We start from the raw sequence: 71,467 nt of genomic DNA on the forward strand, positions 1-71,467 counted from the left end.
CTGGACAGCTGGCGGTTAACAATAGCATCACGGTTTGGCACTCTGTGATATCATTGATGTCCTTATGATGTTACCATCAGCGTTTTGCAACGGTTCTGGACAGCTGCAAGGTGGACAGACTTTTGTTTCACAGCAGCTCTATCACAGATCATTCAGCGAATCAATTCCTCAGAGTCTTGATTCAAACCAATCAGGTGTGTCATCTCTATCACAGCTGATTCAGCGAATCAACTCCTCATAGTCTTGATTCAAACCAATCAGGTGTGTCATCTCTATCACAGCTGATTCAGCTAATCAACTCCTCATAGTATTGATTCAAACCAATCAGCTGCGCCATCTCAATCACAGCTGATTCAGCTAATCAAATGATCTAAGATCTGTTTTGTAATTTCCACCGTAATGGTTAAGTTGAGGACTTGGTAAACTGATTCTAAGGAAAGCTTATATACCCAACTGTGGATCTAAGAGAAACATGTCCCTCTGATACAATGACAAATGTTAAATATCATGTAAGATATCTACACACCTGCCCATTAAAATACCTTTAATGTCATGAAGTCCATTTGAATAATCTGCATTGTACGAAGACTCTCTCTACCCACAAACGTGTCTCGAAAATATGTTGTGGCAGCTGTTTGGAAGAGTTGGCCGATACTCAATCACTTCAAAGGCTTAAAACAATAAGCCTTGACTGCAGAGATGAGAATAGCATAGCCTAAGAAATTAAAAGATTGTTTGCCTTGCCTACTCAGCATGTGTCTCCTGCAGCGCCCCCTATGATGTTTCCAACAGTGACTTTATTAATACATGACATTGTCACATTGTTGCTAATAAGTTGGGAATCTTCATTTTGCTGGAGGGGGATGGAATGAGATGCTGGATCTGAAATAAGCAGAATGCCACATTAATTCATCTGAACCAATTGGAAATAAATAACTTTTACATAACAATTGATTGCAGATGTTTGACAGAAAATATACCATAGATATTAAAAGCTGTGAAGTGATTGACTTGGGAAAAAGAAGTGTTGATTTGATACCACGAACCTATGTCTTTTAACAACTACAAATCACAGCAGTATATACCATATTAAGGATACATCTCACATGTAATCTCCATTTTGGAGAAACAAATGAATTGTTTCAGTATTTGTGGTTCTTTTGGTAACACTTTATTTGAAGGGAATATACATAAGGCATTCATTACACTTTTGTGAAAGCATTCATAACACCTTTATTAAGCAAGTGTTGTAGTACCATTCATTGTAACAATCAAAACACATGTATTCAGCATCATTCATAAGGAATCTTCAAATTACAAGTCTTTATTTATACAGTGAAAATGTGTAATTTTAAAGTCCATGTACCCAACACCATGACAGACACATTATTCAGTCAACAGGCTTGGGTAGTGTAACAGGGTTGGTTATGCTTCTACTAGACTCTTCAGAAATATGCATTCTAACGTTTATGTATTCAGAAAATAAGAATTTGTTCTTAAATGACTTGCCTGGTTAAATAAAGGTAAAAAAAAAAGATTGGTTGAATTTCATGTCAATAAGGTGTTACGCCATTGGCCATACTTGCAGATAGTGGGAGATTGCATTTTTCTCAGTCTGAGTTTTACATGGAAGCAGTAGGTCAAGTTTTAAACTAAATCATTGTATTTTATTTATGTAAATTACAGAGTGTTCATGTTTAGTATGTACAGCAGCTCAAGGTCAGCCACAGAGCTCTACTATAGTAGCAAGTTAGATGGACATGTCATTTGTAGACATTCCTGCAGTAGGCAACCTGATCCTCCTTAAGGTCTCAAAATAGTCTAGAACAATCAATGGTAAAAGAATAAGGAGTGTGGTGCTCCTCGAAGTGGGTGGGGCTAGAGAGACACAGGCACACGGAGGTCTCTCATCCAATCCATTTCCTTTACCAGAGTTGTCCATAATTAACTTTTGCTTGGTTGTCCCTTCCAACCAGATATAAGGAGGCTGAGGCCCCAGTATCCATGAGTCAGATACCTTCTTCCTCTGTGGTAAGACTCCTTAGATTTTTTCATATTTGAGCTCAGCATCTGAGGCTAACTACTAACTGCATAGTTTGAGTTCATAATTTAAAAAAAAAAATTAATGTCTTATAAGACCTCACAATATGCAATCGACATTGATTTAAAATGAAATTTGTAACATTTTACTTTAAATGTGTTTTCCTTCAAATCTGTCACTTTCATTCAAGGTCAAAAGTGCTGCATCTGCATTTGTTTGTAAATTCAGGTGGGGGTCTAGAATGTAATTTGATTGTCAGGGCTACTTGACAGAATGCACAGTAAAGTAGGAAAATTAAAGTTACCAGTTGACCTGTAGTTAAATAGGACATGGCTGTAATGATGGAGTTGAATGATGCCATTCAAAATTGTTCTTACCCTCTGCGGGCTAAACTACAAGGTTTTAGACTTGTGCGTATTCACAACACTCTAATGTTTCACAGGATCCTCCAAGACGTACAAATTCAACTGTAGGAGGGGAAAAAGAAGGTGAGACACGGTTTGACTTCACATAAAAAGTTCAAAAAAATGCTGTGTGAGATACCGCTCACTCTCTTGACTGTGGAGGAAGCACCACAGAGTCAATCACGTTTCTTGTTTCATCGCTTTCCTAGTGATCCGTCACCATGAGTACGGACGCGGAGATGCAAATCTACGGCAAGGCTGCCTTGTACCTTCGTAAGCCTGAGAGGGAGAGGATGGAGGCACAAGCCACACCCTTTGATTCAAAGAACGCCTGCTATGTGACAGACGTCAAGGAGCTGTATCTTAAGGGTTTGATCACTGGCAGGACAGAGGGAAAGTGTACTGTCAAAGTGACAAATGCTGATGGCACTAAAGTGGTAAGTCTGATCTGAAAAGTATTGAAGTTGAAAAATGATCCAAATTGTCAAAAACATGCCAAAAGATAATATGAAATCAGTAACAAAAAATAGATTAAGAAGCATGTCTTTGTTCTTTATGAAGCAGAATATAACCTTCAAACAAACTATTTTTATTGCTGCTATTTAAAAATGTCATGGAATTATTGATAATGACAAGTCAAGAATCTCCATGTATTTTTCAGTGGGTGATAACAAAGTAGTTTGATTAAATGTGGGTAAGCATTTTAATGAGCAAAAAACATTGAGTCATGACCAGTTTGATCTGTGTGAAATCTAGATTTCTGACTGTTTCAGGATAAAGAGTTCAAAGAAGCAGACATCTACCAGATGAACCCCCCTAAGTACGACAAGATTGAGGACATGGCCATGATGACCTACCTGAATGAAGCCTCTGTGTTGTATAACCTCAAAGAGCGTTATGCAGCATGGATGATCTATGTAAGAAACCTACATAAACATACACACATACTGTAAATGAACATAAGATATTCCCACATGCATAAACATGAGAATTACACACATACAGTACTACACATAAATGAACAGTAGAAACCAAAACATACCAATACAGTAGACCCACATTAGTATACCATAGTACACCCACATCCTCACATAAATCCAGGTAAAAGTCAATCTGACTTTGCTAATCGCATAATTGAATCCCTTTCATCCAGACCTACTCTGGGCTCTTCTGTGCCACGGTGAACCCCTACAAGTGGCTCCCCGTGTACGACGAAGAGGTTGTCAACGCCTACAGAGGGAAGAAGAGGATGGAGGCTCCACCCCATATCTTCTCCGTCTCTGACAACGCCTTCCAGTTCATGATGATTGGTACGAGCTCTCATGGAGAAATGGATGGATGGATGGGATCTGCTGTCTTCTTGTCTAAGTTAGAACAGTTTGCTGGGAATCTCTCAGTTCACTATCCTTGAATGGAAAATATTCCAAAATTAAATTCATGATGATGCTTATGAATACAATGATGTACTCCTAATGTTGATTGATTATAATAAGCAGCATGTTTTTTGTTTCCAGATAAGGAGAACCAGTCCGTCCTGATTACGTAAGTTGTTTTCTATCATTTCACTTGAGAAAGTGTTTCTATTCTAATATATTGGGAGACTTGAGTGTTATAAAATACAGGACATTATGAACGGATTAGGCTATCTGTAGTAACGACTGGGTGTTATAAAATACAGGACATTATGAACGGATTAGGCTATCTGTAGTAATGACTGGGTGTTATAAAATACAGGACATTATGAACGGATTAGGCTATCTGTAGTAATGACTGGGTGTTATAAAATACATGATATTATGAATGGATTAGGCTATGCATAACAATGACTCGATGAGTGGAATATTTATTGTGCATTTTTCAACAATATTTCTTAGTGAAAGCCAATCTGTCACTCAAACATGTGACTAAACCCATCTTTTTCTGTTATATAAACCAGTGGAGAATCCGGTGCAGGAAAGACTGTCAACACCAAGCGTGTCATCCAGTACTTCGCCACCATTGCAGTTTCTGGTGTCAAGAAGGAAGCAGACCCCAGCAAAATGAAGGTAACACATTTCAGTTTGGTGTTCTGTGTAAACTTTCTTTCAAGTGGTGAATACTGTTTTAAGTAAAGTGTTAGCTAGTTTCTGAGCAACTTGTGTTTGTCTCAATCAGGGGTCTCTTGAGGATCAGATCATTGCAGCTAACCCTCTGCTGGAGTCTTACGGTAATGCCAAGACAGTGAGGAACGACAACTCGTCCCGCTTTGTAAGTATGAAGGGCATACTGTGGAAGTGACCTTCAATTGGAAAAAATATTTTAATAGTTCCCTATAGGTGTCATAATACCCATAAAACCTAGCGGTCAAACAGGGAAATGCTTCCAATTGTTTTCCACCTTTTATTTCTCCCATAGGGGATTTTAGAAACAGTTAAAATAATGGCTGTGTTCCATGTAGGCTTACCCTGGTGTGATGTTTTTATAACCATGTAAATCAGAATAGGTGACTTTTATCTATATATTTGTCTCTGTTTACTCTCAGATTTCAAAATGCTAATTAGCATCAAAGTAGACATCATGGAAAAATACAAATCACTGCAAGCTCCTGCTGGTCATCTCTAGCTGACACCTTTGCTAACAGCTATTGTGTCAATTTATAACTTATACAAGACAGAATGTTCCATTTAAATAAATGTAGCCAATTTATTCATTACTAAATTTAGCTGACATTAGATAGTTTATCCAGAGATTCTGACCTTTGCATAAATTAGGCAGTCTCATCCAGATCATCATGGCATTTGTAGTTCTTTATGATAGCCACATTAGCAGCTAATTAGCATTTCATTTGTTGTGGGAAAATACAGGCAAATATCTTTCCCTAAAAGTCACCTTGTCTTAGATTTACACAGTTATCAAAACTACACACTAGGGTAAGCCTACACAAAACACAGCGCTTGTTTTAATTGTTTCTAAAATCCACTATTGGGAAAATGAATGGTGTAAAAACATTTGGAACCATTTCCCTGTTTGACCGCTAGGTTTTATGGGTATTATGACTCATACTGTGCTGCTCTATAGTTTAGTCAATAGATGTGCAATAAACTAACTTTTCAAGGGGTTTATCAAAGTAAAATGCTAGATTTATTTAGTTAACCTATTTCTATCCCCCATGCTCTACTACAGGGTAAATTCATCAGGATTCACTTCCAAGGAGGAAAACTGGCTAAAGCTGACATTGAGACCTGTGAGTTGGTTTTTTATTGTTTCTCAATACTTTCCTTAAATCAAACAGAATATTTGTTGGAGATTGAATCATCAAATGTAATGTTATCTTATGTTCTCTCTTCCTTTTTCTCCCTCTCCCTGTCTCTCTCTCTTTCAGACCTGCTAGAGAAGTCCAGAGTGGCCTTCCAGCTGCCCGCTGAGCGAGGCTACCATATCTTCTACCAGATGATGACCAACCACAAACCTGAGCTAGTTGGTAAGGCAAAGTACAGGTTTAGGTGAAATTATTCACACCTCCATCTGTGGAACTTATTCAAATGTTTCCTAGTCCACACTGGTAATATTATTACAATGAGTACATCCACGTTAACAAGGCATCTAAACATGGGTCAGGTCGTTCAATGTATTTCATGGGAAAGATCAAGTACTGCAATGTGATGCACTAGTCCAGGAGCCTCAGTCCCCCTCTTTTGATGCTATGCACTATACACTGCATGTATCATTGAGTCCATCTATTGAGTAAAGGAGGGAGAGATACTGTAAAGGTAGGACAGCAGAATTCTCAGTGATTTAACTGACAAGCCATTCTCCGTTGTCCACAGAAATGACGCTCATCACCACCAACCCTTACGACTTCCCCATGATCAGCCAGGGTCAGATCAGTGTGGCCAGCATTGACGACAAGGTTGAGCTGGATGCCACCGATGTGAGTGATACAATGTGTAAACCAAACTGTAGATATGGAATGGGTAGGACCACAATACACACTGAATGCATTGCGCAAATCCAGCTTGATAGCAGCTGGGCACCTTCTGTTAGTTAGGCATGTGCTTCAAGGCACTCTTCATGCCTTCACTCTTCACCTTGAGGCACATACCTGTAAGACTTCCACAAGAGACTGTCTCTAAGTGCCATGTGGAACTGTGTAAAACTCATGTTGTGCTGTCATATACTAGTTTGTTGGCCAAGAGTAATCATGTGGAACAGAGAAGCCAGTTAATTCTAACCATCCCATTTGTTCTGGACTGAACACAGAACAGTAGTGTACTGTAACTGAGTAAACTACGGTTCAGTTCTTCACTGTTGTACTTCGTCTTTAATACCAGGATGCAATTACAATCCTGGGCTTCTCTAACGATGAGAAAATGGCCATCTACAAGCTGACAGGAGCTGTAATGCACCATGGCAACTTGAAATTCAAGCAGAAGCAGCGTGAGGAGCAGGCCGAGTCAGATGGAACAGAGGGTGAGTCCCACTCGTAAGACGTAAGATATGGAAAGCATTAGTCCCTTTCCCAGTCCCCAACATAGAAATACAACACGTAAGAAGTTAACTCCACGGTAACGGAATTGTGTTGAGATTTTCGTTTAAAATGTATGACAAACAAAAATCATACATTTTACAGTTTAACCACCCATTTAACTCTATGTACAATGAACACTTTTAACAATTTACACTGAACATGTCACAAAAACACATTTACAGGAAGAACTGTGCAGATGCAAAGTTTGGTAACAAGAATTTTGGTAAAATCTGCTTCAGTTTTTCTGTGCCCACTTTTTCCAAAAACACTCTTAAATATCTGCTCTGAATTAAGATTCAACGATGTCTGTAAATTGCACTGCTGGGTGATTTGAAGTCATAGTAAATCAATAATATAATAATCCTCTTAGCAAAAATGTTTATCTTTAATTTATATTATTTAGAAACTGTGAGAATAGAAAGGTTCTATACACTACTGTACTGAACTATACACTACTGTACTGTACTATACTATACTATAATGTACTATACGACACACTACTGTACCATACATTACTCTACTGTACTCTACTATACTGTACTATACTATAAACTACTGTACTGTACTATACACTACTGTACTGTACTATAAACTACTGTACTGAACTATACACTACTGTACTGTACTATACTATACTATAATGTACTATAGGACACACTACTCTACTCTACTATACTGTACTATACTATAAACTACTGTACTGTACTATACACTACTGTACTGTACTATAAACTACTGTACTGTACTATACACTACTGTACTGTACTATACTATACTATAATGTACTATACGACACACTACTGTACTCTACTATACTGTACTATACTATACACTACTGTACTGTACTGTACTGTACTATACTGTACTGTACTATACGGTACTATACTATACACTACTGTACTATACTATACTGTACTGCACTATACTATACTGTACTATATTATACACACATTTTCTACACTATACTATACACCACTGTACTGTACTATACTGTACCATACTGAACTATACACCACTGTACTATACTATACTATACTATGATATGCCATACTATGCTTTACTATACTGTACCATATTGTGCTATAGTATACTGCACCATACTATACTGTACTATAATACACTGTTCTGAGCTATACTATACTATACCCTACTATACTGTACTATACTATACTATCCTCTACTGTACTGCACTGTACTGTATTGCACTATACTATACTATACTGTACTGTACTGTGATATGCTATACTATACTATACTGTACTATACTATACTATACAATACTATACTGAACTGTACAAACTTGTGAACCGAACTGCATTTTATGACTACTATGATTTCCCATTGTAGCCAATTCAATTTCATTCAAGAAATTCTGTTACCGATTAATAATTCATAAACAAAATTGATAATAGTAAAAACACCAACTAATTGGCAGGTCTACCTTTACTTGTTAATTCTGTAAAGTTTCATTGTTCTCCCTCCTCAAGAAGTAACAGAATTTTAAAGCTCAAGGCAATGTTTTTTAAACATACAGAAGGCAGAAACATTTCTCCAAAACAAAATCTAAGTGTTGATATTAGTTGTATTTCTAATACCTTTTAAGACTTTTTCTGCTCGCTGTTTATAAGATTAAAAGACCCCTTGTCCATCTGTTTGACCAGAAATCAAAGCATTTGTTTATTCCTCATTTTCAAGATGGCAAATGGTAAAACATATATATATATATATATTCCTTAATTTCTCGAAAAATATAGACTCTTAGCTTTCATTTGACACCCAATTTGACATGCTCCCATGAACTTCCCATGTTGGGGCTCATTGGTCCTTTTACAGGGAAATGAACAAGACAGACGGTGCCACATGAAAGTCAGGCAGGATATACATTTTGGAGATGAAAATCCAACCTCCAGGAATTATTTGAATAATTGATGTGTGTGAAAATGAAAACTTAACCTATGAAAGACATCAGAATCAAGTGATCTGTTCTCGTTGGTTTTCTCTCCAGTGGCTGATAAAATCGGCTACCTGCTGGGCCTGAACTCAGCTGAGTTGTTGAAGGCTCTGTGCTACCCCAGAGTGAAGGTCGGCAACGAGTACGTGACCAAGGGACAGACTGTGTCTCAGGTAAAGGGGTTAAACACACAGCATCAAACATTTTCTAACCACCTGCATTATTTTGGGGACAATTGCATTTGCTTTTTAAAAATAGTCATGTTGTTTTTCCCAACCTTATCACTGGACATGGTCAATATCTCATGTATTAATTTGAGGTATTATCATTGCAGGTTTATAATGCAGTCATGGCTTTGGCCAAGTCCATCTATGAGAGGATGTTCTTGTGGATGGTCCTCCGTATCAACGAGATGTTGGACACCAAGAATCCAAGGCAGTTCTATATCGGTGTGCTCGATATTGCTGGATTTGAGATCTTTGATGTGAGTACGAGACCAGAGACAAGACAATTAGTTGTGATCGAGAAGGATTACAGCCTTGTATGATGAAATGATCCCTTTTGAAATTCATCACCAGTACAACAGCATGGAGCAGCTGTGCATCAACTTCACCAATGAGAAACTGCAACAGTTTTTCAACCACACCATGTTCGTCCTGGAACAAGAGGAGTACAAGAAGGAGGGAATCGTCTGGGAATTCATTGACTTCGGCATGGACTTGGCTGCCTGCATTGAGCTTATTGAGAAGGTAAGTTGTCTGTAAGGATTATAATGGGATGCAACAGCAAAGCTCATAGGGAGCGCATTGAGAGATATTAGCATAATGGTACATATTAACTGTTGAGAACTCAATATGTTTCCTATTATGTCCCAAAAAATGAATATAATCCCATTAAATGATGTTTGCTAATGGAATAAATGTGATCCTAAATGTAAAATCACTAATTTGATATACATATCTTTTTGTAAAGCCATTGGGCATCTTCTCCATCCTTGAAGAGGAGTGCATGTTCCCCAAGGCTTCAGACACTACCTTCAAGAACAAGCTGAACGATCAGCATCTTGGCAAAACCAAGGCATATGAGAAACCCAAGCCTGCCAAAGGCAAGGCAGAGGCCCACTTCTCCCTGGTGCACTATGCCGGTACTGTGGACTACAACATCACTGGCTGGCTGGAGAAGAACAAGGACCCCTTGAATGACTCAGTTATTCAGATGTACGGGAAGTCCTCAGTCAAACTGTTGGCTGCCCTGTATCCTGCTGCCCCACCTGAGGGTAAGACTAGGATCAAGTCAAAAGATTGAATTAAGCGATAGTTACAACTCAGACCCACATTGTCTTTAAAGCAGTGGCCACCAACCTTTTCAGAGTCAAGATCACTTTCTGAGTCAAAATGCAGGCCAAGATCTACTGCTGAGAACTTTTTAAACATGACTTAGAAAACACAAGCCTATGCAACATTCACCAATTAAAAACAGTTCTGTAGCAATGAGGTTTGTTCAGTATGCTATAGGCCCAATATATTATCACTGTATATAGGTTATACTTGAATTGCCCTGCCAATGTTGTTCTTCTCAGACCATTTTGAAATGATATATATAAAGAAAATAGGTCTATGATCACACTGGTAATAGATCATGTGTTGTATTACTTGTGATCCACAGCTAAGTGAGCGTAATAGTTTCCTTTTTTTTTACATGACTGACGGCCTGCATCTGATAGTCAGTCTGAGGGGAGGGAGGGAGCAGAGGCGACGCTGCCTCTCCCCCGACTCACTGTCCCTCCGCTCTCCCTCCCTCCGCTGAGAAAACGGGACACGGTCTTCCAGCTGATGGTGAAACTCAAGTCTCACTGCATTATTTCTGTCTCATGCACCAATTCATGTTGTTACTGCTGTGACCAGAGAAAGTGAAATATTCCTCGATATTAAAAAAAGCCACAAGCCACTAATGATAACAACACAAGCGTATCAGAACACTTTGCTCTACTCATTCATTACAGCTGCAGTGCTGGTTGTAGCATGAGTGGAAGTAGGGAGAACGCGCATTTTATGTCTCATAAAAGTGTTGAACAAAGTGTTGAATAACAACTTAAACATGAACTAACTCATTAAAACAGCTTCTCTCTGCTGTATTCGTTGAGTCTCTCTCTAGTCATAGTTTCAATGGTTTTAAAATCTCAAAGTAGGAACTTGCTGAGCGTCTGATTTTTCTTTTTACAGTCTATGGCGCGAGGAAACTGTACATGCATGGTGATCTAAGCTATCTGATCTAAGCTATCTAGGCCTATACGCACAGTTGATTTGCTCTCAGTCTTCAGACATGAAACGGTTTAAAATCCCGATCGACCTGTTGGTGACCAATGCTTTAAATTCTTTGAATGTATCACAATTTATCAGGGTTATTTACTGGGATAATTTACTCATTCAATAGGTGTTATTTTACACAATCTCATTGGCAGCATTTGCATTTGATTCTCTCATTTCTAATCATCTTTTACTTATCCACATTTGAACAGATACAACCAAGAAAGGAGGCAAGAAGAAGGGTGGTTCCATGCAGACTGTGTCCTCCCAGTTCAGGGTGAGCTCTTGAAATGTCTATTTTTAGTCCTTCAAAAGGTGCATTGATTATCATAAATTATTTCTGAGAAAATGGTTTGTAACCCTCTTACAGGAGAACTTACAAAAGCTGATGACCAACTTGAGGAGCACTCATCCTCACTTTGTACGCTGCCTGATCCCCAACGAGTCAAAGACTCCAGGTACAAGAAATATTGACTTGAATATTACATTTAATCAATACAGTATCAGTAACCTTAACAAGGCCAATCCTTTAATCTGTTAATAAGTATTAAAGAGACTTGGTTTGTTGTTCCAGGTCTGATGGAGAACTTCCTGGTTATCCACCAGCTCAGGTGTAATGGTGTTCTGGAGGGGATCAGGATCTGCAGAAAGGGCTTCCCCAGCAGAATCATCTATGCTGACTTCAAGCAGAGGTACACTCATGCAAACACAACACACACACAAAACACACACACACACACACACACACACACACACACACACACACACACACACACACACACACACACACACACACACACACACACATAAAGCTCCACGGGTTTTCCCAGCATCAGAATAGGCTTAGCTTTTATGTAATATAACCGACCTATTACAACTTGACATGTGTTAAAAATATCTCCTCATTCAGGTACAAAGTACTGAACGCCAGTGTCATCCCTGAGGGCCAGTTCATGGACAACAAGAAGGCTTCTGAGAAGCTGCTTGGGTCCATTGATATAAATCACGATGATTACAAGTTTGGACACACCAAGGTCAGTCAAATACCCCCTTATTTTGTATTATTTATTTTTTATTTCACCTTTATTTAACCAGGTAAGCTAGTTGAGAACAAGTTCTCATTTACAACTGCGACCTGGCCAAGATAAAGCAAAGCAGTGCGACACAAACAACAACACAGTGTTACACATGGAATAAACAAGAGTACAGTCAGTTACACAATAGAAAAAAAGAAAGTCTATATACAGTGTGTGCAAATGGCGTGAGGAGGTAAGGCAATAATTAGGCCATAGTAGCGAAATAATTACAATTTAGCAAATTAACACTGGAGTGATAGATGAGCAAATGGTGATTTGCAAGTGGAAATACTGGTGTGCAAAATAGCAGAAAAGTAAATAAAAACAATATGGGGATGAGGTAGGTAGATTGGGGCTATTTACAGATAGGCTGTGTACAGCTGAAGCGATCGGTTAGCTGCTCAGATAGCTGATGTTTAAATTTAGTGAGGGAAATATAAGTCTCCAGCTTCAGTGATGTTTGCAATTCATTCCAGTCACTGGAAGCAGAGAGCTGTTGTGTACATTGTTCATCTACAACTCCACAATAACTTCCAACTGATAAACAAGCTATCTCATGGTTTGTTTGTAAGCATTGCAAAGTTTATGTTGTTCAAATGAATCTAGAGGTGTTGTTCCCCTGTTTTGACCCAACCCTTTCTATCTGTCCCCATCTGACTGTGGTTCCAATGGCCATGTTTACCTGTGTCTCAGGTGTTCTTCAAAGCCGGTCTGCTGGGGGTCTTGGAGGAGATGAGAGATGAGAAGCTGGCCGTTCTGGTCGGCATGGTCCAGGCTCTCAGCCGTGGATTCCTCATGAGAAAAGAGTTCACCAAGATGATGGAGAGGAGGTGAGGAAGAGTAGACATCTTGGCAAAGCTTTCTGTGAACCACCTGTATGTAATGCATTATGATTACATACTGTATATACTGTGAGTTGATCAGAATGAGAAAGCAGATCTTATAATGCTCTATTACTGCTGATTTAAGCATGACCTGTCAGTCCTTGCATCTAGAACTCTGTCTATGAATTTAAGAGTTGTTCCATTTCCTTAGCCCCGTTCCTCAACTGGAAACACAAAGTGTTCGGGGGGGGGGGGGGTTGTTCTTCGAATCCCAGAATGTAGCTTTAAGCATGTCACTCACCATGTCACTCTATCCTCTCTGTCGACCAGAGATGCCATCTTCACCATCCAGTACAACATCCGTTCATTCATGAATGTGAAAACCTGGCCATGGATGAAGGTGTACTTCAAGATCAAGCCCCTGCTGAAGAGCGCTGAAACTGAGAAGGAGCTGGCCAACATGAAGGAGAACTTCGACAAGATGAAGACAGACCTGGCCAAGGCTCTTGCCAAGAAGAAGGAGTTGGAGGAGAAGATGGTTTCCATCCTGCAAGAGAAGAACGATCTGGCACTCCAAGTTGCATCTGTGAGTGAGAAATGATCCCCATAAGATCACATTTATCTACACATGAATACACAAATGAGCACACATTTTTTTATTCTCCATGCTACATATATTTCATATATTTTTATTGATTTGTTTTGACCTTTTTGACTAAATCAAATGTTTATTTTGACAAACAAAGTGAGGAGGCTTATTTTTCTCCTGTTCTGAAACCAGGAATCAGAGAATCTGAACGATGCTGAGGAAAGGTGTGAGGGGCTTATCAAGAGCAAAATCCAGCTGGAGGCCAAGCTCAAAGAGACGACAGAGAGGCTGGAGGACGAGGAGGAGATGAATGCTGAGTTGACTGCAAAGAAGAGGAAGCTGGAGGATGAGTGTTCTGAGCTGAAGAAGGACATTGATGACCTGGAGCTCACCCTGGCCAAAGTGGAGAAGGAGAAGCACGCCACTGAAAACAAGGTCTTGTGTCTTACCAAAGACAGTCTAACCAAACAATAACCCAAACCATAATCAACTCAAACATAGCTCAACAGAAATGGAATTCCAGATGTATTGTGGGTGCAGGAAAAATGAAAACACAAAATAGTGGAATAGTGGTACCCCCCACATTCATTGTATGTTCAACATTCATGGTATGTTCAGTGCACTGGCATGGAGTACACTGCCACCTAGTGTTGAATCTATAGAACAGTACTTGTTGACACATTGTTAATCTGAATTAAATTAATGCAATATATATGAAACTAAATCCCTTTATGGTGAAGTGACCAAAGATACATTTTGTTGTGGCCGTTTTCAGGTTAAAAACCTGACAGAAGAGATGGCATCTATGGATGAGAGCGTTGTCAAGCTGACCAAGGAGAAAAAAGCCCTCCAAGAGGCCCACCAGCAGACACTGGATGACCTGCAGGCAGAGGAGGACAAAGTCAACACTCTGACCAAGGCCAAGACCAAGCTGGAACAGCAAGTGGACGACGTGAGTGGAGTTACACATTTTGGCCATGATAGTATCATTATCTTCTGTTGTTTAGATTTGAACAATACATGTGTGTTTTTATCTTGTAGCTTGAGGGTTCTCTGGAGCAAGAGAAGAAGGTCCGTATGGACCTTGAGAGAGCAAAGAGAAAGCTGGAGGGAGATCTGAAACTGGCCCAGGAGTCCATAATGGACTTGGAGAATGACAAGCAGCAGTCTGATGAGAAAATCAAGAAGTAAACAAACACTACGTGCCATATTTACAATAATGGTTGTTCTTGACTAATTCTTGACTAATTAGCATTTACATGCGATTTGTATGATACTCTCTCTTTACTCTATCGAACCGAAACCAACCTTGCAATCGACGTGTTTGTGTTTCTTAGGAAGGAGTTTGAGACATCCCAGCTCCTCAGTAAAATTGAGGATGAGCAGTCTCTGGGAGCTCAGCTGCAGAAGAAGATCAAAGAACTCCAGGTACAGTACAGGACCTAAGCTCCAGTGCAGGAAAGGACACACCTGAAATATTTCCTAAAACATCATTCTGGTAGCACACATTTTTTGCTAGTGGGTCAGTAGATTGGAAGATGCGGGTTCTTACAGTTGTGATTATGGTTACCACATGAGATGCTATCTACTGAATATATTAGTGTAACTGGTTGTGTCTGAACACATTTAAAAAATGTAAACTATTATTGTTTTATGTATTGTAGTATTCATCAACCGTGCTCCTGCCCCCTGTTCTAGGCCCGTATTGAGGAGCTGGAGGAGGAAATTGAAGCTGAGCGTGCTGCCAGGGCTAAGGTTGAGAAGCAGAGAGCCGATCTCTCCAGGGAACTTGAGGAGATCAGCGAGAGGCTGGAGGAGGCCGGAGGCGCCACTGCTGCTCAGATTGAGATGAACAAGAAGCGTGAGGCAGAGTTCCAGAAGCTGCGTCGTGATCTTGAAGAGTCCACCCTGCAGCATGAGTCCACAGCCGCCGCTCTGCGCAAGAAGCAGGCCGACAGTGTGGCTGAGCTCGGGGAGCAGATCGACAACCTGCAGCGCGTCAAACAGAAGCTGGAGAAGGAGAAGAGTGAGTACAAGATGGAGATTGATGACCTCTCCAGCAATATGGAGTCCGTCGCCAAGGCTAAGGTGAGTAGTGATGTTTTGATCAACCAGTGTTGAGGAGGTTCAACTACATTACCATTCAAGTTAACTGAAGTTGACAGGAGTCCCATAGATAAAGTAATGATGGAACATGTGTCACTAACAGGGCAATCTGGAGAAGATGTGCCGTACTCTTGAGGACCAGCTGAGCGAGATCAAGACTAAGAATGATGAGAATGTTCGCCAGATCAACGACATCAGTGGACAGAGGGCCAGACTCCTGACAGAAAATGGTACCATCATCAACAATGAACAAGAAACCAATTCTTTCTTCAGTAAAACACAATAACATGTATTGGGGGCTGTATCCATGTAGTCCAGTCCACATAGTTTCTACTGTTCTGACTTAAACTTTAATGGTCTCACTTTAGACCCCTGGTTACATTATCAGAAAACAATATTTTATTCAGATTACTAAAACTTTTGAAAAACTAGATGGTTACTTATTTGATTACTTTTAAATTGAGAAATGATGTTTGGCAAAAAATACATTGACTTCATTTAGATTTCTAGCAAGTTTGTTAGTTCCATCTGAACGAGTCTGACCACAATTCAGAGACCACTTTGATGACACACCAAATGGTTTTGATGGATGCTTTATGTCTGCTTCTAATGCATCTTAAAGGGAAAGTAATCCAAAAGTAACGTAAAGTAATCAGATTACATTACTGAGTTTGGGTAATCCAAAAGTTACGTCACTGATTACAAATTGACAGGTAACTAGTAACTGTAATGGATTACATTTAGAAAGTAACCTGCCAAACCACGACTATTTAACACCTAACATTGCCCTATGTTACCTTGAAATACATGTTTAATCTTAGAGAACAAAGACCCTATTAACAAGATGTCCTTTTGTCCCTGCAGGTGAGTTTGGCCGCCAGCTGGAGGAGAAGGAATCCCTGGTGTCTCAGCTGACCAGAGGCAAACAGGCCTTCACCCAGCAGGTTGAGGAGCTGAAGAGGCAGATTGAAGAGGAGGTCAAGGTAAGGGAATTTTGAAATCCCAATGCGGCCCTCGAGACAAATGATTGCCCACCCCTGATATAGACGGTGACTAGGCCACCCTCAGAGACTTCTACTGTCATTTGTTTTACTATCTCTCTTAGTCTATATATTTCTCTCTTTGTCTCGCAAAGGCTAAAAACGCACTGGCTCACAGTGTCCAGTCTGCCCGCCATGACTGTGACCTCCTGAGGGAGCAGTTTGAGGAGGAGCAGGAGGCCAAGGCAGAGCTGCAACGCGGCATGTCCAAGGCAAACAGTGAGGTGGCTCAGTGGAGGACTAAGTATGAAACTGATGCCATCCAGCGTACAGAAGAGCTGGAGGAGTCCAAGTGAGTCACAGGGAACAGCAAAACTCAAATATAGGGTGTGGATAGTGAGTGGTAGGGGGCTCTAAAATTTTTTTACGTTGATATGTATTGTAACGTTTGTAAACCCTCTGTCGTCCAACAGGAAGAAGCTGGCCCAGCGTCTGCAGGAGGCTGAGGAGACCATTGAGGCGACCAACTCAAAGTGTGCCTCCCTGGAGAAGACCAAGCAGAGGCTGCAAGGAGAGGTGGAGGACCTCATGATTGACGTTGAGAGAGCCAACGCAATGGCCGCCAACCTCGACAAGAAGCAGAGGAACTTTGACAAGGTGAAAATGAATTATTCTCAACCTAGAGTGATATTTTCTGTCTGCTGTATGATCAAATGTAGCATAATTGTAGCATATTTCTGATTCAAAACTCTTCATCAAGACCTAATGAAAATCCCATTTATTTCCCTAGGTTCTGGCAGAGTGGAAGCAGAAGTATGAGGAGGGCCAGGCTGAACTGGAAGGAGCTCAGAAGGAGGTTCGCTCTATGAGTACTGAACTCTTCAAGATGAAGAACTCCTATGAGGAGGCTCTGGATCATCTGGAGACTCTGAAGAGAGAGAACAAGAACCTGCAACGTGAGCATTTGACAGCAGTTCTATTAGTAACCAATAGCTACCCAGACTAACTATTTAGCAGTCTTATGACTTGGAAGCTGTTCAGGGTCTTGTCTGTTCCAAACCTGATGCATCAGTACTGCTTGCCGTGCGATAGAACAGTCTATGATTTGGGTGGCTGGAGTCTTTGACAATTTTTAGGGCCTTCCCTGACACTGGCTGGTATAGAGGTCCTGGATGGCAGGGAGCTCGGCCCCAGTAATTTTTATGATTCAATGTCAACTTCATTGCATTGGCAATACCCACTGAAAATCTCACAAGTCTAAACTGCTCCTGTGTTTGTGTGTGCAGAGGAGATCGGTGACCTAACTGAGCAGATCGGAGAGACTGGCAAGAGCATCCATGAGCTGGAGAAGGCCAAGAAGACCGTGGAGACAGAGAAGTCTGAGATCCAGACAGCTCTGGAGGAGGCTGAGGTACAAACTACAGCTGTTTGATGGGAAAAGCAGTGTTAATTTGATAATTTGGATCCCCATGAGCTTTTGCAGAAGCATCAGCTTCTCTTCCTGGGGTCCACAAAAAACACAAAACACAACAAGTAACAAAACACTGATAGACAAGGATAGTCAAACAAATGTAAAAGACGATATAGAAACAATACAACTAAAGTGGTACACTAGCCAATGCCAGCTGTATTGGTGTTTATTGTAGTCATATATATTTAATTCCTTGTGTTATACACATCCAAATGTATTGAACACAATTGGCCTGACTGCTACTCTTTGTCCAGGGAACACTGGAGCACGAGGAATCCAAGATTCTACGTGTGCAGCTGGAGCTGAACCAGATCAAGGGTGAGGTGGACAGGAAGTTGGCTGAGAAGGACGAGGAAATGGAGCAGATCAAGAGGAATAGCCAGAGGATGGTTGACTCCATGCAGAGCACCCTGGACTCTGAGGTCAGAAGCAGGAATGATGCCCTGAGGGTGAAGAAGAAGATGGAGGGAGACCTGAACGAGATGGAGGTCCAGCTGAGCCACTCCAACAGGCAGGCCTCTGAGGCCCAGAAACAGCTGAGGAATGTCCAGGGACAGCTCAAGGTAAAGGGACTGAGGAGAGATTTGTTTGTGAATCTGTAGAAAAGAATAGAACGCAGGATTAAATAGAGTTGACTAATATAGTGTAGAAAGGCCTAGATATTGGGGAAAATCTTACCAATTAACATTTCTTTCACTGACCCTATCACCTCCACTTCCACAAGTCCTAATGAACCTATGTCATTGTGAACCCCAGGATGCCCTATTGCACCTTGATGATGCTGTTCGTGCCGCAGATGATATGAAGGAGCAGGCAGCCATGGTGGAGCGCAGGAACGGTCTGATGGTGGCTGAAATCGAGGAGCTGAGAGTTGCTCTGGAGCAGACAGAGAGAGGCCGCAAAGTGGCTGAGACTGAGCTGGTAGATGCCAGCGAGCGTGTTGGACTGCTGCACTCCCAGGTATGGGTCAAAAGCCATTTCTAATTAAACTCAACCAATTTTACCATTTCTGCCTTGTCACTTGAAAGTTCTCTTGAGATCCAAAAAATGGTTTTACCTCCTCCAGAACACCAGCCTTCTGAACTCCAAGAAGAAGCTGGAGTCTGACCTGGTGCAGGTGCAGGGAGAGGTGGAAGACATTGTCCAGGAGGCCAGGAATGCAGAGGAGAAGGCCAAAAAGGCCATCACTGACGTGAGTCCTTATGATCTATTCAATTACACTCACTTGATTTGTATCCAAAGGCCAATGGTAGCTGGGGTGGTTTACCACAACAAAGATCTCAGAGGGATGTTATGATTGGTGCCAATTGGTGCTTAATTTAAACAAACTACGATTTCAGGCGGCCATGATGGCTGAGGAATTGAAGAAGGAGCAGGACACCAGCTCTCACCTGGAGAGGATGAAGAAAAACCTGGAGGTCACAGTCAAGGACCTGCAGCACCGTCTGGATGAGGCTGAGAATCTGGCCATGAAGGGAGGCAAGAAGCAGCTCCAGAAACTGGAGTCCAGGGTGAGTTAACAGCAGGGTGGATTAGGGTGGATTGAAAGATTGATTGCTGGAAATGTATTTAATCATACAAATACACAGGAGCATTTTGTAATGACTTTCTCTCAATAATCCACATGCCTCCTTGACTGGGTAGAAGAATATACCTCTGTTGTACTAATATTTGTTACGTCTGATTTCACCAAGTCAACCAAACGCCTTTCTTCCACAAAGGTGCGTGAGCTTGAGACTGATGTGGAGGCTGAGCAGAGAAGAGGTGTAGATGCGGTCAAGGGAGTCCGCAAGTATGAGCGCAGAGTCAAGGAGCTCACCTACCAGGTAAGAAAAAATGCCTTCCTCCCATACTTGACACTAACACGGAAAGGTCTGTGTATAAAACTATGGGGCATTGATTCTTTGATCTTGTCCCACAGACTGAGGAGGATAAGAAGAACGTTGTCAGACTTCAGGACCTGGTAGATAAGCTGCAGATGAAAGTCAAGGCCTACAAGAGGCAGGCTGAGGAAGCGGTGAGTCACATACTTTGTCAGCATATATTGACAAACAAATGTTTTCCCTTGTAGACATTACAAAACTTAAGATCCATACAGTTTAGTTTAGGCTTCAACCAATGCCTCGCAAAGAAGAGCACTGATTGGTAGATAGGTAAAAAAACTGACAAAGGAATAAACATTTTACGGGTATGCATCTTCATCGGCAAGTACTGGGGAGTTTTTCAGGATGAAAAAAAACGGAATGTAGATAAGCACAGACAAAATCCTAGAGAAAAAACTAATTCATTCTGCTTTTAACCAGACACTGGGAGGCAAATTCATATTTCAGCTGACAATAACCTTAAACAAGGACACATCTACACTGGAGTTTCTTACCAAAAAGACAGTGAATGTTCCGGATTGGACTAGTAAAGAAACTAAAGTAAAGGAGGAACGGTGATATCAGGTGTCGCTAAAGTTGTTCATGGCCAAAATCCACACTGTGAATGGGAAGATTTCCATCCCATGCGCCATCCACTTCTTTCGGTGTAGGTGGAACGGGAGTGGGGGATAATCTCCACCTTTGAATTGTAGAGTAAAACAGAAACGCCAAAGCAAAGCTTCTGCTTACAGCCATATTGATCGCTAAAATAGGCTACAAAAGCAAAACAAAAAACGAGTCTATCGTTCCGGACCTGTACAGGCCGTCGGTTGATACACTCAACAAAATTTTTTTTTTAACAGCCTACAGTGAGGGAAAAAAGTATTTGATCCCTTGCAGATTTTGTACGTTTTCCCACTGACAAAGAAATGATCAGTCGAAAATTTTAATGGTAGGTTTATTTGAACAGTGCGAGACAGAATAACAACAAAAAATCCAGAAAAACTAATGTAAAAAATGTTATAAAATTATTAGCATTTTATTGAGGGAAATAAGTATTTGACCCCTCTGCAAAACATGAGTTAGTACTTGGTGGCAAAACCCTTGTTGGCAATAACAGAGGTCAGATGTTTCTTGTAGTTGGCCACGAGGTTTGCACACATCCCAGGAGGAATTTTGTCCCAGTCCTCTTTGCAGATCTTCTCCAAGTCATTAAGGTTTCGAGGCTGACGTTTGTCAACTCGAACCTTCAGTTCCCTCTACAGATTTTCTATGGGATTAAGGTCTGGAGACTGGCTAGGCCACTCCAGGACCTTAATGTGCTTCTTCTTGAGCCACTCCTTTGTTGCCTTGACCATGTGTTTTGGGTCATTGTCATGCTGGAATACCCATCCACGACCCATTTTCAATGTCCTGGCTGAGGGAAGGAGGTTCTCACCCAAGATTTGACGGTACATGGCCCCGTCCTCGTCCCTTTGATGCGGTGAAGTTGTCCTGTCCCGTTAGCAGAAAAACACCCCCAAAGCAAAATGTTTCCACCTCCATGTTTGACGGTGGGGATGGTGTTCTTGGGGTCATAGGCAGCATTCCTCCTCCTCCAAACACAGCGAGTTGATGCCAAAGAGCTCCATTTTGGTCTCATCTGACCACAACACTTTCACCCAGTTGTCCTCTGAATCATTCAGATGTTCATTGGCAAACTTCAGACGGGCATGTGTATGTGGTTTCTTGAGCAGGGGGACTTTGCGGGCGCTGCATGATTTTAGTCCTTCACGACGTAGTGTGTTACCAATTGTTTTCTTGGTTACTATGGTCCCAGCTGCCTTGAGATCATTGACAAGATCCTCCCGTGTAGTTCTGGGCTGATTCCTCACCATTCTCATGATCATTGCAACTCCACGAGGTGAGATCTTGGTGATTGTCTTGTAGCCCATTCCAGCCTTGTGTAGGTCTACAATCTTGTCCCTGACATCCTTGGAGAGCTCTTTGGTCTTGGTCATGGTGGAGAGTTTGGAATCTGATTAATTGATTGATTGCTTCTGTGGACAGGTGTCTTTTATACAGGTAACAAACTGAGATTAGGAGCACTGCCTTTACGAGTGTGCTCCTAATCTCAGCTCGTTACCTGTATAAAAGACACCTGGGAGCCAAAAATCTTTCTGATTGAGAGGGGTCAAATACTTATTTCCCTCATTAAAATGCAAATAAATGTATAACATTTTTTACGTGTTTTTCTGGATTTTTTTGTTGTTATTCTGTCTCGCACTGTTCAAATAAACCTACCATTAAAATTATAGACTGATCATTTCTTTGTCAGTGGGCAATCGTACAAAATCAGCAGGGGATCAAATACTTTTTTCCCTCACTGTATAAATGAAGATAAAATAGCTTACAGACAAATACAACCACTCACATCAAACACATTCTTTAAACAGACACACTCATCCAGAGCAATTAGTGTTAGGTGCCTTGCTCAAGGGGACACTGACCGACTTTCACCTAGTCGTCTGGGGGGTTTCAAACCAGCAACCTTTTGATTACTGCCCCTACGCTCTTAACCGCTTGGCTATCTGTGGCTCAGTATTAACTGTGGGTAGCTAACGAGAAGGATTTTGACTTACATCTGCTTGAAAAATGATGGCGAGACTTAAAAATGTCTGTCTAGCAATGATCAACATCCAAATCGACAGATCTTGAAGAATTATGAAAATATTGCACAATCCAGAGATTTACCCATAAAGTCACAGCTAAATGTGTTGATAACATGTATTGACCTTGGCGGGTGAATACCTATCTATTCCTGATATAGTGTTTTATTTTTTATTCATTCAAATGTTTTTGTTTTTATTGTTGTTCTACTTTGATTTTACAGAGTATGTTTTGTAGATCGTTAACAAAAAAATTATTTAAATCCGATTTCGCAACACAGAATGTGAAGATGTCCAAGTGGTGTGAATACTTATGATAGACACTGAATGCCCCTGGAAGCAGTGGTTTGATCCCCCATTTCACCACTCATTCTCTCTGCTGTATCATTTATTCAAAAACTGTCAACAGAAAAAATACTTTAAAATACCTCAAGAAATTTTTTTATATTATTTTGCTACCTGAAGCTTCAAACTTTGAATGCTGATTTTACACTCTCCTTCTCTTTTCCTCGCCCAGGAGGAACAAGCCAACAGCCACATGTCTAAGTTCAGGAAGGTTCAGCATGAACTGGAGGAGGCTGAGGAGCGTGCTGACATCGCTGAGTCTCAAGTCAACAAGCTCAGAGCCAAGACCCGCGACACTGGAAAGGTACAGAGCTGTTACTAAACCTACACCTGACTCATGTTCAGATATGGCCACATCAACACCACCTATGATTCAGTCCTCACAGAGGTCAATAGCAAACTTTTACATTCACAAAAATATATTTAAGGTCTCTAAGAAGCACATTTCAGGTAGGGTAAAAATAGATGAATTTGAAGTTGGTACTTCAAAATTGAAAATCAAAGCTCAGCACTGAGCCTTTAATGCTTGATCCATTACATTATTTCTAACTACATATATTCATATATTTTGCATGTTCATTATTAATACTCATCCATTATTTTCTGTCTTCTTACAGGGCAAAGAAGTTGCTGAATAAACAAGACCAAAGTCTTACATCATTTTCCTGTGTTGCATATAATATGATTTTCATGGTGAAAATGTTTAACTTTGATTAAAAAACGTGTCGGCCTACATACTGTCTTTGTGACTGTGGACTCATTACTCAGCTAACACATGTCGGCCTACATTTACACTTTTGTGACTGTGGAGAAAAAAACAACTTAGTATCTCATTTGAATGACTTAATAATAATAAAATCAAATGAGATACTAAGTAGCCCTTTTTTTAAAACCGAATAGTTATTTGAAAATTCAAATATTGCTAGAGAGAGCCAGAGCTTGTGGCTGAGCAGTACCCAGAGCTTGTGGCTGAGCAGTACCCAGAGCTTGTGGCTGAGCAGTACCCAGAGCTTGTGGCTGAGCAGTACCCAGAGCTTGTGGCTGAGCAGTACCCAGAGCTTGTGGCTGAGCAGTACCCAGAGCTTGTGGCTGAGCAGTACCCAGAGCTTGTGGCTGAGCATACCCAGAGCTTGTGGCTGAGCATACCCAGAGCTTGTGGCTGAGCATACCCAGAGCTTGTGGCTGAGCATACCCAGAGCTTGTGGCTGAGCATACCCAGAGCTTGTGGCTGAGCATACCCAGAGCTTGTGGCTGAGCAGTACCCAGAGCTTGTGGCTGAGCATACCCAGAGCTTGTGGCTGAGCAGTACCCAGAGCTTGTGGCTGAGCAGTACCCAGAGCTTGTGGCTGAGCAGTACCCAGAGCTTGTGGCTGAGCAGTACCCAGAGCTTGTGGCTGAGCAGTACCAGAGCTTGTGGCTGAGCAGTACCAGAGCTTGTGGCTGAGCAGTACCCAGAGCTTGTGGCTGAGCAGTACCCAGAGCTTGTGGCTGAGCAGTACCCAGAGCTTGTGGCTGAGCAGTACCCAGAGCTTGTGGCTGAGCAGTACCCAGAGCTTGTGGCTGAGCAGTACCAGAGCTTGTGGCTGAGCATACCCAGAGCTTGTGGCTGAGCATACCCAGAGCTTGTGGCTGAGCATACCCAGAGCTTGTGGCTGAGCATACCCAGAGCTTGTGGCTGAGCAGTACCAGAGCTTGTGGCTGAGCAGTACCCAAAGCTTGTGGCTGAGCATAGCCAGAGCTTGTGGCTGAGCATAGCCAGAGCTTGTGGCTGAGCATACCCAGAGCTTGTGGCTGAGCAGTACCCAGAGCTTGTGGCTGAGCAGTACCAGAGCTTGTGGCTGAGCAGTACCCAGAGCTTGTGGCTGAGCATAGCCAGAGCTTGTGGCTGAGCATACCCAGAGCTTGTGGCTGAGCATACCCAGAGCTTGTGGCTGAGCATACCCAGAGCTTGTGGCTGAGCATACCCAGAGCTTGTGGCTGAGCAGTACCAGAGCTTGTGGCTGAGCATACCCAGAGCTTGTGGCTGAGCAGTACCCAGAGCTTGTGGCTGAGCATAGCCAGAGCTTGTGGCTGAGCATACCCAGAGCTTGTGGCTGAGCATACCCAAAGCTTGTGGCTGAGCATACCCAGAGCTTGTGGCTGAGCATACCCAGAGCTTGTGGCTGAGCAGTACCAGAGCGAAGTTGGAGTGGGAGAGAATGCCGACAATTCATAGTTATGGATTCAAGAACTGACCATCAATAACATAAAAATGATTGTTTTTACCCTTTACACTTGGGGGAATTGGCCTATATCACGTGTCAAACTCATTCCACAGAGGGCCCAGTGTCTGCGGGTTTTCGCTCCACCCTTGTACTTGATTGATGAATTAAGGTCATTAAATTAGAAAGGGAATCCCCTCACTTGGTTGTCTAGGGCTTAATTGAAAGGAAAAACCCGCAGATATTGGGCACTCCATGGAATGAGTTTGACACCATTGGTCTATAAGGACAGGCCCAAACTGAAATGTTTCAAAAATATATATAATAAGAAGAAATTTGCATAACCACGTTAGCAATTGAAAGGGAACATTTTGGAGATTGTGGGGTTCTCAGGAAACAGACCAGATTTGTCACATTACGTGCACATTCATCGCTCGTGGACAGACTATGTAAACATAAATGGTAATCGAGCATCTGACCAAATTACGTGAGATTTAACTGACTATACATGGGAAAATAAATTACAAACGTGATGTTGATTTAGCATTTAATCAATTTGCATTTCCAACAGATTTTTCGGCAGATATACACTTCAGGAGAGGGGTAATTTCTGTCCCTCCTTGACCTGGAAGAAGATTCATGAGAGGGTGATGGTGTCAACACGGGTCACACGCACGTCCTCATCAAACTTGGTTGAAATGCAGCTCCTCAAAACAGAAACACCGGGAGGGGGAAAGAGATAAGCTTATTTAACAGACAGACTTAATATGGAGGTCAATGTCTAAGATTACATTTATGTCAGGAGTCCACGCACCTAGCACAAAAACTTTAGAGGAAGCTGTATATGAGCTGCGGTACTTACCCAGGAAGTACTGCAGACCGAAAATCAATGAAGAGATACAACAATTTTTCCAGAGGAAATTCCATAATTTGCTGTTTTGTTGATGGTGGTGGAAAACCTTCTCTCTGGCACTGCTCCAGAATCTCCTATAAGTGTTCAATTGGGTTGTGATCTGGTGACACACACACACACACACACACACACACCCTTTAAACCCCCTATGCTCATTTGAGACTTATTTTAAAGTCACTGAGATCTCTTCTTTTAGCGTTGATAGCCAAAATAATGGGAAACTAACCCGAAGCATGATGGGAAGTTAATTGCTTAATTAATAACCCAGGAATCACACCTGTGTGGAAGCACCTCCTTCCAATTTTTTTTGTATCCCTTATTTACTCAAGTGCTTCCTTTATTTTGGCATTTACCTGTATGTTCCCCTAGGAGGTGGTAGAAATGTATTCCAAATGATTCAAAGCTGTAATGGCCCGCCAAATGTAATAACCTCGGTGGAATGAAAACAATAATTTAGGAAATGTTCTTAAATCTGTCTTTTACTTTGAAAATGTGGAGTAGGTTGTGTAGTTTGGTAGAAATTCTTTAATTTTATCCATTTTAAAGGTAACAACATTTGACAACTGTTCAAGGGGTGTGTAGACTTTGTCACTGTCTGTATAACTTTTACATAAAAAGTGATCACATTTATATGCAGGACCAATACATGCGTGTTGTGTTGCCTTATGACAGTGTTACGGCCATAGAAATAAAGCGAGGTGAAACGGTCTTGGAACCTCTGACCTTGGCAATTTGACTGGTGACCTCATGGGTACACATAAAATGGCGAAAGCTGGTATTGTAGTGTATAATTTCCATGGTCATTTGGAAAGTTAATACTAAGACTGTTTCCTCTCAATGATTTCTTTGGATGAAAACATTTTGAGTATATGTACATTTTGTTCTCACTCACATTTCTGTCAAGATAATGTTCATGTAAGTTGAAAAATACATCCCAGGGTTTGGTATTCAAAAGACTGAGGCAGAGTTTCCTCTAACTTTTTAACCTGGGATATATTAAAGTCTATGAAATATGAAAGCTAAGCACACCCTTGGATTGCACATTACAAAACATAAGAAAAGCATTGTCCAGCAGTTTAACTAGGAACTTTAATAATGAATTAATTAAAACGAGGCTCTTCATCATTCTTCTTGGTTTTAGGGCGGACTACATCCCAAAATGGTGTATTGTATATTTTATTATGTTTCGAACATTTGTAAGTTGTTTTAATGTTTGTAGCTGAAATGGTTATAGAGCAGTAGCATTTGAATTGTTTACCACTGCGTTCGTATGGTTAGCATTGAACCCATTAGCCCGTTACATTGGTGGGAATTAGCCTATATGGATAAGGCTAAATTGAAATGTTTCTTACAGAAGAAATATCAAAATGCATAAACATGGTAGCAATTAAAAGGGAACAGTTTGGAGGTTATGGGGAAATTATTCAACCAAAGGTGAGGACACAACAGTTCACCTGACAAGACTGAATCCAAATGTTACACTGTTGATTTTATGTGCATTTTACATTTACTGGACTTTTCACCACATTTTTTTGATAATAAAATTGGAACTCTGAAAACATACAGTAACATGAAAATAATATTCCTGGAAAATCAAATCAAATGTTATTGTCACATGCACCAAATACAACAGGTTTAGAAATTACCATGACATGCTTACTTACAAGCCCAACAGTGCAGTGCAGTTTTAAGAAAAATAAGAGTACAGAAAATATTTACTAAATATACTAAAGTAAAAAAAAATTGCAGAGAGAACAGTCTAAGTAGCAGAGAGAACCGTCTATGACTAGGGAGTCTTTGGCCATTTTTAGGGCCCTCCTGTAGATTTGTTTTAAGATTAATTGTATACTGTGCAACTTTCATAAGGTCTGGATGCCTTATGTGGAATACTGTATGACAAAAGGAGTCTGTATTGAAAATATGCCCATGTCAGGGGAGATACCTATTTAGGCAATCCCTAGCTGCTGGGCTGCTCAGCCCTGGCCCTGGGAGTCTGCTGTACTGTTGTTACTCTGGCCTTGACCTAACACACCTGAACCCAATAATGAATGTTTCACCAAGATCCTAAAGCTGAGTGGGGTGTGTTGACGGCTGAGTTCGCTACCGAAGAAGATCCAAGGGGAAAGTCCATTTCACCAGCCGAGGGAGAGTCAGCTAATCCAATATTGATATAGTAGGTAGATTCCAGATGTGGCATTGGTAGCCAACGTCACAGAGATCATGCAGCCCCCACGTATGGGGAATCTGATTAGTTGTTTACATCACGTCTTGCGATTGCTGGTATTATAGCTCACCACTGCCAACACTGTCTGCATGGCTAGTGGCTAAAGCCCGTGGACCAATTTGACTCAACTTATCAACTTACTGTTGAGTTAGAATAATGGAATAGAATACACAATGTGTAAATTTAGAAATTTGGTTGTGCATCAGTCCCTCAATAAACCCATGTCAGCTAAAAATGTATTAGATTTGTAAATTAGTCTAACGGCCAGCTACAGTATCTAAACTTGTAGTATGTCGAATTAGAGCCCACTGATAATCAGTTATCACATTAAAAGCTGCAAACATTTGCCTCCATCCATGGCAAAAAGTGTAGAATTTTAATTTAAATTTATTTTGTTTAACCTTTATTTAACTAGGCACGTCAGTTAAGAACAAATTCTTATTTACAATGACAGCCTACCCCGGCAAAAACCCGGACAACGCTGGGCCAATTGTCCACCGCCCTATGGCCGGTTGTGATACAGCCTGGAATCAAACCAGGGTCTGTAGTGATGCCTCTAGGACTGAGATGCAGTGCTTTTGACTGCTGCACCACTCGGGAGCCCTTTAAAAACGGCAACATTTTCTCTCTACCCCATGGCAAAATTTGGAGGGTTTCCGTAAATATGGAGACAACTGGAAAAGGATGGATGAGATTGACCTGCGTGCCTACATGGGACTGCTAATCTTAGCGGTGTGTATAGGTCCCAAGGCGAGGCTACATGTAGCCTCTGGGATGCAGAGAGTGGAAGGGCGATTTTCCATGCCACGATGCCACTGAAAGTCTTTCACACTTTCTCAAGAATGCTATGATTTAATAACCGTGAGTCAAGACCTGCAAGACGTGTGAGAGACAAACTGGCGGCCATAAGAGAGGTCTGGGAGAAGTAGGTGGAGTTTCTGCCATATCTCTACAACCCTGGGCCTGAAGTAACAGTGGATGAGCAACTGATTCCTTTCAGAGGTACATTTTTATTTTCATATCTGTAATGTAAGTGATTTTCACTGTAAGTGATTTTCTTCACCTCCTATGAACTCAGCCAGCAGCTCCTGAAGAGGAAGATCACCATGGTTGGCACAGTTAGAAAGAACAAGCCTGAGCTCCCCCCTGCAATCCTCGCAACAAGGGGGAGAGAGGCCTTCTCATGAAAGTTTGCCTTCACCTCCACCACCACTCTAGTTTCTTACCTCCCAAAGAGGAACAAGAATGTGGTCCTCCTCAGCACATTGCACAAAACGGCTCAGATCAGTGATCGTGAGGACAGGAAGCCAGTCATCATCCTGGACTACAACCACAACAAAGGAGCCATGGACAACCTGGACAAGGTGATTGGAACTTACAGCTGCAGGAGGATGACTGCCCGCTGGCCCCTGGTCATCTTTCATAGCATCATTGATGCGTCCTCATACAATGCCTTTGTGATATGGAACCAGACCAACCCTACCTGGATGCCTGATAAGCAGTACAAGAGGAGGGTGTTCCTGGAGCAGCTGGGAAAAGCAGTTGTAACCCCACACATTCAAAGAAGTGAGAGCCTCCCCCGCACAGCAGCCTCTGCAGCGCTTGTGAAAGCTGTTCAGGAGGCTGAATCTTGTCCTGATCCACCTGAGGCTGCAGCTGGGGCAGGCAAGAGGAGGAGATTCCAATTCTGTCCCCCAAATAAGGACTGTAAAACAAATACTATGTGCTGCACATGTGAGAAATACATCTGCAAAGTCCATGCACCCACACTTGCATACTGTCCTACATGTGCTAATTAGAGTTGATTGATTTATGTTCTTCACGTTTTTGTATCTATTATCTTACTTTATTCTTAGTTATTGTTGTTGTTTATACACCTTGTGGGTGTGGTTAAAAAAATGGGAGAAGACTAGCATGTTGTAGTTGAATTCCACAGTACAGTATATAAGAATATATCAATAAGTTGCGAAAAAAGTTCAAGACTTACTGTTTCCCTTCAATAAAATGCATTCAAAACTACTTTCTGCACATTTGTGCTACTTTCATAGGCTATACAAGTGCTATCTCTTGCTAAAAAAGTATGTTTACACTTATGCAGTACCTTCAGCAATAATAATAATAAACCTCTACTTTAGTAAATAAAACAATTATGACAGGTGTGTTGTAATAAAAACGAGTGGTGTCCACTGATTAAATGTCTTTCTGCATTGTGATGGAAAACCCAGATATTCACAAAGTTTGTGATGAATGACAGGTTGTTTCTTCATTGAAAAATAGATTTGGACTTAAAAAATTAAATTAAGCTGCTTTATTTTAGGGGTTTAGTGAATGCGGGTAATTTTTTACCGTTAGGAAAAGGGGACTATACAGAATGTTAAGACTACACAAGGGTTAAAACAATTCCATATAGCATAGTAGAACCCCACCCCAGGCTTAGACAGGGCTTAGACTCTGATGGGTTAATGGTTGTGATAGTAGAAAACTTAGGATCTATCAACAACATTGTAGTTACTCCACAATAATAACCTAAATAACAGAGTGAAAAAAAGGAACCTGTACAGAATACAAATATTCCAAAACATGTATTGTGTTTGCAACAAGGCACTTTAAAAGATGAACCATCAAACAGACAAAGCGTCAATACAGGACTAAGATTGAACCGTACTACACCGGCTCCAACGCTTGTCGGATGTGGCAGGGCTTGCAAACTATTACAGACTACAAAGGGAAGCACAGCCAAGAGCTGCCCAGTGGCACGAGTCTACCAGATAAGCTAAATTACCTCTATGCTCGCTTTGAGGCAAGTAACACTGAAACACATGAGAGCACCAGCTGTTCTGGATGACAGTGTGATCATGCTCTCCGTAGCCGATGTGAGTAAGACCTTTAAACAGGTCAACATTCACAAGGCCGCAGGGCCAGACGGATTACCAGGACATGTACTCCGAGCATGCGCTGACCAACAGGCAAGTGTCTTCACAGATATTTTACATTTACATTTTAGTCATTTAGCAGACACTCTTATCCAGAGTGACTTACAGTAGTGAATGCATACATTTCATACATTTAATTTCATGCATTTTTGATTTTTTGTATTGTAATTTATTTTATTTTTTGTACTGGCCCCCTATGGGAATCAAACCCACAACCCTGGTATTGCACACACCATGCTCTACCAACTGAGCCACAGTCTGAATCTGTAATACCAACATGTTTCAAACAGACCACCATAGTCCCTGTGCCCAAGAACACTAAGGTAACCTGTCTAAATGACTGCTGACCTGTAGCACTCACGTCTGTAGCCATGAAGTGCTTTGAAAGGCTGGTCATGGCGCATATCAACACCATTATCCCAGAAACCCTAGACCCACTCCAATTTCCATACTGCCCCAACAGATCCACAGATGATGCAATCTCTATTGTACTCAACACTGCCCTTTCCCACCTGGACAAAAGGAACACCTATGTGAGAATGTTATTCATTGACTACAGCTCAGCGTTCAACACCATAGTGATCTCAAAGCTCATCACTAAGCTAAGGATCCTGGGACTAAACACCTCCCTCTGCAACTGGATCCTGGACTTCGTAACGGGCCGCCCCCAGATGGTAAGGGTAGGTAACAACACATCCGCCACACTGATCCTCAACATGGGGGCCCCTCAGGGGGTGCATGCTCAGTCCCCTTCTGTACTCCCTGTTCACTCATGACTGCATGGCCAGGCATGACTCCAACACCATCATCAAGTTTGCCGATGACACAACAGTGGTCGGCCTGATCACCAACAACAATGTGACAGCCTATAGGGAGGAGGTCAGAGACCTGGCCGTGTGATGCCAGGACAACAACCTCTCCCTCAACGTGATCAAGACAAAGGAGATGATTGTGGACTACAGGAAAAGGAGGACCGAGCACACCCCATTCTCATCGACAGGGCTGCAGTGGAGCAGTTGTGTCCACATCACCAACAAACTATCATGGTCCAAACACACTAAGACAGTTGTGAAGAGGGTACGACAATGCCTATTCCCACTGAGGAGACTGAAAATATTTGACATGGCTCCTCAGATCCTCAAAAGGTTCTACCATCAAGAGCATCCTAACTGGTTGCATCACTGTCTGGTATGGCAACTGCTCAGCCTCCGACGGCAAGGCACTACAGAAGGTAGAGTACATCACTGGGGCCAAGCTTCCTGCCGTCCAGGACCTCAATACCAGGCAGTGTCAGATGAAGGCCCTGAAAACTGGCAAAAGACTTCGGCCACTCTAGTCATAGACGCCAACAGCTTCTACCCTCAAGCCATAAGACTCCTGAACAGCTAATCAAAGGGCTACCCAGACCCCTCTTTTATGCTGCTGCTACTCTATGTTTTTTATCTATGCATAGTCATCACTTTACCTCTACCTACATGTACATATTACCTCAATCACCTTGACTAACCTGTGCCCCCGCACATTGACTCTGTACTGGTACCCCCTGTATATAGCCTCGCTATTGCTATTTTACTGCTGCTGTTTAATTATTTGTTACTTTTATTTTAAATTTTTTTACTCATCTATTTTTTACTTAACATGTTTTCTTTCTTAACTTCTTAAAGCATTGTTGGTTAAAATCTCTTAAGGATCCGCACCTTTTTTCAATTTTCACGAAAAATGACGTACCCAAATCTAACTGGCTGTAGCTCAGAACCTGAAGCAAGGATATGCATATTCCTGATACCATTTGAAAGGAAACACTTTGAAGTTTCTGGAAATGTGAAATGAATGTAGGAGAATAAAACACATTAGATCTGGTAAAAGATAATACAAAGAAAAAAACATGCGTTTTAATATTTTTTTTTTACCATCATCTTTGAAATGCAAGGGAAAGGCCATAATGTATTATTTCAGCCCAGGCACAATGTAGATTTTGGCCACTAGATGGCAGCAGTGTATGTGCAACGTTTTAGACTGATCCAATGAACCATTGCATTTCAGTTAAAATGTTTATATATAGTTTGCCTAATTAGTTTATTAATACATTTTCAAGTTCAATACTGTGCACTCTCCTCAAACAATAGCATGGTATTCTTTCACTGTAATAGCTACTGTAAATAGGACAGTGCAGTTAGATTAACAAGAATTTAAGCTTTCTGCCAATATCAGATATGTCTATGTCCTGGGAAAGGATCTTGTTACTTACAACCTCATGCTAATCACATTAGCCTACGTTAGCTCAACCATCCCGCGGGGGACCCACCAATCCAGTAGAGGTTTTAAGGGCTTGTAAGTAAGCATTTCAATGTAACCTGTTGTATTCGGCGCATGTGACAAATACTATTTTATTTAATTGTATTTATTGAGGGTGTAGCGAAATGCTTGTGTTTCTAGCTCCAATAGTGCAGTAATATCTAACAATTCACAACAATACACACAAACTAAAAGTAACAAGAATAGATTTAAGGAATATATAAATATTAGGATGAGCAATGACGGAGTGCCATAGACTAAAATACAGTAGAATAGAATACAGTATATATGTGAACATTATTAGAGTGACTAGTGTTCCATTATTAAAGTGGCCAGTGATTTCAAGTCTATGTATATGGGGCGGCAGCCTCTAAGGTGCAGGGTTACCTAGTGGATTGGGCTGCCCACTTATCCTGCCTCTTCCAAACGCTTGGCTAGGATGAGTCCCCTGCTCCCCCAGACGCTTGTGTTCCAACAGCTGCAGCTGAAGGGATGGTGTGGGCTTCCCAGTTTTATTGATGTTCTCTCTTATGGCCTTTTCTTGTTCTTGTCCTTGACTGCATCTTCTTACAATCGGTGTTGTCTTGACATTTGAAAGTCTAAAAATAAAGCTGTCTAAAAAGAAACAGGTACTTGATTGGTCCGTTTAATGGCCATATCAGGTCTGTTTCGCATATGGTCATTATCCGTTGGTGCACAGCTCAAAATGGCAAAAAAACAATAAAGAAATGCTAAATTACTTTAGATATATTGCTGTGCAATCTGGATGCATTTCTCTCAGATGGGCTGTTCGTTTTTTTTTCTTGTTCAGTGGGCCTGTTTCTTGCACAAAATGTATTATTATCTGGCCTATATTAGGGGCCTAAAGAAATAAAATGGTTCGGCGAGGGGGCCATGAGGAAGAAAAAATGGGCCGGTGTGGGGGCCTTGAGGAAAACTACGGGCCGATGTGTTTGAAATGCCATGGCCGATTTCTGGTCCCAGTCCGACCCTTGACACACCCATTTCTGAACATGGCCATATTGGGCTTGTAAATCCTTTGTTGCTATTGTAACTCTGACTGTATGGGATCAAATTGGAGTTTCAAGAACAGCTCAGCAAATGTGGTTTGATACTATCTCTATGACGATGGGTCATAAAACAATCCCAAACAACTTAAGGCTGCATGTATTTCTGACATCCAGTTTCAGGAACATGGCCATTGGCCAAGGAAAAGGTCACTGACAGGGGGTAAAAAACAACCAGATCAGTTGTTTTGTGGATCCATGCCACAGCATGTGACATTTCAAATCCAGATTTAGATGTTTGCGACTTGTGGCATTTGAATGGATGAAATCATGTAAAAAAAATGCTGACATGAGCCAAGGCGTTGGGGTGTCTCAGGCAAACTCCTGTCTGTGGTGATAAAACTACTTTGCGAGCACAGACTAGGGGTTCGATTCAATCCGTATCACAGAACATATGCGTTGTAGCGCGGTTGACAAAACAAAATTGAATGATGATATGATTGAGCCGACATATGCAGCATTAACTGTAAATGCAGTCTCAGAGATTGCGGTAACATTGCCTTTATATGTCAATCGCACTACAACACAGATCTTATGGGCTTCCTGATTGAATCGAGCACTAAATCGTACCCTTAAAATGTATAGGATCAAGAGTTACTGTTCAATCCTCCCAAGGCCAGAATACATCAAATATATACTGTAGAACGCCAGTTGTATATTTAAGCAATAAGGCCCGAGGGGGTGTGGTATATGGCCAATATACCACAGCTAAGGTTGGTTCTTAAGCACAACGCAACACAGAGTGACTGGATACAGACCATAGCCGTGGTATATTGGCAATATACCACAAAACCCCTGAGGTGCCTTATTGCTATTATAAACTGGTTACCAATGTCATTAGAAATGTTTTGTCATAGCTTTCAGCCAATCAGCATTCAGGCTTGAACCACCTTGTTTATAATGCCAGTTTCATAAGGAAAGTTAAAGTTATGTGATTGCCACATACATTTGACTTTTATATTAATGTTATCTTCATTGATTCTTGAAGAATATAAGTTATTAATGCCTCATGAGTTTAGCTCAACTGTCATACCCAATCAGAACCCGACCAGAACCCAATGAGAACCCGATGAGAACCCAAAATCTATGTTTTTTTTTACTCCACTGTTTGTAAACAATGTAATTGTAAACAAACACCGTATAGCTTCAAAGCATCATTAAAACTATTAATCTGATCTCATGGATGATCAGTCGTTAAATCCCATAGCTCTATCTATACATTTGAGATGGGTTACATTTCCACCAACCCCATCCCTCAGCTCTTTACCAAATCAATGGTGGGGTCCCTACTTTACACATTTTTTTTAAACTGCAGATTTCTGCTTTAATAACAGTATATCAGGGACCTGCATCTCCTGTTCTGGACAGCCCATCCACATGGTTTGTAGGCTTCTATTCAAAACCCCAAGCACAAACAAAGCGGGTTCAGCTAAATCAACAGATCATAATCTTTAATTTAGCACTTAGTTACTTAAAATTAGGTTCAGTACTTTAGTGCTGGATTGGACTAAATACAATTCAGTTCAATCAGGAAGTAAACTGTTCACAATGCTTTTGAATAAGAAATCATTTCAGTTACGTTCCTGAATTGACTTGAAATGAACCCATCCCTGGGGCCGTACTTATCAAGCATTTCAGAGTTGCAGTCCTGATCGAGGATCAGGTTTGCTATTTAGATCACAATAAATAAAATGATATTGAGGACCTGATCCTAGATCAACACTCCTACTCTGAGATGCTTGATACATACCGGGCCCTGAAGTCGATACAGTGCTCAGTAGATTGTGAGAAGACCCGTGGCTGTCAAGTCAGTTGATGAGGTCTTTTGTGGCCAAATACACAGTTGTCTAGTTGGGTATATCCTCTGACACTGAATGTCAGCCCCGCCATTAAAATAAGCCTGTGTGTCTATGTACGCTGATGATTCAGAATTATACACGTCAGTTACCACAGCTGGTGAAATCACTGTAACCCTAAACAACGAGTTGCAGTCTGTTTTGGAATGGGTTGCCAGTAATAAACTTGTCCTGAACATCTCTAAAACTAATAGCATTGTATTTGGTACAAAATAATTCCTTAAATTCTAGACCTCAGCAGAATCTGGTAATGATTGATTGGCTGTTGAGTAAGTTGAGGGGACTAAACTTTTTGGTGTCACCTTAGACTGTAGACTGTGTTCCAAGTAACAACTTGTCTGTCATATATATGGCACCCTAGACATGCTCCAACCAAGAACTTGTCTGTCATATATATGGCTCCCTAGACATGCTCCAACCAACAACTTGTCTGTCATATACAGTTGAAGTCGGAAGTTTACACACACCTTAGACAAATACATTTAAACTCAGTTTTTCACAATTCCTGACATTTAATCCTAGTAAAAAATTCCCTGTCTTAGGTCAGTCAGGATCACCACTTTATTTTAATCATGTGAAATGTCAGAATAATAGCAGAGAGAATGATTTATTTCAGCTTTTATTTATTTCATCACATTCCCAGTGGGTCAGAAGTTTGCATACACTCAATTAGTATTTGGTAGCATTGACTTTAAATTGTTTAACTTGGGTCACACATTTCGGGTAGCCTTCCACAAGCTTCCCACAATAAGTTGGGTGAATTTTGGCCCATTCCTCCTGACAGAGCTGATGTAACTGAGTCAGGTTTGTAGGCCTCCTTGCTCGCACACGATTTTTCAGTTCTGCCCACACATTTTCTATAAGATTGAGGTCAGGGCTTTGTGATGGCCACTCCAATACCTTGACTTTGTTGTTCTTAAGCCATTTTGCCACAACTTTGGAAGTATGCTTGGGGTCATTGTACATTTGGAAGATCCATTTGTGACCAGGCTTTAACTTCCTGACTGATGTCTTCAGATGTTGCTTCCATATATCCATATACTTTTCCATCCACATAATTTTCCCTGCTCATGATGCCATCTATTTTGTGAAGTGCACCAGTCCCCCTGCAGCAGAGCACCCCCACAACATGATGCTGCCACCCCCGTGTTTCACGGTTGGGTTGGTGTTCTTCGGCTTGCAAGCCTCCCCCCTTTTCCTCCAAACATAATGATGGTCATTATAGCCAAACAGACCAGAGGACATTTGTCCAAAAAGTACGATCTTTGTCCCCATGTGCAATTGCAAACCGTAGTCTGGCTTTTTTATGGCGGTTTTGGAGCAGTGGCTTCTTCCTTGCTGAGCAGGCTTTCAAGTTATGTCGATATAGGACTCGTTTTACTGTGGATATAGATTTTAAACAGGTACTTCTGTTTCCTCCAGCATCTTCACAAGGTCCTTTGCTGTTGTTCTGGGATTAATTTGCACTTTTCGCACCAAAGTACTTTCATCTCTAGGAGACAGAACACGTCTCCTTCCTGAGCGGTATGACGGCTGTGTGGTCCCATGGTGTTTATACTTGCGTAATATTGTTTGTACAGATGAACGTGGTACCTTCAGGCATTTGGAAATTGCTCCCAATAATGAACCAGACTTGTGGAGGTCTACACTTTTGGCTGATTTCTTTTGATTTTCCCAGGATGTCAAGCAAAGAGGCACTAAGTTTGAAGGTAGGCCTTGAAATACATCCACAGGTACACCTCCAATTGACTCAAATGATGTCAAATAGCCTATCAGAAGCTTCTAAAGCCATGACATCATTTTCTGCTGTTTAAAGGCACAATCAACTTAGTGTATCCAAACTTCTGACCTACTGGAATTGTGATACAGTGAATTATAAGTGAAATAATCTGTCTGTAAACAATTGTTGGAAAAATTACTTGTGTCATGCACAAAGTAGATGTCCTAACTGACTTGCCAAGACTATAGTTTGTTAACAAGAAATTTGTGGAGTGGTTGAAAAATGAGTTTTAATGACTCCAACCTAAGTGTATGTAAACTTCCGACTTCAACTGTATATGCACAGGAAAATAAGCTGAGTGTCCCAAACATTAGGAAACTCTTTCCATGACATAGACTGACCAGGTGAATCCAGGTGAAAGCTATGATCTCTCACTTAAATCCACTTCAATCAGTGTAGATGAAGGGGAGGAGACACGTTATTAAAGAAGGACTTTTAAGCCTTGAGACAATTGAGACATGGATTTTGTATGTATGCTATTCAGAGGGTGAACGGGCAAGACAAAATATTTACGTGCCTTTGAATGGGGTATGGTAGTAGATGTCAGCCACATCGGTTTGAGTGTGTCAAGAACTGCAACGCTGTAGGGTTTTTCAAGTTCAACAGTTTTCCATGTGCATCAAGAATGGTCCACCACCCAAAGGACATCCAGCCAACTTGACACAACTGTGGGAAGCATTGGAGTCATGGGCCAACATCCCTGTGGAACACTTTCGACACCATTTAGAGTCCATGCCCTGACGAATTGAGGCTGTTCTGAGGGCAAAAGAGGGTGCAACTCAATAGTCCTAATGTTTTGTACACTCAGTGTAGATCATGAGCATAGAGAAGAAAAAACATATTTAGAACTGATGATTGATCTCATGATGCAATTGATTATTGAATGTTATGATGGACACAGTTTTATAGAACCAGAACATACACAGCTCAACAAACTCAAACTGGAGAATGAGTCGTTTGGGGAGCAGCAGTACGCGAACGATATTGTGCTTATCATCCTGCATTTCGCCTAAAGTTGTTCATAATCTAGTCCGGTTGTGGCCGCAACTAGATCTCGTTTAAAATGTATCAAGAAATAATTGTATTTGTGTGCCTAGCAATCAACAAATGGTACATTGTTTAAAAGCACACATTACACAAGGCTCAGTCACAAATGATTGCGCCAATGAATAAACTCCCCATGGAGAAAGACATGATGCTGGAGTTAGTAGTCGCGCAGCACCTTGCTCCGCGGGTAATATTACATTACATTACATTGGAACGATTTGATTAGTGTATTGTTAGCTAGCTACATAGTCGTCTCTGCTGTCTTTGTATCAAGGATAAAGGTGTAGCTCTGAGGAACTAACAAGGTTAGCTAGCCAGCTGTATTCGTTCGTTCGCGCCGTTTTCGAAACGACGTCAACACCATAACACCACAGCTAGCCAACCAACTTTACCAATTAGCAGTACTGTAGACACTATATACATTACAACGGAACGATTTGACTAGTGTAATGTTAGCTAGCTACATAGTTGTCTTTGTATCAAGATAAAGGCATAGTACAGAGTAACAATCGAGGTTAGCTAGCCAGCTACATTCTCTAACATAGTCAACAACGCACCCACTGCTAGCTAGCTAACCCCACCAGCTAGCTGTATCACTTTTAGTCAATAAGATTTTTGCAACGTTAGCGTAACTTTATGAACATTCGAGATGTGTAGTCCACTTGCTTAGCTAGCAGGACTGACTTTGTGTTAGCTAGCCAACTTTTCATTACCTCTGCGTTATGAACTAGACACGGACACGAATGATCCATTGGTAGCTTGTTGTTACCAAGTATTGGTGCTAACCGTGTGTTATAGCATGCTAGCATGCTAGTTAGCTAGTTAGCTACGCCATCATAGGACACGGTGTACTTGGTGGGTTTTCATGGAAGAATACTGTACCAAGTTATCTAGCGGAATAAACTAAGTTTGAGCCTATTCCTGGAAACATTGAACCACTGTAGTTTACATCAATTTTAATTTCTAGTGGTAGCTAGAAAAGTTATATTTTAGCGTTTCAGTGAAATGTTAGTGAGGGAGGCCCTGCTCTCTTGCTTCCCCAGTTGTTTAGTTAATTTTCATGCAAATCTCCCTTGCATTAGCATAGCCTCTCCTGTAGCCTATCAACTATGTGTCGGTCTATCCCTGTTCTCTCCTCTCTGCACAGGCCATACAAACGCTTCACATCGCGTGGCCGCTGCCACTCTAACCTGGTGGTCCCAGCGCGCACGACCCACGTGGAGTTCCAGGTCTCCGGAGTTCATCTCAGCCTATGCTACCCTCCAGTCCCTCGACTTCTTGGCGCTGACGGAAACATGGATTACCACAGAAAACACTACTACTCCTACTGCTCTCTCCTCGTCTGACCACGTGTTCTCGCACACCCCGAGAGCATCTGGTCAGCGGGGTGGTGGCACTGGAATCCTCATCTCTCCCAAGTGGACATTCTCTCTTTCTCCCCTGACCCATCTGTCGATCTCCTCCTTTGAATTCCATGCTGTCACAATCACTAGCCCATTCAAGCTTAACATCCTTACCATTTATCGCCCTCCAGGTTCCCTTGGAGAGTTCATTAATGAGCTTGACGCCTTGATAAGTTCCTTCCCTGAGGATGGCTCACCCCTCACAGTTCTGGGTGACTTTAACCTCCATACGTCTACCTTTGACTCATTTCTCTCTGCCTCCTTCTTTCCACTCCTCTCCTCTTTTGACCTCACCCTCTCACCGACCTCCCCTACTCACAAGGCAGGCAATACGCTTGACCTCATCTTCACTAGATGCTGTTCTTCTACTAATCTCACTGCAACTCCCCTCCAAGTCTCCGATCACTACCTTGTATCCTTTTCCCTCTCGCTCTCCTCCAACACTACTCACTCTGCCCCTACTCAGATGGTATTGCGCCGTCGCAACCTTCGCTCTCTCTCTCCTGCTACTCTCTCCTCTTCCATCCTATCATCTCTTCCCTCTGCTCAATCCTTCTCCAACCAATCTCCTGATTCTGCCTCCTCAACCCTCCTCTCCTCCCTTTCTGCATCCTTTGACTCTCTATGTCCCCTATCCTCCCGACCGGCTCGGTCCTCCCCTCCTGCTCCGTGGCTTGACGACTCATTGCGAGCTCACAGAACAGGGCTCCGGGCAGCCGAGCGGAAATGGAGGAAAACTAGCCTCCCTGCGGACCTGGCATCTTTTCACTCCCTCCTCTCTACATTTTCCTCCTCTGTTTCTGCTGCTAAAGCCACTTTCTATCACTCTAACTTCCAAGCATCTGCCTCTAACCCTTGGAAGCTCTTTGCCACCTTCTCCTCCCTCCTGAATCCTCCTCCCCCTCCCCCCTCCTCCCTCTCTGCGGATGACTTTGTCAACCATTTAGAAAAGAAGGTCGACGACATCCGATCCTCGTTTGTTAAGTCAAACGACACCGCTGGTCCTGCTCACATAGCCCTACCCTATCCTTTGACCTCTTTCTCCCCTCTCTCTCCAGATGAAATCTTGCGTCTTGTGACGGCCGGCCGCCCAACAACCTGCCCGCTTGACCCTATCCCCTCCTCTCTTCTCCAGACCATTTCCGGAGACCTTCTCCCTTACCTCAACTCGCTCATCAACTCATCCTTGACCGCTGGCTACGTCCCTTCCGTCTTCAAGAGAGCGAGAGTTGCACCCCTTCTCAAAAAACCTACACTCGATCCCTCCGATGCCAACAACTACAGACCAGTATCCCTTCTTTCTTTTCTCTCCAAAACTCTTGAACGTGCCGTCCTTGGCCAGCTCTCCTGCTATCTCTCTCAGAATGACCTTCTTGATCCAAATCAGTCAGGTTTCAAGGCTGGTCATTCAACTGAGACTGCTCTTCTCTGTGTCACGGAGGCTCTCCGCACTGCTAAAGCTAACTCTCTCTCCTCCCTCTGCTCTCATCCTTCTAGACCTATCTGCTGCCTTTGATACTGTGAACCATCAGATCCTCCTCTCCACCCTCTCCGAGTTGGGTATCTCCGGCGCGGCTCACTCTTGGATTGCGTCCTACCTGACAGGTTGCTCCTACCAGGTGGCGTGGCGAGAATCCGTCTCCGCACCACGTGCTCTCACCACTGGTGTCCCCCAGGGCTCAGTTCTAGGCCCTCTCCTATTCTCGCTATACACCAAGTCACTTGGCTCTGTCATATCCTCACATGGTCTCTCCTATCATTGCTACGCAGACGACACACAATTAATCTTCTCCTTTCCCCTTCTGATAACCAGGTGGCGAATCGCATCTCTGCATGTCTGGCAGACATATCAGTGTGGATGACGGATCACCACCTCAAGCTGAACCTCGGCAAGATGGAGCTGCTCTTTCTCCCGGGGAAGGACTGCCCTTTCCATGATCTCGCCATCACGGTGGACAACTCCATTGTGTCCTCCTCCCAGAGTGCTAAGAGCCTCGGCGTGACCCTGGACAACACCCTGTCGTTCTCCGCTAACATCAAGGCGGTGACCCGATCCTGTAGGTTCATGCTATACAACATTCGCAGAGTACAACCCTGCCTTACACAGGAAGCAGCGCAGGTCCTAATCCAGGCACTTGTCATCTCCCGTCTGGATTACTGCAACTCCCTGTTTGCGGGGCTCCCTGCCTGTGCCATTAAACCCCTACAACTCATCCAGAACGCCGCAGCCCGTCTGGTGTTCAACCTTCCCAAGTTCTCTCACGTCACCCCGCTCCTCCGCACACTCCACTGGCTTCCAGTTGAAGCTCGCATCTGCTACAAGACCATGGTGCTTGCCTACGGAGCTGTGAGGGGAACGGCACCTCCGTACCTTCAGGCTCTGATCAGGCCCTACACCCAAACAAGGGCACTGCGTTCATCCACCTCTGGCCTGCTGGCCCCCCTACCTCTGCGGAAGCACAGTTCCCGCTCAGCCCAGTCAAAACTGTTCGCTGCTCTGGCACCCCAATGGTGGAACAAGCTCCCTCACGACGCCAGGACAGCGGAGTCAATCACCACCTTCCGTAGACACCTGAAACCCCACCTCTTTAAGGAATACCTGGGATAGGATAAAGTAATCCTTCTAACCCCCCCACCCAAAGATATAGATGTGGTTGTTCCACTGGATATCATAAGGTGAATCCACCAATTTGTAAGTCGCTCTGGATAAGAGCGTCTGCTAAATGACTTAAATGTAAATGTAATGAGAACAAGAGCCTTCTTGAATCCTGACTCTTTCAAGTCTTCAGTTCAACGTTCACCAGTAGGGGGGCATTACTGAATCAAATGAACAAAATGTGTCGATAGATATGTTCTTTTGACTGAACTAGTCAGGGAAAAAAATCGGAGAACCTCTCCTCCTTGCTGTCTGTGAGTCAGTGACAAAACCTCTCCTCCTGGCTGTCTGTGAGTCAGTAACATAATCTCTCCTCCTGGCTGTCTGTGAGACAGAGACAGAACCTCTCCTCCTGGCCGTCTTGGAGTCAGAGACAGAACCTCTCCTCCTGGCCGTCTGCGAGTCAGTGACAGAACCTCTCCTCCTGGCCATCTGTGATTGAGAGACAGAACCTCTTCTCCTGGCTGTCTGTGAGTCAGTGACAGAACCTCTCCTCCTGTCTGTCTTTGAGACAGAACCTGTCAGTGTGTAGTAAGAGAATCACTGCAGTAGTCCGCATGCTGCCAGGGCTTCCCCTGGTACTTTACATTCTTGGTCTACCAGTGTGTGTGCCTGTCTGTGTGAGAGAGAATGTGCCTGTGTCTCTCTCTTAAGGGAACAGGATGACCAGTGCAATCTAGTATCAGCATAATTGGTTTGTGAAATTACAGTAAATGTTACTCTCAATGCTCCCATCAAATATATTTATCAACTTGCCTTCCACTGTCCTCATTATGATAATACATTTATTATAGGATTTATCAAAATTAGACACGGTGGAATTATGCTGTCAGCGTTCACTTGAACCATACTTCTATAATGATAACATTAGTCTATACCAGTTTACGACTGAGATAAAATCATTTCAGGTATTCAGTAATGTTACACGTATCTACATACCAGGGGCTTCAAGTTGCAATGAGCCCAGCCTGTAGATCTTTGTCAGCAGGTATTAAATCAAAATCGTCTGATATCAGATCTCCACTATGTCTACCATGCCACATGTAGTCCAAAATGAAAACTGCGCAAAAAAAGTATAAAATAAAGAATAAAAATCCTGAGCAAAAATATTTTGGGGAAAATTATATTATTTTATACTGATACAATTGCTCAGGTAAAGAGATTTTGTTTAACAGGTAAAACAAACATTTCCCGAAAAGATAAGGGGTAAAAATTATTGCCACCCCTGTTTTCAAAAGCCTGGGTGCCTCTGCCAGGAGGCTGAAACCTGTCCGTAAGTGGATCTTCCAAAATCAAATAAAATTATATTGGTTACATCGTAAACAACAGGTGTAGGCTAACAGTGAAATGCTTACTTAAGGCCCTTCCCAACAATACAGACAATAAAATTGAGAAATAATAGAAAAATAATAATACGAGGAATAAATACACAATGAGTAACGATAACTTGTCTATGTACACTGGATACCAGTACCAAGTCGATGTGCAGGGGTATGAGGTAATTGATGTAGATATGTACATATAGATAGGGGTAAAGTTAGAGATAATAAATAGTAGCAGCAGGGTATGTGATGAGTCAAAAAAAGTTAGTGCAGAAAGGGTCAATGCAGATAGTCCAGGTAGCTATTTGAGCAGTCTTATAGCTTTGGCATAGAAGCTGTTCACGGACCTGTTGGTTCCAGACTTGGTGCATCGGTACCGCATCCGGTTCGGTAGCAGAGAGAACAGTCTATGAATTGGTGACTGGAGTCTTTGACAATTTTTAGGGCCTTCCTCTGACACTGCCTGGTATAGAGGTCCTGGATTGGCATTGAGCTCAGCCCCAGTGATGTACTAAGCTGTTCGCACTACCCTCTGTAGCGCCTTACGGTCGGATGCCAAGCGGTTGCCATACCAAGCGGTGATGCAGCCAGCGGTGATGCAGCCAGCGGTGATGCACTCAATAGTGCATCTGTAGAACTTTCTGAGGATCTGAAGCTCATGCCTAATATTCTGAGGGGGAAGAGGCATTGTCGTGTTGGTGTGACGGGAAGAAAACAATACAATAACCTCAAAATCCACAAAGAAATGGTTCATTAATCTCCAGACTTGTGATTTGAATTGAAAATCAAAATCAAATCAAAATGTATTGGTGAAATACACATATTTAGCAGATGTTATTGCAGGAGTAGCGAAATGCTTGTGTTCCTAGCCCCAGCAGTGCAGTAGTATCTAACAATTCACAACAATACACACAAATCTAAAAGTAAAGAAATGGAATTAAGAAAAATATACCCTGCCATTCAAAAGTTTGGGGTCACTTAGAAATGTCCTTGTTTTTGAAAGAAACGCGCATTTTTTGTTCATTAAAATAACATAAAATTGATCAGAAATACAGTGTAGACATTGTTAATGTTGGAAATAAATTTTGTAGCTGGAATATCTACATAAGCGTACAGTGGCCCATTATCAGCAACTCCTGTGTTCCAATGGCATGTTGTGTTAGCTAATCCAAGTTTATCATTTTAAAAGGATAATTGATCATTATGCAATTATGTTAGCACAGCTGAAAACTGTTGTCCTTATTAAAGAAGCAATAAAACTAGTTGAGTATCTGGAGAATCAGAATTTGTGGGTTCGATTACAGGGTCAAAATGGCCAGAAACAAAGACCTTTCTTCTAAAACTTGTCAGTCTATTCTTGTTCTGAGAAATTAAGACTATTCCATGCGAGAAATTGCCAAGAAACTGAAGATCTCGTACAACGCTGTGTACTACTCCCTTCACAGAACAGCACAATTTGGCCCTAACCAGAATAGAAAGAGGAGTGGGAGGCCCCGGTACGCAACTGAGCAAGAGGACAAGTACATTAGAGTGTCTAGTTTGAGAAACAGACGCCTCACAAGTCATCAACCAGCAGCTTCATTAAATAGTACCCACAAAACACCAGTCTCTACGTCAACAGTGAAGAGGCGACTCCGGGATGCTGGCCTTCTAGACAGAGTTCTTCTGTCCAGTGTCTGTGTTCTTTTGCCCATCTTAATCTTTCTTTTTATTTGCCAGTCTGAGATATGGCTTTTTCTTTGCAACTCTGCCTAGAAGGCCAGCATCCCGGAGTCGCCTCTTCACTGTTGACGTTGAGACTGGTGTTTTGCGGGTACTATTTAGAGTGTGCAAAGCTGTCATCAAGGCAAAGGCTGGCTATTTTGAAGAATCTCCAAAATAAAAAATGTAATATATTTTGATTTGTTTAACACATTTACGGTTACTACATGATTCCATATGTGTTATTTCATAGTTTTGATGGCTTCACTATTATTCTACAATGTAGAAAATAGTAAAAATAAAGAAAAACCCTGAATGACTAGGTGTGTCTAAATATTTGACTAGTACTGTATATACACCGTTTTGGAACCACTGCTCTAACGGACTGTGATGTCACTCTTTCCTAAGGCTGGTCTGGACCAGTCCCCTGCTACCCAAGATGTATGTACACTCAACAGCTGCAGGACAACCCTAACCCTTGAGGGGAGGGGGTGGGATTACCGCTTTCATCAATGTTCTCTTTTGTTATGAACTTGTCCTGTCTTAAAAGGATCTGTGTTGTCATTACATGTGAACATCTAAATATATAGCTGTCCAAAGAAGAAGTGTGTATTTGACACTGGTCTGTATTTGGCCATGTCTAGTCTGTATATGGCCATATCCCACTGGTGCACAGCTCAAACGGCAGTAGATCTGGTTTGATACTCTTTGACAGTGGGGTAATAAAGCTAAATGATTGTGCTGTGTTGGTTACATTTACTCCTGACACCCAGTTTGTGAACATGGCAATATTGAAGACAAGGTCATTGATAGGGCTTTTAAATAATCGGGTTTTGTTCTACTGTTGTCTTTAACCTCATGATATTGAACTGGAGTTCCAAGAACATGGTTTGTTTCCCCAAAGTCAGATCTGTTTGATTGGGTGGTTATGGGGATGTACATCTTTCTAAAAGATACAATAACTGACCTTTGGATTCATTTCTTTATACTTTTAAGTAATATTTTTAATTAGACATGTCAGCCTTTCATAGACTTGCTGTAAAAGTAAAGCTCCGACAACATATACTGTGGAACACAGAGGAATCCGGTGTAGGACAGCACAATATTTTGACCATTTTAGTCAACCCTGTCCTCACTTTGGCTGACATTGGCTACTGTAATAGATTTACCATTGAGATATGTTGCCTGCATGGAAAATAAGTTTTGAATGAGCTAAGCCCTTGCTTTGGCCACTCCAAGTCTTTCAAAAAGGATACCAGGACTGTTATGTGGATCCCTGCCACTGCATGTGACATTATACATCCCAATATAGACCTTTACCGGGGGGACATTGTAATGGATTAAATCATGGTACAAAAAAACCCGCTGTTGTAAGCCAATGGTTGAGGACTCGCAGGCAACTCATGCCTGTCACAATAACACCATTTTGTGAGATACAACAGCCTTAAAGAGGCACTCCAGCTATTTCTGTTTTACTTTTCCTGTAGAAAAACAATATCCTAGGTATAAATACAGTAATGTACACACGCTTAAGGGTAAAAAAACAAAAAACAGTTTTGAGCAAAATACTGTTTTTTTATACAACTGTAAACTTCAAGGAGTTAGTCTGATTTAAACATGTATTATGATAGGTGATTTACATTTGTGAATTAGAAATGTTTTTTTTCTTCTTCCCATATCCCAACTCCCCCTGAGAAACCCTTGTCAGCTCAGGTATTAGAAATGGCAACCTTTCTATTATTAGCCAAACACTATAACCACTATTAAGCAACTCTGTGATATAATTTATGTCATTGTGATGTTACCATCAGCGTTTTGCAACGGTTCTGGACAGCTGGCGGTTAACAATAGCATCACGGTTTGGCACTCTGTGATATCATTGATGTCCTTATGATGTTACCATCAGGGTTCTGCAACGGTTCTGGACAGCTGCAAGGTGGACAGACTTTTGTTCCACAGCAGCTCTATCACAGCTGATTGAGCGAATCAACTCCTCATAGTCCTGATTCAAACCAATCAGGTCTGTCAGCTCTATCACAGCTCATTCAAACCAATCAGGTGTTTGTTAGTGAAAATAGCCTGTTCACACTGCTAGCAGCTCTCCAGGCCCAGTCTTGGTCCAATGCATTCATCTACAGCACACCTTTACCCTTTCCTGTCCATGTACTGTTTTACCACTCCTTTACACTGCTCACCCCATTATGAGAATCCTCAGCTTTGGCCTTTGTTACCGGGTGTACAGGTGTGCCCTCTAGCCTGGAGTGCCAGCTAAGCACAGAATAACTTTTACATTGATCTAAAATCTGTTTTGTAATTTACACCGTAATGGTTAAGTTGAGGACTTGGTAAACTGATTCTAAGGAAAGCTTATATACTCAACTGTGGATCTAAGAGAAAAATGTCCCTCTGATACAATGACAAATGTTTAAATATCATGTAAGATATCTACACACCTGCCCATTAAAATACCTTTAATGTCATGAACTCCATTTCAATAATCTGCATTGTACAAACGTGTCTCGAAAATATGTTGTGGCAGCTGTGTGGAAGAATTGGCCGATACTCAATCACTTCAAAGGCTTAAAACAATACGCCTTGACTGCAGAGATGAGAATAGCATAGCCTAAGAAATTAAAAGATTGTTTGCCTTGCCTACTCAACATGTGTCTCCTGCAGCGCCCCCTATGATGTTTCCATCAGTGACTTTATTAATACATGACATTGTCACATTGTTGCTAATAAGTTGGGAGAACGTTGTGACAACTTCATTTTGCTGGTAGGGGGATGGAATGAGACGCTGCATCTGAAATAAACAGAATGCCACATTAATTCATCTGAACCAATTGGAAATAAATAACTTTTACACAACAATTGATTGCAGATGTTTCACAGAAAATATTCACTGGATATTAAAAGCTGTAAAATGATTGACTTGAGAAAAAGTGTTGATTTGATACCAGTAACCTATGTCTTTTAACAAATACAAATCACACTAGTACATCAAATCTTAAAGATGCATCTGAAATGTAATCTCCAATTTGGAGAAACAAATGAATTGTTTCAGGATTAGTTGTTATTTTGGTAAAACTTTATTTGAAGGGGATATACATGTGGTGGCAGGTAGCCTAGTGGTTAGAGCGTTGGACTAGTAACCAAAAGGTTGCAAGATTGAATTCCCGAGCTGACAAGATTAAAATCTGTAGTTCTGCCCCTGAACAAGGCAGTTAACCCACTGTTCCTAGGCCGTCATGTTCTTAAATAACTGACTTGCCTAGTTAAATAAAGTTAGAATAGATAACACTTTTGTGAAACCATTCATAACACCTTTAAGCAAGTGTTGAAGTACCATTTATGGCAACATTCAAAACACATGTATAGCTGGAATCTCTACCTATGGCTTGCCCATCTTTTTGTGAGAAATTACACTCAAACTTTTATAAAGTATTTATAAAGTATATATAGCCTTTTGATAAGGAAGAAGACTTAACTAAGGATTAATACACAGTTTATAGGTGCCTTAATTTAACATATTATGAATGATCTTATAAATCATTATTATATACATTAAAATTGGTTTATAAATGTGTGAATAACTAGCTTACTAAAATGCGTGAGTAATGATTAATAAATTATGAATAAACGATTTAATAATAAATGATAAATTGTTTATTACAAGGTGTTGGTGTTAAGTACTATTCATTGCATATCAGTTTTATTGAAGCCTGCTCAGCTGCTAAACAATTTACTTCAGAGTGTCATAAAAGTTTGAGGCAGTGTCACGTCCTGACCATGGTAAACAGTTATTTTCTATGGTAGAGTAGGTCAGGGCGTGACAGGGGGGTTTATTCTATGTTTTCTATATCTATGTTGTTAGGTTCTAGTTTTTGTATTTCTATGTTCTATGTTTGGGATGATCGCCAATTAGAGACAGCTGGTCCTCATTGTCTCTAATTGGAGATCATACTTAAGTAGGGTTTTTTTCCACCTGGGTTTGTGGGATCTTGTTTTTGCACAGCTCTGTAAAGCCTGCAGAACGTGACGTTCGTTTTCCGTTATTTGTTATTTTTCTTTAGTGTTCTGAGTTAAAATAATATTTATCATGAGCACTCAACACGCTGCACCTTGGTCTACTCATTACGACGATCGTCACAGAAGATCCCACCACAATAAAACCAAGCAGCGTGGTCAGGACAACTGGACATGGGAGGAGATTCTGGGCGGGAAAGGACCCTGGAGTCAGGCTGGGGAGTATCATCGCCCGAGGGAGGAGATTGAGGCAGCAAGAGCAGAACGGCGTTATTATGAGGCACTATACCAACCACGAGGCAAGTGCGAGAGGCAGCCCCAAAAATTTTTTTGGGGGGGGCACACAGGGAGATTGGCAGAGTCAGGTTGGAGACCTGAGACAACTCCCCGTGCTTACCGTGGGGAGCGAGCGATCGAGCAAGCACCGTGTTATGTGGGGATGTGCACTGTGTCACCAGTGCGCAGCTACAGCCCAGTGTGCTCGGTGCAAGCTTCCCACAGTTGCCGTGCTAGAGTTGGCATTAATCCAGGAAGGATTGTGCCTGCTCAGCGTTCCTGGTCTCTGGTGCGTCTCTTCGGCCCAGGTTATCCTGCGCCAGCTCTACGCACGGTACCCCCAGTTCGCCAGCACAAGCCTGTGCGACCTGTTCCAATGCCCCATGCTTGCCGGGCTACGGGGGGTATCCAGCCAGGACGGGTTGTGCCAGTCATAAGCTCCAGACCTCCAGTACGCCTCCACGGCCAATATATCCTGCGCCAGTTCTACGCACTGTGTCGCCAGTGCACCTGCACAGCCCAGTTCGTCCTGTGCCAGCGACCCGCCCTTGCCGGACTAAACTAATTATCCAGCCAGGACGGGTTGTGCCAGTCATAAGCTCCAGACCTCCAGTGCGTCTCCAAGGCCCACTATGCCTGCTCTGCGCACCCGGCCTCCAGCGACGTTCCCTAGTCCAGAACTCTCAGTGACGTTCCCCAGTCCGGAGCCTCCAGCAACGTTCCCTAGTCCGGTGACACCTATTCCGGCTCCACGTACGAAGCCTCCAGTGATGATCCATGGCCCGGAGCCTGTAGGGATAATCCATGGCAAGAAGCCTGTAGGGATGATCCATGGCCCGGAGCCTGTAGAGATGAACCATGGCCCGGAGCCTCCAGTGATGATCCATGGCACGAAGCCTCCAGTGGTGATCCATGGTGCGGAGCCTGTAGCGACGGTCCCCGGTACGGAACCTCCTGAGACGGCCTACAGTCCGGAACCTTTTCTTTAGTGTTCTTAGTTAAAATAATATTTATCATGAGCACTCAACACGCTGCACCTTGGTCTACTCATTACGACGATCGTCACAGGCAGCTATATTATTTCTCTCTCAGCCATATGAGTGGATAAGAGTCATGAAATAGTGTACCAGTGTTATGGGCCATAGGAATTCTAACTCTAACCTTAAGTCGTAAGAATCCTGCTGTTTTAAGCGCCTGCGGCATCTTCATAATGTAGATGAATAATTACACATTGGAGTTAACAGTGTTTTAAGCTATATAAAAGCCTAAATGTGTCTGTTCTAGATTTTAAATATTTATTTAATATGGTTTCACCAGGGTCACAAATCAAACTAAGCAAAAGCGTGAGGTAACGGCCAACTCTGTCAGAAGCATGAGGTGAGAAGAGGTTAAAAAAATGCCACTTGATATATATATATATATATATATATAGTTGATAAGGATTCATTAATTACTGATATTCAACTAAATAAGGTCAGATTATATTTTATATAAAGAATTATAATGGTTGTGGGGGCAACGTGGACTCACTCCATTACAGTATTTGAGGGGTATTTGGTAGTAGTATTGGAATCAATTTGATGAATAAAACTTTTGACATTGGCATAAATATTAGTTATGACTTCTCTCATTTACGTAAATTCTGTGAAATGTAATATTATATTAAAGATAAGTATGTATTCTAACATTTATGTATTAAGATCGGTTGGTTGAATTTACATGTCAATAAAGTGTTATGCCATTGACCATACTTGCAGATAGCGGGAGATTGCATTTTTCTCAGTCTGAGATTTACATGGAAGCAGTAGGTCAAGTTCTAAACTAAATCATTGCATTTTATTTATGTAAATTACAGTGTGTTCATGTTTAGTATGTACAGCAGCTCAAGGTCAGCCACAGAGCTCTACTCTAGTAGCAAGTTAGATGGACATGTCCTTTGTAGACATTCCTGCAGTAGGCAACCTGATCCTCCTTAAGGTCTCAAAATAGTCTAGAACAATCAATGGTAAAAGAATAAGGAGTGTGGTGCTCCTCGAAGTGGGTGGGGCTAGAGAGACACAGACACTCGGAGGTCTCTCATCCAATCCATTTCCTTTACCAGAGTGGTCCATAATTAACTTTTGCTTGGTTGGCACTTCCAACCAGATATAAGGAGGCTGAGGCCCCAGCATTCATAAGTCAGATAGATACCTTCTTCCTCTGTGGTAAGACTCTCTCCACTTCCTTATTGTGTACATACAGTCTCATATTTGCACTCAGCATCTAAGGCAGTAACTAACTGCATTGTTTGAATTCAGCATTTTTTTGTCTTTTGTAAGATTTTACAATATGCAATCAAGTGGCATTGATTTAAAATGTTTTAGTTTAAATGTGTTTTGCTTAAATTGTAAAGTGTAACTTTCATTGTAAAGTAACTTTCATTCACACTTTCATTCACAGTAAAATGTGATATTTCTGCACTCTTTTTGTAAAATGAGGGGGTGGTCTAGAATGTAACTGGGTTTTTAGGGCTATTTATTAGAATTCTTGAGAGAATGTAAAGTGAATTGCAACTAGGAAAATTAAAGCATATGGTTGCATCTGTAATGATGGAGTTGAATTATGCCATTCAAAATGTTTCTTGCCCTTCGCGGGCTAAATGATAAGGCTTTAGACTTGTGTTTATTCACAACAGCCTAATGTTTCACAGGGTCCTCCAAGACGTACAAATACATCTGTAGGAGGGGGAAAAAAAGGTGAGACATGGTTTGTCTTCACATAAAAAGTGACGAAAATATTCTGTGTGAGATACAGTACCGCTCACTCTGTTGACTGGGGAGGAAGCACCACAGAGTCAATCAATCATGTTTCATCTCTTTCCTAGTAAGCCGTCAACATGAGTACGGACGCGGAGATGCAAATCTACGGCAAGGCTGCCTTGTACCTTCGTAAGCCTGAGAGGGAGAGGATTGAGGCACAAGCCGCACCCTTTGATTCAAAGAACGCCTGCTATGTGACAGACGTCAAGGAGCTGTACCTTAAGGGGTTGATCACTGGCAGGACAGAGGGAAAGTGTACTGTCAAAGTCACAAATCCTGACGGCACTACAATGGTAAGTCTTATCTGAAAAGTATTGAAATTAAAAAATCATCAAAAACATTCCAAAAGCCAATATGAAATCAGTAACAAAAAAAGATTAAGAATAATTTCCTTGTTCTTTTTTTAAGCAGACAATAACCCTCAAACAAAACACTTTTATTGATGCTATTTAAAATTGGCATGAAATAATTGATAATGACAAGTCAAGAATCACATGTATTTGTCAGTGGGTGATAACAAAGTAGTTGTATTAAATGTGGGTATGCATTTTTTAAAAACATTTAACTTGTATTTAATCAGCAAAAAGCATTGAGTAATGTCCAGCTTGATCTGTGTGTAATCTAGATTTCTGACTGTTTCAGGATAAAGAGTTCAAAGAAGCAGACATCTACCAGATGAACCCCCCTAAGTACGACAAGATTGAGGACATGGCCATGATGACCTACCTGAATGAAGCCTCTGTGTTGTATAACCTCAAAGAGCGTTATGCAGCATGGATGATCTATGTAAGAAACCTACATAAACATACACACATACTGTAAATGAACATAAGATATTCCCACATGCATAAACATGAGAATTACACACATACAGTACTACACATAAATGAACAGTAGAAAGCAAAACATACCATTACAGTAGACCCACATTAGTATACCATAGTACACCCACATCCTCACATAAATCCAGGTAAAAGTCAATCTGACTTTGCTAATCGCCCAATTGGATCCCTTTCATCCAGACCTACTCTGGGCTCTTCTGTGCCACGGTGAACCCCTACAAGTGGCTCCCCGTGTACGACGAAGAGGTTGTCAACGCCTACAGAGGGAAGAAGAGGATGGAGGCTCCACCCCATATCTTCTCCGTCTCTGACAACGCCTTCCAGTTCATGATGATTGGTACGAGCTCTCATGGAGAAATGGATGGATGGATGGGATCTGCTGTCTTCTAGTCTAAGTTAGAACAGTTTGCTGGGAATCTCTCAGTTCACTATCCTTGAATGGAAAATATTCCAAAATGAAATTCATGATGATGCTTAAGAATACAATGATGTACTCCTAATGTTGATTGATTATAATAAGCAACATATTTTTTGTTTCCAGATAAGGAGAACCAGTCCGTCCTGATTACGTAAGTTGTTTTCTAGAATTTCACGTGATTAAGTATTTCTATTCTGACATGTTGTGTGACTTGGGTGTTATAAAAAATATTCTGAACAAAAATAAAAATGCAACATGTAAAGTGTTGGTTTAATATTAAGAATGGGACCATATTGGCGTATTAAGAAGCTGATTAAACAACAGCGCCGGGGACAATAAAAAATGTCCAGTTTTGTCACACACCAGTTTTTGCCACAGATGTTTTGAGGGAATCTGCAATTGGCATTTTGACTGCAGGAATGTCCAACAGAGCTGTTGCCAGATAATTTAATGTTAATTTATCTACCATAAGTCTCCAACATCGTTTTAGAGAATTTGGCAGTATGTCCAACCGGTTTCACAAGCGCAGACCACGTGTAACCACACCAGCCAACGCCAGTCCACATCCGGCTTCTTCACTAGCGGGATCTTCTGTGACCAGCCACAGCTGATGAAACTGAGGAGTATTTCTGTCTGTAAAAAAGTCCTTTTGTGGGGAAAAACTAATTTTGATTGGCTTGGCCTGGCTCCCCAGTGGGTGGGCCTGCCTCCCAAGTGAGTGGGCCTATGCCCTCCAAGGCCCACCCATGGCTGCACCCCTGCCCAGTTATGTGAAATCCATAGATTAGAGTCTAATTAATCTATTTAAATTGACTGATTTCTTACATGAACTGTAACTCAGTAAAATCATTGAAATTGTTCCATGGTGCATTTATATTTTTGTTCAGTATACATTACATTATGAACGGTTTAGGTTGTGCGTTATAATGAGCCAATGAGTTGAAATATTTTGTTAATAATTGACTTTGGTTAGAAAACAGGTGAACAGGTGTATTTGTCAATGCAGATTAGCAAAAACCAATCTGACACTTAGACACATTATGAACGGATTAGGCTATCTGTAGTAACGACTGGGTGTTATAAAATACAGGATATTATGAACGGATTAGGCTATGCGTAACAATGACTCGATGAGTGGGAATATTTATTAATTAATTACTTATGTTAGAAAACGTGTCTACAATGTATTTTTCAAAGATATTTCATAGTGAAAGCCAATCTGATGTTCAAACATGTGACTAAACCCATCTTTCTCTGTCATATAAACCAGCGGAGAATCCGGTGCAGGAAAGACTGTCAACACCAAGCGTGTCATCCAGTACTTTGCCACCATTGCAGTTTCTGGTGTCAAGAAGGAAGTAGACCCCACCAAAATGCAGGTTGGTTGTGCTTTTATAACATATTTCAGTTTGGTGTGCTGTGTAAACTTTGTTTTTCAAGCGGTGAATACTGTTTTAAGAAAAGTGTTGGCTAGTTTCTGAGCAACTTGTATTTGTCTCAATCAGGGGTCTCTTGAGGATCAGATAATTGCAGCTAACCCTCTGCTGGAGTCTTACGGTAATGCCAAGACAGTGAGGAACGACAACTCGTCTCGCTTTGTAAGTATGAAGAATTTACTGTGGAAGTTGCCTTGTATTGGGTGGGAACATTTCAGTTGTTCACTATAGTTGTATCATCAGCTGTCCAACAAACTGTAACATTTCAAGTGGTCCATCAAAGTAAAATGTTAGATTTATTTAGTTGACCTATTTCTTTCCACCATGCTCTACTACAGGGTAAATTCATCAGGATTCACTTCCAAGCAGGCAAACTGGCTAAAGCTGACATTGAGACCTGTAAGTTGGTTTTCCTTGTTTCTAAATGCTTTCCTTAAAGACATGCTGTGGAACTTTGAAGACTAGCAAGTATTTTTTCAACCTCCCGCTTTGGGCTAGATGTGTCAATATGTAGTTCATACATGCACAATCTCTCACCTTAATTAGCCAGGAAATGTTTTCTGGAAGTTGTGTGGCGCCATTTTCCCAAAATGTTCCCCCATGTGGGCCAGCCCCCTTAGTAATTCAAGTTTAAGCCAATGAGCTTCAGCCCTTCACCATTTGAGTGACAGCTAGCAAGCTGCACTCACAGCAGAGCAAAAGATAGAGCAATGACTTGGTGCCTCATATCTGCACCTATGTGAGGTAGTACGTAATGTCGGGGACCCCTTTTGACTCATGAGCGCTACTTTCAGAACTACTGGCTATGAAGTACACAAAAGTACCGGAGAATCTTTTTTAATTCACACACAACATTTTGGGGAGATCATATTATCAGACATAATGTAATCTCTCTCTCTCTCTCTTTCTCTCTCCCTCTCTCTCTCGCCATATCTCTCTCTTTCTCACTCTCTCTCTCTCTCAGACCTGCTGGAGAAGTCCAGAGTGGCCTTCCAGCTGCCCGCTGAGCGAGGCTACCATATCTTCTACCAGATGATGACCAACCACAAACCTGAGCTAGTTGGTAAGGCAAAGTACAGGTTTAGGTGTAATTATTCACACCTCCATCTGTGGAACTTATTGAAATGTTTCCTAGTCCACACTAGTAATATTATTACAATGAGTACATCCAAGGTAAGAAGGCATCTAAACATGGGTCAGGTCTTTCAATGTCTTTCATGGGAAAGATCAAGTAATGCAATGTGATGCACTAGTCCAGGAGCCTCAGTCCCCCTCTTTTGATGCTATGCACTATACACTGCATGTATCATCGAGTCCATCTATTGAGTAAAGGAGGGAGAGATACTGTAAAGGTAGGACAGCAGAATTCTAAGAGATTTAACTGACAAGCCATTCTCCGTTGTCCACAGAAATGACGCTCATCACCACCAACCCTTACGACTTCCCCATGATCAGCCAGGGTCAGATCAGTGTGGCCAGCATTGACGACAAGGTCGAGCTGGATGCCACCGATGTGAGTGATACAAAGTGTGAACCAAACTCTAGATATGGAATAGGTAGGACCACAATACACACTGAATGCACAGTCCAAATCCAACTTGATGGCAGCTGGGCACCTTCTGTTAGTTAGGCATGTGCTTCAAGGCACTCTTCATGCCTTCACACTTCACCTTGAGGCACATACCTGTAAGACATCCACAAGAGACTGCCTCTAAGTGCCCTGTGGAACTGTGTAAAACTCATGTTGTGCTGTCATATACTAGTGTGTTGGCCAAGAGTAATCATGTGGAACAGAGAAGCCAGTTAATTCTATCCGTTGTTCTGGACTGAACACAGAACGGTAGTGTACTGTAACTGAGTAAACTACCATTCAGTTCTTCACTGTTGTACTTCCTCTTTAATACCAGGATGCAATTACAATCCTGGGCTTCTCTAACGATGAGAAAATGGCCATCTACAAGCTGACAGGAGCTGTAATGCACCATGGCAACTTGAAATTCAAGCAGAAGCAGCGTGAGGAGCAGGCCGAGCCAGACGGCACTGAGGGTGAGTCCCACTCATAGATATACAATATGGAAAGCATTAGTCCCTTTCCCAGTCGCAAGCACATAAGACAGACAGTTCCACATGAAAGTCAGGCAGGAGATACCCCAGAAATTATTTTAAATAATATTCGTAGGTTAAAATCAAAAGAGTTGACCAAACAATATTGTCAGTGTGACATCAGAAACAAGCAATCTGTTGTTGATGGTTCTCTCTCCAGTGGCTGATAAAATCGGCTACCTGCTGGGCCTGAACTCAGCTGAGTTGCTGAAATGTCTGTGCTACCCCAGAGTGAAGGTCGGCAATGAGTATGTGACCAAGGGACAGACTGTGCCTCAGGTAAAGCGGTTAAACACACAGCATCAAATGATTTTCTGACCACCTGAATTATTTTGGGGACAATTGCATTGCTTTTTAAAAATAGTCATGTTGTTTTTTCCCAACCTTATCACTGGACATGGTCAATATCTCATGTATTAATTTGAGGTATTATCATTGCAGGTTTATAATGCAGTCATGGCTTTGGCCAAGTCCATCTATGAGAGGATGTTCTTGTGGATGGTCCTCCGTATCAACGAGATGTTGGACACCAAGAATCCAAGGCAGTTCTATATCGGTGTGCTCGATATTGCTGGGTTTGAGATCTTTGATGTGAGTATGAGACCAGAGACAAGACAATTAGTTGTGATTGAGAAGGATTACAGCCTTGTATGTTAAAATTATCCTTTTTCAAATTCCATCAACAGTACAACAGCATGGAGCAGCTGTGCATCAACTTCACCAATGAGAAACTGCAACAGTTTTTCAACCACACCATGTTCGTCCTGGAACAAGAGGAGTACAAGAAGGAGGGAATCGTCTGGGCCTTCATTGACTTCGGCATGGACTTGGCTGCCTGCATTGAGCTTATTGAGAAGGTAAGCTGTCTGTAAGGATTATAATGGGATGCAACAGCAAAGCTCATAGGGAGCGCATTGATAGATATTATCATAATGGTACAACATATCTGCCTGTTTAGAACTCAATATGTTTCCTATGATGTCCCCCTAAATGAATTTAATCCTAAAAAATTATGTTTGCTAATGGAATAAATGTGATCCTAAATGTAAATATCACTCATTTGATATACATCTCTTTTTGTAAAGCCATTGGGCATCTTCTCCATCCTTGAAGAGGAGTGCATGTTCCCTAAGGCTTCAGACACTACCTTCAAGAATAAGCTGAACGACCAGCATCTTGGCAAAACCAAGGCATATGAGAAACCCAAGCCTGCCAAAGGCAAGGCAGAGGCCCACTTCTCCCTGGTGCACTACGCCGGTGTTGTGGACTACAACATCACTGGCTGGCTGGAGAAGAACAAGGATCCCCTGAACGAATCAGTTCTTCTGATGTACGGGAAGTCCTCAGTCAAACTGATGGCTACCCTGTATCCTGCTGCCCCACCTGAGGGTAAGACTAGCATCACATCAATTGCACTTGTTACAACTCAGAAACACATTGTTTTTAAAGTCAATAGGTGTTATTTTACACAATCTCATTGGCAGTATTTGCATTTGATTCTCTCATTTCTAATCATCTTTTACTCATCCACATTTGAACAGATACAACCAAGAAAGGAGGCAAGAAGAAGGGTGGTTCCATGCAGACTGTGTCCTCCCAGTTCAGGGTAAGCTATTGAAATGTCTATATTCAGTCTTTCAAAAGGTGCATTGATTATCATAAATGATTTCTGAGAACATGGTTTGTAACCCTCTTACAGGAGAACTTACAAAAGCTGATGACCAACTTGAGGAGCACTCATCCTCACTTTGTACGCTGCCTGATCCCCAACGAGTCAAAGACTCCAGGTACAAGAAATATTGACTTGAATATGATATCTTATCTATACACTATGAGTAACCTTAACAAGCCCAATCCTCTAATCTGTTAATAAGTATTAAAGAGACTTGGTTTGTTGTTCCAGGTCTGATGGAGAACTTCCTGGTTATTCACCAGCTCAGGTGTAATGGTGTTCTGGAGGGGATCAGGATCTGCAGAAAGGGCTTCCCCAGCAGAATCATCTATGCTGACTTCAAGCAGAGGTACACTCACGCAAACACAAATGCACACACAACACACAACACACACAACATACAACACACACACAACCACAGAAAGATCTGCTCCAAGGGCATTCCCAGCATCAGAATATGTTTACTTTTTATGTAATATAACCAACCTATTACAACTTGACAAATGTTAAAAATGTCTCCTCATTCAGGTACAAAGTACTGAATGCCAGTGTCATCCCTGAGGGCCAGTTCATGGACAACAAGAAGGCTTCTGAGAAGCTGCTTGGGTCCATTGATATAAATCACGACGATTACAAGTTTGGACACACCAAGGTCAGTCAAATACCTCCAGCAAAAGCTGACATCGAAACACAACTTCAATGATAATTTAAACATGAACCATTCAACATCTCTCCTGTTGGTTTATCCACCCTTTCATTCTTTCCTCTTCATCTATAGGGTCAATCTGCAGTTTCATCCATTTTTTGAATGATACATTAATGATATGTACCCATTGATTCTGGAAGAATATAACTTATAAAAGCCTCATGAGCTTAATTGAACTGTAGAATCCAAAGTATAAGCTTGTTTTACTCTAATGTTTGTAAATGTAGACTAATAAAAAACTTCAATGATAATTTAAACCCCTAAAGTCATTTGACGCACCGGTTGGTTATCCTTTTTTTCTTTCTTCAAAAGATGGAAAAACATTGTATAATTTTTTTTCTTTAAATTCATACAAGTATAGAAACTCAACGCATTATCATGTGCATTGTGTTAGAGTGGTATGGCTTCAGTTATCTGTATCTGTGTACATTATTCATCTACAACTCCACAATAACTTACAACTTTTAAACAAGCTATCTCATGGTTTGTTTGTAAGAATTGCAGTGTTTATGTTGGTCAAATCAATCTAGAGGTGTTGTTCCCCTGTTTTGATCCAACCCTTTCTATCTGTCACCATCTGACTGTGGTTACAATGGCCATGTTTACCTGTGTCTCAGGTGTTCTTCAAAGCCGGTCTGCTGGGGGTCTTGGAGGAGATGAGAGATGAGAAGCTGGCCGTTCTGATCGGCATGGTCCAGGCTCTCAGCCGTGGATACCTCATGAGAAAAGAGTTCACCAAGATGATGGAGAGGAGGTGAGGAAGAGTAGACATCTTGGCAAAGCTTTCTGTGGACCTGCTGTATGTAATGCATTATGATCACATACTGTATATACTGTGAGTTGATCAGAATGAGAAAGTAGGTCTTATAATGCTCTATTACTGCTGCAGTTTGGGATTCGGCAAAGCTGTTCAGTTGTCATTTGTATTGGTGATATTTACCCATTCATTATTTTGTATTTGGGGGGGGGGGGGGGGGGGGGGAGAAGTGGGGGGGGGGGTAGATCAGCTTTAATATTGCAGATAGATTGTGGCTTCCATCAGTGTAATTGTCTACACCATTCCCAATCCCCCATATTTAATATAATATATATATATATATATATATATATATATATATATATATTTAGCTTCTTTATTATTTTCCCCTAACCCTAGCATCCCTCCCCTCATTGGATTTATGTTAGCCATACATTTTTCAACTGTGGTGTGATTTTTAACATATTCCTGAACCTTTATCTTCTCATAGTTTCTACACATTGTAAATTAGAGATAAGAGTATTATTATATTATTGATCGATTGACTATGACTTTTCAAATCTCCCAGCAGTGCTATTTGCAGAGTTAGCTCCAAGTAAATGTTGCATTTTTTCAGCCATTCCTGAACCTGCGACCAAAAACAATGCTCTAATGCTTTAATATTTAATAATTTCAGCCCTCTGAATTCATATTTATTATATAAATAGGCCCGTTTAATTTTGTCTGGCTTGTCTTTCCAAATGCAATTGAACATTTTTTGCTCATTATTTAAAAAACAAGTTATTAGGTGTAGGCAGGGCCATAAATTGGGATATGACTAAAGAGTTAATCAGGGTGATTTTTCCACAAAAAAAAGAGGTGTTGTCCTTTCCATGGAAGCAAAATAGTATCTAATTTCTATTCAAATGTGTTGTAGTGAGAATTTCTTTCTTTCAGGATATAAATACCTAGTATGTCCACTTCAATGTCTGACCTTTTTATTGGTAAACTACACGTTAATGTAAAATCTTTATTTTTTTGGAGATCCAATACCACCTCCCCAATTTGATTATAATCCAGAGAGGTTAGAAAATGTATGTAGATCCTCATCCAAATTGTTGTATTAAAAGAAAACATGAATCATCAGCGTACAATGACACCTTTTTAGCCCTGGATTTTTGCTTGATCTGATTTTAATAGCTAATATTTTCATGGCCATAATAAATATGCCGATTATGGACAACCTTGTTTTACTCCTCTTGACAATTTAATACTTTCTGAGAAGTGAAGCTCATGAAGCTGGTTGAGAGCATATACTGTTGTAGCGGTTTGAGAAAGCATTCCAAATTGGGCAAGAATGGGGAGATTTGATTAAATAATGTCTAGTCCTAGCTGATGGAGCTCGGATACACCCCTATCCCCCAAAACACACACACACACACACACACACACACACACACACACACACACACAGGTCCCTGCTGTGACCATTTAACAAAGCACCTCGATGCAGTCAGACCGTTCGATTATTTTGTCCCGCCAAGGCCATAATAATATGCCCCCTCTCTGATTGTCCGAGTGTGATCCCTTCCCCATGGGTTACTGCTGCTAATGTTGCCAGCACTGCCACTACCTAGGTGGGGGTCTCCACCGGAATTCCCACCGGCTAGGTACGAGGTCGTCAAGGTTGTCATTAGCAGCTTTGAGAAATTCCTTGTATATTATGCTCACCATTCGGGGGCTTTGGCTTTGTTGGACCAACACTGCCAGGCAGGCTCAGACTCCTGTTGGGGCAGTGCTGCTTTTGTCTGTCTCTGACCAAGTTTATCTTTCTGTCTCAGCTATCGGTAGGTTACTTGCAGTAGGCCTATAACACAGATAAGGACTTCTCCTTAGTGTGTGGGTTGCTCAGCTGGGTGTCTAGGATATAGGGTTGGGGACTGTTTAGCCGTGATAGGACAATAAATAAATAAAATGATTTCCTCATTAATTCTTAAAGAATATAAAATGTCTCATGAACTAAGCTGTAAGTCCTTGTATCCCTGAATGTAGCTTTAAAGGTCCAATGCAGTTGTTTTTGTCTCAATATCAAATAATTTATGGGTAACAATTAAGGACCTTACGAAGGTTATTTTTTAAACTTTTTTAACCTCTGTAGGGTAGGTGGGATGCTAGCGTCCCACCTGGCCAACATCCGGTGAAATTGCAGAGCGTGAAATTCAAAAATACTAAATTCAAATATTTAACATTCTTGAAAACATATGTGTTAAACATCAAACTAAAGCTTAACTTCTTCTTAATCTAGCCAATGTGCCAGATTTCAAAAAGGCTTTACGGTGAAAGCAAACCATGTGATTATCTGAGGACAGCGCCCAGCATACAAACACATGAAAATCATATTTCAACCAGGCAGGTGCGCCACAAAAGTCAGAAATAGCGATATAATTAATGCCTTATCTTTGAAGATCTTCTTCTGTTGGCACTCCAAAATGTCCCAGAAACATCACAAATGGTCCTTTTGTTCGATAATGTCCTTCTTTATGTCCCAAAAATGTCAATTTCTTTGGCACGTTTGATTCAGAAATACACCGGTTTCAACTCGCCCAACATGCCTACAAAGTATCTAATAAGTTACTAGTAAACTTGGTCCAAACATTTCAAACAACGTTCCTAATCCAACCTCAGGTACCCTAAAATGTAAATAATCGATCAAATTTAAGACGGAATAAACTGTTTCTAATACCGGATAAAAACAATGTGAAGTGCGCTACAGTTCACGCACACCAAAACAGTAGAGTCCACCTGGAGTGACACTTACAATGAATAGCGCTACTTTTCATTTCTCAAAAGATAAACATTGCACAATTTCTAAAGACTGTTGACATCTAGTGGAAGCCATAGGAACTGCAACTTGGTTCCTAATAATAAGGGAGTCCCATAGACACCCATTTTCCCTGGATGGTTTGTCCTTGGGGTTTCGCCTGACAAATCAGTTCTGTTATACTCACAGACATTATTTTAACAGTTTTAGAAACTTTAGAGTGTTTTCTATATCCTAGCTTCTGGGCCTAAGTAACAGGCAGTTTACTTTGGGCAAGCTTTTCATCCGGATGTCAAATGCTGCCCCCTACCCCAGAGAGGTTAATTGAAAACAAACAAAAATAGCTTCTTAGCAAAGAGAAATTTCTCAAGCAAAAGAAATTTCTCAAGCAAGAATTTATCTATGACTGTCTGGGAGTGGTTTTAGTGGGGAGGTGAAAATGGAAAACTATCTTTTATTGGCAGAGGGGTTTGGAAAGCTCTTTCTTATTGGTCTATTAACTAGTTTACATCCCACCAATTTTTGGCAATCTTTTCAAACAAAGCTTACACTTAAAAAGGCATTATCATAATCTTCACAATTTCACAGTATTATTCCAAACTCATAGTGTGGAAATATATATAAAACACAGGACAATCATGCTTTTGACTGCACTGGGCCTTGTCACTCACCATGCCACTCTATCCTTTCTGTTGACCAGAGATGCCATCTTCACCATCCAGTACAACATTCGTTCATTCATGAATGTGAAAACCTGGCCATGGATGAAGGTGTACTTCAAGATCAAGCCCCTGCTGAAGAGCGCTGAAACTGAGAAGGAGCTGGCTAACATGAAGGAGAACTTCGACAAGATGAAAACAGACCTGGCCAAGGCTCTGGCCAAGAAGAAGGAGTTGGAGGAGAAGATGGTGTCCATTCTGCAAGAGAAGAACGACCTAGCACTCCAAGTTGCATCTGTGAGTGAGAAATGATCCTCATACAGTCATATTTTTATATGCATGAATACACAAACGAACACCATTTTTTTATTGCCCATGTTAAATACATATTTCATGAATGTTGATTTGCTCTGACCTCTATGACTAAAGCAAATCTATATTTTGATAAATAACGTGAGTCCGCAAATTTTTCTCCTTTTCTGAAATCAGGAATCAGAAAATCTGAACGATTCTGAGGAAAGGTGTGAGGGGCTCATCAAGAGCAAGATCCAGCTGGAGGCCAAACTCAAAGAGACGGCTGAGAGGCTGGAGGACGAGGAGGAGATGAATGCTGAGTTGACTGCCAAGAAGAGGAAGCTGGAGGATGAGTGTTCTGAGCTGAAGAAGGACATTGATGACCTGGAGCTCACCCTGGCCAAAGTGGAGAAGGAGAAGCACGCCACTGAAAACAAGGTCTCGTGTCTTACCAAAGACAGTCTAACCAAACAAGAATCCAAACCATAATCAACTCAAAACATAACTCAACAGAAATGGAATTCCAGATGTATTGTGGGTGGCGGAAAAATTAAGACACAAAATAGTGGAATAGTGGTACCCCCCCACATTCATTGCATGTTCTGCTCCTACTTGTTTCTGACTTCCATTCAGTACGCTGGCATGGAGTACATTGCCACCTGGTGTGAATCTATAGAACAGTACTTGTTGACACATTTCTAATCTGAATTAAATTAATGCAATACATATGAAACTAAATCTCCCCTTTATATGAAGTGACAAAAGGCTAATTATGTGGTGGCCGTTTTCAGGTTAAAAACCTGACAGAGGAGATGGCGTCTTTGGATGAGAGTGTTGCCAAGCTGACCAAGGAGAAGAAAGCTCTCCAAGAGGCCCACCAGCAGACACTGGATGACCTGCAGGCAGAGGAGGACAAAGTCAACACTCTGACCAAGGCCAAGACCAAGCTGGAACAGCAAGTGGACGATGTGAGTGGAGTTACACATTTTGGCCATGATAGTATGTAAGATGTTTTTATCTTCTGTTGTTTAGATTTGAACAATACACGTGTGTTTTTATCTTGTAGCTTGAGGGTTCTCTAGAGCAAGAGAAGAAGCTCCGTATGGACCTTGAGAGAGCAAAGAGAAAGCTGGAGGGAGATCTGAAACTGGCCCAGGAATCCTTAATGGACCTGGAGAATGACAAGCAGCAGTCTGATGAGAAAATCAAGAAGTAAACAAAAAGAAATTACTTCAGTTTTACCTGCAATATTGAGCAAATGAATGGTTGTTATTGTCTAATTCTTGTAATTATGAATTAACATTTGCACGTGATTCGTACAATACTCTCTGTTTAAACTATTGAACCCAAAATGTCTTTGAAAATTGACGTGTTTGTGTTTCTTAGGAAGGAGTTTGAGACATCCCAGCTCCTCAGTAAAATTGAGGATGAGCAGTCTCTGGGAGCTCAGCTGCATAAGAAGATCAAGGAACTCCAGGTATAGTACAGGACCTAAGCTCCAGCACAGGAAAGGACACACCTGAAATATTTCCGCCAAAAATATTCTGGTAGCACACATTTTTCCTGGTGGCTTGAAGGTTGCAAGACGGTGCTTCTTACCATTGTAGTTTTGGTTCCCGCACTATCTACTTAATATATTTGTCTAACTGGCTTTGTATGAACACATTTTAATTTAACATTTAAGAAAAATATACAGACTCTTACTATTTTGTTTATTATTTATTTGGTTCAGTTGTTTCAACTGTATTTTAGTGCTCATCCCTCCCTGCTCCTGCCCCCTGTTCTAGGCCCGTATTGAGGAGCTAGAGGAGGAAATTGAGGCTGAGCGTGCTGCCAGGGCTAAGGTTGAGAAGCAGAGGGCCGATCTCTCCAGGGAACTTGAGGAGATCAGCGAGAGGCTGGAGGAGGCCGGAGGCGCCACTTCTGCTCAAATTGAGATGAACAAGAAGCGTGAGGCTGAGTTCCAGAAGCTGCGTCGTGATCTTGAAGAGTCCACCCTGCAGCATGAGTCCACAGCCGCCGCTCTGCGCAAGAAGCAGGCTGACAGTGTGGCTGAGCTCGGGGAGCAGATCGACAACCTGCAGCGCGTCAAGCAGAAGCTGGAGAAGGAGAAGAGTGAGTACAAGATGGAGATTGATGACCTCTCCAGCAACATGGAGTCCATCGCCAAGGCTAAGGTGAGTAGTGATCTTTTGATCAAGCAGTGATGAGGAGGTTCAACTACATTACAATTCAAGTGAACTGAAGTTGACAGGAGTCTCATATATAAAGTAATGATGGAACATGTTTCACTAACAGGGTAATCTGGAGAAGATGTGCCGTACTCTTGAGGACCAGCTGAGCGAGCTCAAGACTAAGAACGAGGAGAATGTTCGCCAGATCAACGACATCGGTGGACAGAGGGCCAGACTCCTGACAGAAAATGGTACCATCATCAACAATGAACAACAAACCAATTATTTCTTCAATAAAACACAATAGTATGTATTGGGGGCTGTATCCACATAGTATAGTCCACAGTTTCACACCTAACATTGCCCTACGATACCTTAAAATCAATGTTCAATCTTAGAGAACAGAGACTCAATTAATAAGATGTCCCTCTGTCCCTGCAGGTGAGTTTGGCCGCCAGCTGGAGGAGAAGGAAGCCCTGGTGTCTCAGCTGACCAGAGGCAAACAGGCCTTCACCCAGCAGGTTGAGGAGCTGAAGAGGCAGATTGAGGAGGAGGTCAAGGTAAGGGACTCAAAACGGACTACAGAGTTTAGATCTTCATATAGACAATGACTACGCCACCCTATGAGACTTTTACTGTCATTTGTTTAACTATCTCTCTTATCTCTCTTTGTCTTTCACTTTTCTCTTTCACAGGCTAAAAATGCACTGGCTCACAGTGTCCAGTCTGCCCGCCATGACTGTGACCTCCTGAGGGAGCAGTTTGAAGAAGAGCAGGAGGCCAAGGCAGAGCTGCAACGCGGCATGTCCAAGGCAAACAGTGAGGTGGCTCAGTGGAGGACTAAGTATGAAACTGATGCCATCCAGCGCACAGAAGAGCTGGAGGAGGCCAAGTGAGTTGCACGGAACAGCAAAACTCAAATATACTGTGTGGATGGTGAGGGCGGTAAGGGGCTCTAAGAAATTATTGTTTCACTAAGTATTTTAACATTTGTACACACTCTGTCGTCCAACAGGAAGAAACTGGCCCAGCGTCTGCAAGAGGCTGAGGAGACCATTGAGGCAACCAACTCCAAGTGCGCCTCCCTAGAGAAGACCAAGCAGAGGCTGCTGGGAGAGGTGGAGGACCTCATGATTGACGTTGAGAGAGCCAACGCAATGGCCGCCAACCTCGACAAGAAGCAGAGGAACTTTGACAAGGTGAAAATGAATAATTCTCACCCTAGGGTGATATTTTCTGTCTGCTATATGATCAAATGAAGCATAATTGTAATAATTCTGATTCAAATCTCTTCATCAAGACCTAATGAAAATCTCATTGATTTCCCTAGGTTCTGGCAGAGTGGAAGCAGAAGTATGAGGAGGGCCAGGCTGAGCTGGAAGGAGCTCAGAAGGAGGTTCGTTCTATGAGCACTGAACTCTTCAAGATGAAGAACTCCTACGAGGAGGCTCTGGATCATCTGGAGACTCTGAAGAGAGAGAACAAGAACCTGCAACGTGAGCATTTGACAGCATTTCTATGTTTGACTAGTGTTTTGAAAATGGAGGGAACTGTGATCATCAACACCATTTTAAAACGGTATTATACTTACTTTATTATTTGGACTTGAACAATCCAAAGATTTATGCCAACTACTTTAATGATTTTTTTGTTAGCAAGATTAGCAAACTTAGACATAAGAATGTCAGCACCAAATGCTGACTACACATCCATGTATATCTGACCAAATTATGAAAGACATGCACTGTAATTTTCAATTCCGTAAAGTTAGTGAGGAAGAGGTGATGTTTTTTTGTTCTCTATCAACAATGACAAACCACCGGGGTCTGACAATCTGGATGGAAAATTACCGAGGATAATAGCGGACAATATTCCCACTCCTATTTGCCACATATTCAATTTAAGCCTACTAAAAAGTGGGTGCCCTCAGGCTTGGAGGGAAGCAAACGTCATTCACTACCTAAAAATAGTAAAGCCCCCTTAACTGGCTCAAATAGTCAACCAATCAGCCTGTTACCAACCCTTAGTAAACTTTTTGAAAAAATTGTGTCTGACAAGATACAATGCTATTTTATTGTAAACAAATTGACAACAAACTTTCAGCATGCTTATAGAGAAGGACATTCAACAAGCACAGCGCTTACACAAATGACTGATGATTGGCTGAGAGAAATTGATGAAAGAAAGATTGTGGGGGCTGTTTTGTTAGACTTCAGTGCAGCTTTTGACATTGTCGATCATTGTCTGCTGCTGGCGATTATTGTGTTATGGCTTTATACCCCCTGCTATATTGTGGATAAAGTGGTACTTGTCTAACAGAACACAGAGGCTGTTCTTTAATGGAAGCCTCTCCAACATAATCCAGGTAGAATTAGGAATTCCCCAAGGCAGCTGTCCAGGCCCATTACTTTTTTCAATCTTTACTAACGACATGCCACTGGCTTTGAGTAAAGCTACTGTGTCTATGTTTGTTGAAACTCAAACTATACACATCAGCTACTACAGTAACTGCTGGCCCTTGTACACAGAGAGCTAATATTAATAATATGCATGCCAATCTCTCCTGGCTCAAAGTGGAGGAGAGATTGACTTCATCACTGCTTGTATTTATGAGAGGTATTGACATGAATACACCAAGCGGTCTGTTTGAACTACTGAGACACAGCTTGGACACCCATGTATACCCCACAAGACGTCTCTTCACAGTCCCCAAGTCCAGAACAGACTATGGAAGGCGCACAGTACTAAATAGAGCTATGACTACATGGATCTCTATTCCACATCAAGTAACCGATGCAGCAGTAAAATTAGATTTAAAAAACAGACTAAAAAACACCTTATGGAACAGCAGGGATCGTGAAGCAACACAAAAATAGGCACAGACACATGCATACACACACACACACGAGAGCATATGCACTATACAGTCATGTACACATGGATGTTGTACTGTAGATATTTGGTAGTGGTGGAGTAGGGGCCAGAGGTGAATGTATTGTTATGTTTTTAAAACTATGTAAACTGCATTAATTTTGCTGAAGTCGTGGCAGTTAGATTTGCAAGACCATACGATATTCTGATTAATTATTATGATTCAATGTCAACTTCAGTGTATTGGCGGTATCCACTGAAAATCTCACAAGTCTAAACTGCTCCTGTGTTTCTGTGTGCAGAGGAGATATCTGACCTGACTGAGCAGATCGGAGAAACTAGCAAGAGCATCCATGAGCTGGAGAAGGCCAAGAAGACCGTGGAGACAGAGAAGTCTGAGATCCAGACCGCTCTGGAGGAGGCTGAGGTACAAACTACAGCTGTTTGATGGGAAAAGCAGTGTTAATTTGATCATTGGGATCAGTAGCATCAGCTACTCTTCCTGGGTTCCACAAAAAAACACAAAACACAACAAATATCAAAACACTGATAGACAAGGACAGTCACACAAATGTAAAAGACAATATACAAACAATACAACTAAAGTGGAACACTAGCCAATGCCAGCTGTTTTGGTGTTTATTGTAGTCATATATATTTATTTCCTTGTGTTATACACATCCAAATGTATTGAACACAATTCGCCTGACTGCTTCTCTTTGTCCAGGGAACACTGGAGCACGAGGAATCCAAGATTCTGCGAGTGCAGCTGGAGCTGAACCAGATCAAGGGCGAGGTGGACAGGAAGTTGGCTGAGAAGGACGAGGAAATGGAGCAAATCAAGAGGAATAGCCAGAGGATGATGGACTCCATGCAGAGCACCCTGGACTCTGAGATCAGGAGCAGGAATGATGCCCTGAGGGTGAAGAAGAAGATGGAGGGAGACCTGAACGAGATGGAGGTCCAGCTGAGCCACTCCAACAGGCAGGCCGCTGAGGCCCAGAAACAGCTGAGGAATGTCCAGGGACAGCTCAAGGTAAAGGGACTGGGATATCAGGCCAAAAAATCTGAAGGTTAGGGAGAGATTTGTTTGTGAATCTGTAGAAAATAATAGCACAGAGGAATTT

The 71,467-nt window shown here is 41.7% G+C and overlaps 2 protein-coding genes across 3 annotated transcripts in view; both read left to right on the top strand.

Moving 5' to 3' along the window:
* The first annotated feature begins 2,483 nt into the window (after positions 1-2,483).
* Positions 2,484-23,852, top strand: LOC115170188 (myosin heavy chain, fast skeletal muscle-like). The gene is made up of 40 exons (XM_029726555.1): positions 2,484-2,529; positions 2,655-2,882; positions 3,219-3,362; positions 3,599-3,755; positions 3,960-3,987; positions 4,382-4,490; positions 4,600-4,692; positions 5,608-5,668; positions 5,807-5,905; positions 6,252-6,355; positions 6,756-6,894; positions 8,958-9,076; positions 9,238-9,387; positions 9,482-9,652; positions 9,876-10,179; positions 11,422-11,486; positions 11,580-11,667; positions 11,784-11,901; positions 12,120-12,243; positions 12,979-13,115; positions 13,440-13,695; positions 13,891-14,133; positions 14,474-14,650; positions 14,740-14,885; positions 15,036-15,126; positions 15,397-15,786; positions 15,908-16,034; positions 16,669-16,787; positions 16,940-17,136; positions 17,258-17,441; positions 17,575-17,740; positions 18,071-18,195; positions 18,510-18,818; positions 19,012-19,215; positions 19,322-19,447; positions 19,596-19,766; positions 19,977-20,081; positions 20,177-20,272; positions 23,283-23,414; positions 23,728-23,852. Exons 2-40 carry the CDS (start codon positions 2,667-2,669, stop codon positions 23,746-23,748), a joined length of 5,811 nt encoding a protein of 1,936 aa, XP_029582415.1. The 5' UTR covers positions 2,484-2,529; positions 2,655-2,666; the 3' UTR covers positions 23,749-23,852.
* Positions 23,853-53,499: 29,647 nt separating this feature from the next.
* The window catches only part of LOC115170187 (myosin heavy chain, fast skeletal muscle), a 22,083-nt gene continuing 4,115 nt past the window's right edge, over positions 53,500-71,467 (top strand). The window contains exons 1-33 of one of the 2 annotated variants that reach the window (XM_029726553.1): positions 53,500-53,545; positions 53,674-53,901; positions 54,251-54,394; positions 54,631-54,787; positions 54,992-55,019; positions 56,139-56,247; positions 56,374-56,466; positions 56,643-56,703; positions 57,269-57,367; positions 57,714-57,817; positions 58,212-58,350; positions 58,568-58,686; positions 58,849-58,998; positions 59,094-59,264; positions 59,493-59,796; positions 59,949-60,013; positions 60,107-60,194; positions 60,311-60,428; positions 60,608-60,731; positions 61,403-61,539; positions 65,043-65,298; positions 65,491-65,733; positions 66,087-66,263; positions 66,362-66,507; positions 66,682-66,772; positions 67,083-67,472; positions 67,594-67,720; positions 67,911-68,029; positions 68,165-68,361; positions 68,485-68,668; positions 68,800-68,965; positions 70,643-70,767; positions 71,068-71,376. In XM_029726553.1, coding sequence (XP_029582413.1) covers positions 53,686-53,901; positions 54,251-54,394; positions 54,631-54,787; positions 54,992-55,019; positions 56,139-56,247; positions 56,374-56,466; positions 56,643-56,703; positions 57,269-57,367; positions 57,714-57,817; positions 58,212-58,350; positions 58,568-58,686; positions 58,849-58,998; positions 59,094-59,264; positions 59,493-59,796; positions 59,949-60,013; positions 60,107-60,194; positions 60,311-60,428; positions 60,608-60,731; positions 61,403-61,539; positions 65,043-65,298; positions 65,491-65,733; positions 66,087-66,263; positions 66,362-66,507; positions 66,682-66,772; positions 67,083-67,472; positions 67,594-67,720; positions 67,911-68,029; positions 68,165-68,361; positions 68,485-68,668; positions 68,800-68,965; positions 70,643-70,767; positions 71,068-71,376 — 4,956 coding nt within the window. In that variant the 5' untranslated portion in view covers positions 53,500-53,545; positions 53,674-53,685. Of the gene's footprint in view, positions 53,546-53,671; positions 53,902-54,250; positions 54,395-54,630; positions 54,788-54,991; positions 55,020-56,138; positions 56,248-56,373; positions 56,467-56,642; positions 56,704-57,268; positions 57,368-57,713; positions 57,818-58,211; positions 58,351-58,567; positions 58,687-58,848; positions 58,999-59,093; positions 59,265-59,492; positions 59,797-59,948; positions 60,014-60,106; positions 60,195-60,310; positions 60,429-60,607; positions 60,732-61,402; positions 61,540-65,042; positions 65,299-65,490; positions 65,734-66,086; positions 66,264-66,361; positions 66,508-66,681; positions 66,773-67,082; positions 67,473-67,593; positions 67,721-67,910; positions 68,030-68,164; positions 68,362-68,484; positions 68,669-68,799; positions 68,966-70,642; positions 70,768-71,067; positions 71,377-71,467 lie in introns of those variants that run through there. The other variant, XM_029726554.1, reaches the window with a different exon arrangement.

This window comes from Salmo trutta, chromosome 31 (assembly GCF_901001165.1).
Source record: "Salmo trutta chromosome 31, fSalTru1.1, whole genome shotgun sequence".
NCBI lineage: Eukaryota > Metazoa > Chordata > Actinopteri > Salmoniformes > Salmonidae > Salmo > Salmo trutta.

Bases quoted from the DNA above. Each gene is read 5' to 3' on its own strand.
- LOC115170188 (XM_029726555.1), top strand. From the start codon at position 2,667: ATGAGTACGGACGCGGAGATGCAAATCTACGGCAAGGCTGCCTTGTAC. The intron at 18,819-19,011 runs GTAAAGGGACTG...TGTGAACCCCAG, and splicing joins ATGTCCAGGGACAGCTCAAG to GATGCCCTATTGCACCTTGA. The intron at 20,082-20,176 runs GTAAGAAAAAAT...CTTGTCCCACAG, and splicing joins TCAAGGAGCTCACCTACCAG to ACTGAGGAGGATAAGAAGAA.